This window comes from Acanthochromis polyacanthus, chromosome 2 (genome assembly GCF_021347895.1).
Source record: "Acanthochromis polyacanthus isolate Apoly-LR-REF ecotype Palm Island chromosome 2, KAUST_Apoly_ChrSc, whole genome shotgun sequence".
Classification (NCBI taxonomy): domain Eukaryota; kingdom Metazoa; phylum Chordata; class Actinopteri; family Pomacentridae; genus Acanthochromis; species Acanthochromis polyacanthus.
Window position 1 is genome coordinate 18967152 of NC_067114.1, and position 60948 is coordinate 19028099.

Here is a 60948-nt window from a genome sequence, read left to right on the forward strand (position 1 = left end):
TTGGTCCTCATTAGGGTCGCAGGGGGCTGGAGTCTATCCAAGATGAATTAGGGTGAAGGCTGAGGACACCCTGGACAGGTCTCCAGTCTATCACAGGGCTACATATAGAGACAAACAAGCACACTCACACCTACAAACCATTTAGAATTACCAATTAACCTAAGCATTTTTGGACTGTGGGGGAAAGAACGGGGATCTTCTAGCTGCTAGGCGACAGTGCTAACCATCAAGACTCTGTGCGTCCAGAATTACAACATCAAGTACATAAAAACGTATAATATATAAAATCAGTAAATGTTAGGCGTCATTAGTTAATGGTCATGAAGTGAAGACTCACAGAGAAGATGTCAAGCAAGACATACAAAGACATCCCCCAAATAACCTCTTATTCCATTGAGACCCAGAGAGAGGACAGACAACACAGATATACACTATATTGCCAAAAGTATTCACTCACCTTCCTTGACTCACATATGAACGTAAGTGACATCCCATTCCTAATCCACAAGGTTCAATATGACGTCGGTCCACCCTTTGCAGCTTTAAGAGCTTCAACTCTTCTGGGAAGGCTGTCCACAAGGCTTAGGAGTGTGTTTATGGGAATTTTTGACCATTCTTCCAGAAGTGCATTTGTGAGGTCACACACTGATGTTGCACCAGAAGGCCTGGCTCTAAGTCTGCGCTCTAATTCATCCTAAAGGTGTTCTATCAGGTTGAGGTCAGGATTCTGTACAGGCCAGTCAAGTTCATGCACACCAGACTCTGTCCTCCATGTCTTTATGGACCTTGCTTTGTACACTGCTGCATGGTCATGTTGGAAGAGGAAGGGGCCAGCTCCAAACTGTTCCCACAAAGTTGGGAGCATGGAATTGTCCAAAATGTCTTGGTATGCTGAAGCATTCAGAGTTCCTTTCACTGGAACTAAGGGGCCAAGCCCAGCTGTTGTTCCCACACACTTCCACTTTCTTCTAATACAGCTGACAGTTGACTGTGGAATATTTAGGACGATTAAATGTCACGATTGGATTTGTTGCACAGGTGGCATCCTATCACAGTTCCACGCTGGAATTCACTGAGCTCCTGAGAGCGACCCATTCTTTCACAAATGTTTGTAAAAGCAGTCTGCATGCCTAGGTGCTTGATTTTATACACCTGTGGCCCTGGAAGTGATTGGAACACCTGATCCTGATTATCTTGTGTGTACTAATGGACTCTCAATGACATTGTACTCTGCAGCAAAGTTTTGCTTCTTCTCTTTTGTTATCCTTTCTGTTTGAAGAATATAAATATCTAATTTTCTGCAACTTGCGGTTTTCAAGAGTGGAAATATAAATAACCTCATAAAAGATTCTAAACATCTTCTTTTTTAACAGGGTGATACTGAAGAAACAAACCATGATGGGTTTAAGGAAGTCCTGCTCGGTGTGTTTCACAGCCCTGCTAAGGCTGAAAAGCCATAAAGTTGTGTTACTTAAAGATGGCCAGAAGGATGTGGGATCTGGACCACATTCTTGAACAGAACACACCAGCACACACAGAACAAATGATAAAAGACGATGCAGGCATTTCATTTCTCCAGCAGGTGTCAGAAAAGAGAGGGAATATCTGCCAGATATTTGACACACACACTCAATCTAACATTTCAAAAACAAATTAATTTCATTGCAACTGTAATTTGTATTATCGCCCACTGTTCCAGTCTGCTGTCACAGACATGATATTTTTTGTCCTCTTACTCTAAAGTGGACATTTTTTAATGAGCAGATTTGAAATATGACTAGCTGTTGTCAATAGAGACACTGATACACCAGTGTGAGTTAACTGAGGGATCATTCAGTGAATTAAGTCTCTCTTTTCCTTCTTGTGATCTAATTCATAGTTTATAGTTTCTGATTTGTACTCCTTCATTTCACATTTAGATCATGTTTTGAGGCGAGAAATGGCAGGACATTGATGAGCAATGAGTTGGAATTAAAGAGTCACACTCCGTGCTGACTGCAGAGACATTTCTACTGTCCAAATACCTGTTTATCACTGAAATATTAAGCTGTATACGATTGTGAGTGTTTTCACTGTACAGACCAGACAGTATCAGGGTTATGAATGCACCGCTCGCCCTCTAGCGTTCAGACACTGACAATGATAGTAGAGACACATTAGATCTTACTTCGCTGGGTTTGCCATTTCAACTGCCAGGTCCTGATGAGTGCTGGCAGCCCTCCATGATCACATTTCACCCTCCAGTGAGCAGCAGGGGTGTAGCACAGCACAACAACAGCAGCAGCTCTGGAAGCTCCGCAGTGTTGCTTCTCATCTGTTCAGGTCCCAGTGAGGTTGACAAGCTCTCGTTCAAAGTCTATCAGTTACAGGTTACTTTCTTAACAATGGAGCCTCTATTGTGTTGTTTCTCCCACATAGTAACATAATGCCATTACCCTTAGTCATTTAGGGACTTTCATGCTGTCGTGGTTTTTAAAATTAATAATGAATGCAACACATCATGGTAACAAGTGTTACGCACTGTTTTAGTTGAAACATTTTATGGACTTTTTGATCATCGGATGACAGTTTGTGTTTATGTTTTGGGCCCACACCCGCTCATTTGTGTCACAACACAGCCAGGTGATGAGTACACAGAGTCTACTAAAGAAGTGTGCAGCTCATAATTCATTTTATATGAATTCTGCAGGGTCACGAGAGTACACAAATATTCACACAAACAAAACAAAGCAGGAAAGCAGGTATTACACGAAACCCCAGTCAAGTCAGGCATGTATGAATGTGTTTACATTTTGTGTGGATGTGGGTTTGGATGTGTTTCAGTTTGTTTTTGTTATCTGAATCCTAAACATATATGCAGAATATACAAAAAATCAATTGCAGTTTGTTGTGAGACGAAGCAAAATAAAAGTCTGTACTCTTGGAAAGCTGAGAAATTTCTCTCAATTTCAGTTTAGCAAATTTTGAATCTATATTTATGTTTGTAAAAGTAGAATTTTACTCCTTGTGTGACTAAGAATGTGGCTGAAAATGGATCAGATGAGCAGCGTTCTGGCCGTCAAAAACTAACTCCTGAAGTATTCACAGCCTCTTGGGCCACTTTCAGTCTGTCAGAACCGAACAACTCACCATTCAAAATTACTTGTAGTGTAAACACTGGCTCTCAGGCACAAAGACGTTTAAGGCACAAACATCTTCGCATTGCATTAAATGCAAAAAGAAAGTCCTCTGTATAATACCCTGAAACACTGTGACACATTTTTGGCATTGCAGGGCATTTTTGCCAGCAGTAGATTGTGAGTTTTCTTCTTCTTTTATCTGCAGTTAGTTGCTTTTTACCAGCAGGTTGCTGTGTCAATTTGCACTTTCAGCCACTAGAAGGCATTGCACACTTGGAGATGAATCAAACAATGTGTTGCCTTATCTTTACTCTCTCTCTCTTTTAATAGTAAGTTCATTTTTTAAAAACTCATCAATGGTGCAGAGAGTCACCTCCCATTAAACATAGATCTATCAAAATATACTGCTTGATATGCATGTTAGAATATCTAACCACACAATCATGTCATTCTGTCTTTGCATCTTTTTTCTTAAATATATAGACTACTACCGTTCAGAAGTTTGGAGTCACTTAGTAATTTCCCTATTTTAGAGAGAAACAGCATTTTTTTTCAGTGAAGATAACATTAAATTAATCAGAAATACAGTTTAGACATTGTTAATGTGGTAAATGACTGTTCTAGCTGGAAATGGCTGATTTTGAAAGGAATATCTACATGCAATATGAATACGCAAAAAATGTTGAGATGAAGTGAAGAGGAATTCTTAGTTAGAGTTAGAGTGTCTACTAGTTGTGTGATTTTTTTCTGAAAACTGGTAAAATATACATTATTAGACTTACTCTCAAAGGGAAGAATGTACAACTGTTTCATTTGACTTTATGCTTCAAATGTCCACATCTTTTGAACATCCAAATCAAACATATTAATCATTGTCTCCTTAAATAAAAATTAAAAACATTTGGCTTCATATGAAAAGTCACACAGTAGAGGTCAGTGTTGAGATTCTGATTCATTGTTAGAACAACTTTTCTCACTGATAGACCATAAATCAACTTAGAGATTGAAAGTTAAATTGAGACCTGTGTACCACACTCCATCTGTAATGATAAATGCTTCTTAGTTTCTCTTTATTCTGTACTTTGTATAGAAGTCCATCAGGTCCCAGTTTGTAGGAGACAATGAACACAGTTATCACATCATCTGTCTAACCAAACAGCTTTGAATATGTGGGGATCACATCGGAGATTCCATTTGTTCCCAACTAAAGAGGGATTTAAATTTTTTATTATGCACAGTAATCGTTTTCAGTGTGTACTTCAGTTTCTGCTCTGTATCTGATGCTGATGGCACAAATTTACTGACTGATTCTAATTTTAGTCTTTTTAACATTCTGCCCTGTCACTGCCGTGCTATGAAAGGATGCTTGGAGGCTCTTTCTAAATATAAACCACTGATCTGCTCTGTAAATGCAGCGCAATTATTAGTTTGCCTGATGATTTAAGCTGCATGAACATTTGAGGGCAATAATGTCTTTTGTATAATTTCTCAGCTTTATGGTTGCACTTTATGTCTATCGCTGTTTTAAATGCAAAAACTCCAGGATTTGAAGAAGGAAAGCATCTTGTCATAACATAATTGTAACATAGACACTTCTTGGATTGTGCTCCTATATCAAAAAAGGCTAGAATTAACTGTGTGCAGTTATCACTTCTCAAACATGAAACTAAACTTTCCACTCTCACTGGGACATGAAGGTTGGGGTTAAAGGTCAGTGAAGGCATCACCAAACAATCTACAATCTGTCAATCTAAATCCAGGTCTTTAAACAGTTCTAAAAATCCAAGTGAAGCATTCTTCTCCTGTTCAGCATTTGATGTTGTTGGTGAGATATTTAGCATCCAGCACCTTTGGTGAACCTTCTGATGACTATCAACAGAAAACCTTGGTGACACTCTGCAGTTCAGCTTGTACATCTTTTCAGGTGCAGCTACTTTCCCACACTTTGCATGTTGTCGTGGTTTCTTTTGGATGTGCCGAGGTTGAATAACACGTCCGATGACACTGTTGCTTTTAATATAATATAATTTTATTATAAACAGACAGCATCTGAACAGGCCCCATGGTTTGCCTGTGGAGGATCCCAAAGCCAATAAGAATCTCTCCCCGAACAAAGAAGTCAGATCACTTTTATACCTTCAGTCGATCAGCCCACAAGCTCTGTGTGTCTCAAAGATCCCCATCCTGGACATTTGAACATTTGTTCCATACCATATAAGGAAGCAGGGACCGTCTTCAACCAACCACCCAAACTCTACAGCTCCTGAAGAGGCCCAAATCAACGTCTTGGACATAAGAACCCTTATAAGGACTCACGTTCCATTCTACTAGGCCACATTTGTTTCACTCAGATACCAAACATAATGAACAACTCCTATCAGATGCTAGAACAAACAAAGCAGATTCTATTCTATTAACTTATTAAGTCATACATGTCTCAGATCAGACACTACAATGTGAAGACTGCATTTCTGCTCTGAACTGTGTTGTATCATACTGCATTTTATCAAGTCACATTACATCCAGTCACATTGTATTGTAACAGTTTTTCAAAGACAAACTGGATGGTCTTTTTTCACACTCTCACTTGTCAAAGCAGAAAAGTCAGGTGTCACTGAAAGCATTAATGAAGGCAACATTCGGTGTTAGTGTTTCAGTTTCACTCTTGTGTTGCCAGATGTCTGTTTTTAGTTGTGACTTAATTGGGTTCTCAATAGAACAAAATAATTATTAATGTTATTAGTTATAATATCTATTGTCTTGCAATGGTAAAAATGTCTGAAGGGGGAATGTTTGGTTTATCGTCACACAAAAAAAATGCCATTGTGATATTTTTTAAATAGAAGTTTCATATTAGAAATTTTCACTGACCCAAATCTACCTAAAAAAGCTCTGACTGCCTGTTTTCACACATGTGGAAGACTTGCTAAACCTGTCGAGTGGAATTCTTAACTCCAATAGACAATTTTTCCCAGCAAAAAATGAGATTCATGTCGGCAAAACCACTCCGGCTTCTTCCCACAGTCCAAAAATATGCTGAGGTTAATTGGTTACTTTAAATTGCCCGTAGGTGTGAATGTGAGTGTGATTGTTTGTCTGTATATGTAGCCCTGCGACAGACTGGTGACCTGTCCAGGGTGTCCCCTGCCTTCGCACGAGTCGGCTGGGATAGGCTCCAGCACCCCCCACGACCCTAGTGAGGATAAAGCGGCGTATAGAGAATGGATGGATGTCGGCAAAACCATGACAGGGAGGCAGACAGCGAGCATGAACAAAACAGAATACCAGCCAGACAGGATTAAAACATCAGCGATTACTTAAGTAGATCTGCAGCTTTCATGTGACAAGTCAAAGTGTTCTCATGGGGAAAAAAAATCTACTCTTTCATAAAAACAGGTTGGTCAGTGTGCTCATCCAGGAAGCAACGATTTTCAGGGAAATCAGTGAAAGGCCTCACAGCTGAACTGAGGCTGTGATTTTAACTGCATGACAAGTGTGTTGGTAAGAAGAAGATTTCTCAATCATGATACTATCACAATATCTCACAATAGAACCTTAGAAAATTGTAAATTTTGCCTCTTTATCGCAAATAAATGCAGGATTGTTTAACATATTATCATATGTGTAACAATATTTCATTGTCTACACTACTGTGATAATCCCAATCTGATGACAGTTACAATTAGACAGCAGTTTCAGGATTAAAAACAGCCGGTTGTGAGTCTGCTGTTAAAACGTGTGTGACAGGAATCCGTACGAGTGGGAAAACCTTCTGCAGTGCCAGAGGAAGCATGCGGGGACATTCCACTGGAGTCCATCCAGGGGAGGATTCGACACGCCAGGGGGTATTTCACCCTACTGCCTGGCTGGGGCCGACATCGCGTGTGATGCATGGAAGACATTTTATGGCCTGTTGTAGACAGAATTCTGAAGCTGAGGAGGCTAAGTCGGTTTGGATGGATATTTATGGTAAAGTTTACAGTACTGAAGTAAAGCACCTGTCTTACTTGCTGCATCTTTTGAGTTTTATCTTTTTTTTTTTTACCCAACATCAGTTTGGTCACAAAAAAGCTTCTCAAGTCTGAGTATTGAGCTTTTGTGTTCTGTTAGGCCTCTTGTATAAAGTTATTTTTAGGCACAGGGAGTGATTGACTTGTTACGTAAGTAGCTTGTATAGATTAGTGAATAATTCAATTGAATTCAATTTTATTTACATAGCGCCAATTACAATCAATAAGAAGAAAGAGGTGCACAAACTTAAAACCCAAAATTATTGTAGCCGAAAAATTGTGTTATTTTATCATCATAGATTAGATTTGATTGACAAAGACTTGCTATGGTCATCCAGACTAAAGTCAGTATTCAGGTCTTTGTCTTGCAAACATCTGAAAATGTGGATGCTCGTATACAAACACATGAACAGCGTGGATTGGACTGGCGGGAGCCTCAGAGCAGAGGGGCCAGGAATGTGTCCCCTCTAATCCCAGTGAGGGACAGAAGATGTTTTAGCAGATCTCCTCTGGTCCACATGAGTGGTCCTGGTTTCTGATGTTCCCACCAAACGCCCGGAACTGGATAAAGAGAAACCGGTGGCTGTTTGCTTAGCACCAGACTTTCACACTGACGAGAGGAACTCAACTAAATAATCGACTACAATGCCAGCAGAGATGGCTACAGCCCTTCCTCTCCCAATGGTATGTTAAGACATCACAAAATATCAAGAGCAGAATGTCAAACCATGCGGAAAAGGGCTGCGTAACGCCAAATGGAAGAGTACTATTGAGCAGGAAGAAATGACAGTGGGGAAAAAATAAGATTTTTTTTTAATTTTTAAATTTTTGTTGTTTGGTATTGAAATATAAGCTTTTTGGGCATCGTATTTCAAAGAAATTTTTTGACATAATTACAATTTTTCTTCAAAATACCTCACAAATTTGAAAGAAAACGCAGCCTTGAAGTACCTTATTTAAACAGGTAAATGTATTCAGATCAAACATGGCAAATTATTACAAAAAATGTATATTTACAATATATACATACTACAAGCTATACGTAATATGATTATGCAAAATTTTTATAATGGAATTTGGAAATTATTTTTTCATTTCAAAATGCCTTTTCTTGAAGTGACAAAGAGCCAGCAGTAATCATCCGTCTTTTGTCTGGTAAATTACATTTTGGACTATCATTTTAATGCATCCATTCGAGGATTTTACAGTCTTGAATATTTCAAAGTTCCTTATCGGGTAAAACTGCAGGAGCTGTAACTCCTGATTTGAGGAGTGGATGGGAACGATGCATTGAAAATTCGGAGCAGTGCAGCGTGAGCTAAACCAGGCAGACAGCTGACTCAGCGCCTCCCCTGTTGTCTGTGTGCTCACTCGACAATGCTGTTATTCCCGGTGACAGAACGCAGCCTCAGGCTCCGAACACCCCTCACAACCCTCTGAAAATCCTCCTCCCAGCCTGGGCCCTGGAATTCTTACAGACACCCCTGATCCTGGTCCTGATCTGCCCTTTCTCTCTCTTCTCACAAATATAACCAGAACCACGAGAGTCAAGCTAACAAGGCTGTTTCTCTACCACACTAGTGACTCTTACAGGCGCCAAACACACAGCGAAAGTCAACACAGATGAAGTAGATGATAACAATTGTTTTGTATGTTTACCGCATTTTGATTTCCGGATTGTTCCCACTCTTGCTGTTTGCTGCTGGTAACTTCTGTAAAAGTCAGTAACACTTGTATTAACCCTTGTTTATTAACCCTGCATGATTTGCAAAAAAACTATTGCTTATTCTTTGTTCCTATTTTTGGGGCCTTAAATCTACAGTGAATCACAAATAGAAACTGAAATGTCGGTGTGACGGAGGTGGCAAAATAGTGAAAACAATATAAAGCATTATTTGCTGAATATTGTTGAATATTTCTTCATTTTTGAGGTACAAGGATAACATGTGAGCAAATATATGTTCCCCTTATTTGCCAAACTGTAATTATAAGACTAAAAGTGTTGAGTATATAGCTGTTCATACTGATGTGTTTTGGGTGTAATGTTTGTCATAAAACTCCACTAAGGGAGAAGCAAAAAATTCTTTTTTGTCATTTAGAAGGGTCCTGACATGTAAAAAGAGCCTTTTAACACCAATGCTGAAAAACTCCTTTGTATTTAGTCATTCGAAACATTTATTCAGTTTAATGGCATTTTGTGGGCTTTTTTTTTTTTAATTTAATAACTCATAAACATTTTGACACATTTTTATGGATCTTGGCTCCCTGGGGCTTCAAATGCAGGATTCGGTTTAAAGAAATGCATGAATAAACAAACAACTTACAATATAGCCAAAAAAGAGGGGGCAACACAACAAACAATAACCCTAGAAAAAATACAGCAGTACTGCATCAACACACCTCTGGCAGTCTCATTTGAAAATGTATACTTAATAAAAATGTAAAATAATGACTTAATATGTATTTTAATATAGTATTTCCAAAACATGTTTATGGTTAATTAATGCTAACCTTCAAGTTTTGGAGATGGAATAGTTTATTAAGTTCATACAGCTTCTGAACGACTGATTTGTGTTGTATTACACAGCAGAGGTGTTCATGCTCACCTGCATTCTCCTGTGAGGCAGCTGATTACCTACTTCAACATTGATAATGCTTTAAAATATTAATGATCGATTCCTCATTGAATTACAGCACTTTTAACAGTGGCACTCACACTTTATCCCAGTTCCATGTGACCACCAAAACCTCTCATTGTGCTACTCTGCACATGTAATGCCTGCTTTTTGGCTTGTTTAAAGTCAACTTTGGTCATACTCTACACTGCGTTCGGGAATGCAGCACACTAAAACATGCCGTTACATTTAGAGAAAACAATGAGTAATTTGGTCTGACACTGGCTGTGGGTGGTTTCTGGCATTTCACTCTCCTTGCTGCTCACTCAGGATGATTTTGGTGACAAGTGACAATGGAAACAAAGATACTGATTTAACCTGCACACTTCTTGTATTTATTGCTGGTTTAATTAACAACAATCTGTAATAATACTGACTCCTGTGTATGAGATAAATGATGCCTCAGTCTTGCTCTGCATGATGAATAAGACACATACAATCACAATATAACCCATATGTACACTGAAAAAAAATGCCCCTCTCGAAACAAGAAGAAAAAACTTATTTCAAGGAACTTGTGCTTTGAAATAAGTGAAAAAATCTGCCAATAGAACAAGTGAAAAGTGGCTTGGTAAGATTTCTTGAAATGAGATACAATATTTAGAATATTGAGAACTTAAAATTAGCTGGGAAAACTTATTTTAAGCTATATTTTACGAGGATTGTCAAGCTTAGGTGTGTTAACCCTTTTGTTATCTTAATTTACGGCACCAAAATACTGTTTCCTTGTCTGAAAAAAATCCAAAAATTCAGCAAAAAAAAATTTTCCCAAATTTATAAAAAAGATTTGCAAAACTTGCAGGAAGAAAAATCCTTAAAACTTTTCTTTTTAAGTTTTATTTTTTTTAAAATCCCCAAATTTGGCAAGAAATAAAAATTTAAAATATATATATAAAAAATGTAAATATTTTTAAAAAATGAAGGAAGATCTTCCAAATAAAATCCTAAAAATATCTAAAGTGATTTCATATATACCAGTAAAACTTCTAATATTTTCTTTAAGAACTTTTACAAAGAAATCAACCAAAATCTAGCGAAATTCGCTGGATTTTGTTTGATTTTTTTCAGAATCCTCTTCAAGCAACATTTTTAAAAATATTTCTTTTTTCTATCAAAAAAAGTTCAAAAATTTCCCAAAAAATTTTTAAAATGTGGAAGTTTTCACTGTGAAAATATTTTTTTCCCCACATTTTCAAACTTTGAAACGGGTCGATTTGACCCGCTGGAAGACGCAAAGGTAAAGATTGTTTGACTAAACAAAATATTTAAGATGCATTGTCCTAAAACATAGCCCTGCGACAGACTAGCGACATGTCCAGGGTGTCCCCTGCCTTCGCCCGAGTCAGCTGGGATAGACTCCAGCACCCCCCACGACCCTAGTGAGGATAAAGCGGTGTATAGAGAATGGATGGATGTCCAAAAACAAGTCCTATGTTGCTGAAATGTCACTTGTTAAATGTATTTATCTTAAATCAAGTGGGATGAGACATTTGGCTAAAAATAAGACAAATAGACTTGGTAAGATTTTGAATTTCTGCAGTGTACCTTACTGCACCCATGTATCATTTGCATAGTATGGTGACAATCTAGGAAAACATTGCAGCATTATCATTATGTCTCCTACAATTTTCATGTATTAAAGCACCTTCCTCTTACTTATGATCTGATTGACTGGGTTACAAGGTTGTTTTTCAGGAAGAACAATTTTTGGACCGAGCGATCAGAAAGAGCTGATGGAGTCTGCACCTGTACTGTGTGAAAATACGTGGTGACACAGATAACGTGAGTCACTGTGGTTGCTCTGATTCTGCTCAACACATGCACAGACTCGTCCGAAGGTAGTCACGGCACTGAGCTGCTCTGCTCTGCTTTGCTTTAGGCCCACAAATGCTGCAAACCTGCATTCCCGCACCTGCCTGAGGCACGCACTGTTTGCTTCTGTGCTGTGACAGAGAGAGAGAGACAGGAATTGAAAGATGAAGGGATGCAAAGGAGGTGGGTGAGACACAGAGAGACAGACATGAGGAAAATGGCTCAAACAGGGGAGAAGAGAGAGAAGCCTGCATACCAGAGCGGCAGACAACACAAATCTCCACTTCACACACATTCTCGTGGAGGCTTTATGATCTCCAAAGCGAGAAAACAGGCGCGGATGATCTGAAGTCCTTTGCTGGGGGGGAGTACATGCCACTGCCTGCACCTGTATGCTAACTGACACCACAAATCAGGGTGTATATTAAGATGCAACTGTGGTTCCTCGAAGACTCTCTAATTTGTAAAAACCTACTGCTGCCTTTATTCACCACATTGTGCACACATAGTTCGAAAAGATGTTTGTGAAGCTGTGTGACTCCCATGTGTTTACACTCAAAACAGCCTCCAAGGCACAAAGCAAGCATTTTCTTTCACATGGAGCAGCTGTATAATTGGTTTCATACATGTTTTCTTTGTTATTGAATGGGATCCCATTATATTAAAGGAAGCCGCATGCTTAGAGAAAGAATGGAGGAGAACAGCATGGGTAGAAAATTGCTTATTTGTGCAACTGAAACAGAAGCTATTTCCTTCTCCCTCTGCGTGGGCCTCAGGTGGAGGAAAGGGGAGAGCAAGTGGTCAACAGAGGTCTCACTTTCTAGGAGCCGCTGAATACCAGAGGAGCTGACAGGTATGTACATATTGGAATGTGCTTCTCAGCCACACCTGTGGGGAACACACCCACCGAGCCTGGTCCCTCTCATCCCACTGGCTGATCTTGGCCGTGACTGACAACTAGAAGAACTATTTGGCTCCGGTCCTCAGAAGCCGGGGGGCAGGTATGACGGATCGTGAATACGAACCAATGGCAGAGGTGAAATCCCTCCGAGCCAGGCGGGGCTGCAGTGAAATAAAACTCATCAATGGGGTGTGTCTCAAAAGTTTGTCAGCAGTCACAGTGAACAGTGACTGCTGACAGTGAAGGGCTGCTGCTGTCCTTTGCTGCGTGAAGATCTGAGAAGCTGCCAGAGATGGTAAAGACAGACAGACAGAGAGGGACTTTTTTTTCCCATGACAGGTTTATCTCTGCGGTGGCTGAAGGATGGAAGTGACACGACAGATTCCATCTGCTCCAGACCGACGGGAACACCACTTTTAAGGGCCGGAAGTTTGAGAAAAGTGATGGCAGCTTCTTGCACTCTTTGGTTGGGGACTTGAAAACTTCTCTACAGACTTTGAACAGTCTCTGGAGTCCTTCTTCTCCCTGAACAATAGGTCCTTCGTCACAGTATGACAGAGATTAAACAGATGCTGTTGTGTTACTGTGGTCGCTCACATCTCCTTATCACTTTTCCAGCCCAGCTATAGATTCTGTATCCGTTGGACGGAGAACTGATAAGGGCATGTGCATGACATTACCTACAGATACTGGAGAGGCAACATCTGAGCCAGAGAGCCTGTGGAGTAGTTCAGTCACTCAGTTCATTACTGCTGATCATGCTGAAGGCTGTTATTGGTTCTGTGCTTCTGAGCGAAACTGATTTTAAGAAGGATGTCGACAACCGTCTCCTGTTTAAAAGATGCTAAGAGCTTAAAGATTTAAAATATGAACAAACTAAGAAAGCAAGGGGTTCATGCAAATGTATACCTACCCACACTCACACCGAGATCACATTATAATTTATGTAATTATCTGTTGGCTGCAACCATTTTTAACATGATATAGTGCAGGTTTGGGGCTCTACAAACATCAGACCAGAAATAGGTCAAAACAGAATACTAAAAGGTTGGTTTCTCCAGCAAAAAGTCTGGAAACCAGCAGCACCACAGCCTGACATGATACAGCATGACTAACATAATCCACTGTCTGTACACTGAGGATGACACAACTGACGAACTGGAATACAAAACTAGGTGAGTAATTTCAGTGTGATGCATACCAACATACTGACATGATTTTCACACCCAGAAACAAGCAAACTTGACATTTCTACACTTTCATTTCAGCTCAGTCAGTGGATCGTGGCAAAGTGAAGAATGTGTGTGTGTATATTGTTTCATACTTAACATTCTGTACTAAAACAAGTATGTAACAAAAAGACGGGTGACAACTTAAAGGTGGAAAATATGCAAATGTGTGGGAAGTAATGACAATTGTGATAGGAGCAGAAAATCTAATGACTTTGATGACTGATTTTAGACAACTCCTGAGCAACTTTCATCTGTGTTTTAACAGTTTTATTTTAAAGAGCTTTGTGAAATTTCTTTTTAAAAAAAAAACAACTAAAAACTGAACTTCCTATAAGGAGTTCATCACGCTATATCTTAACATAGATATTCTCCAAGCACAAACTGCATCCGCTTCCAAAAACATTTAAACACATCATTATTTTAAGTTTTTGATAGCCCTGCTACAATATCCCAGATATAGTGACTTTAAAAGCTTTAACTGTTGCAGATATTGTTGCTTATTTACAACTGTCACGTGTTTCAGTCACCGCACCGGTTGTTTAATAACTGCCAGAGGAAATGCCAAGTTTCATCACATATTTATTGCTGACATTGTTACACAGCTGGTGATTTTCCACTTTAGCAGGTTCTTTTTAAGTACATTCAGTGACTAAATTAACTCCTCAAAGCAAACATAAAACATTAGTAAAATCATGTAAAGACACAACAAGCAAACTGGCCATGCCTAATGTAAAAAAACAAAACAAAAAACCCACACACAGCCACAGGAGGGCAGTCGGGAAGGGGTGGTATCTTCTGGATCCACTGGGTGTATCCTGACTGCTCTCTGCCCCCGAGGCGTTCACTCCCTCTCTACACCTGGTGGAGGATCCTTTGTCCTCTCAAGTGCAACAATCTTCTCACCAACTGCCAGCTCTTAAGGTCACCTCTTTTATGCAACACTTCATCTCTGCTTCAACACATCCTTCCTCCTCATCCTACAGCCATTTATGATCACCTTCCTTTTATTGCTCTACATGGTTTCATGACTGCAGTGACTCCTGTTAGGTTGATTCAGAATTTATCATACAAAGAATACAACGGTTTCTGTGAATGTTTGCAGTTGTTAGATACCACGAATAAAAACAACTGTTTGAAGCCCTAAACGTCTCTTGGAAGTTGATGAAAAGGTGAAAGAGGTTGTATGACCCAAAGGCATTTTAGTTTTTCCACATCAAAAAAATATATATATTTAAGGGAAATTGGTGAAATGCAAACATTCAGCCAAAATGGTAGATTAATCAGCAAACCTTCCCTCAAACCTCGACATAGCAGCAGAGCATAAGTATACAATCTACCACAAATTATAAAGTTATGCAGAATATAAAGATGAAGCAATACACCTTATCTGAGCAAACTGTGCAAAATTTTGTGTTGCGAATCTTTCAGGTCTACAAGATTAGAAGAAGTGAAAGACTAAATGATGCAATGACCTACACTGCCAGTCAAAAGTTTGGACACACCTTCTCATTTAATGCTTTTTATATATTTGTACTGTTTTTTACATTGTAGATTAATGCTGAAGATTAACACTTTTTTGTTCACAACATAATTCCAAATGTATTCTTTTATAGTTTTGATGTCTTCAGTATTAATCTACAATGTAGACAATAACTAAAAGCCCATTGAATGAGAAAGTGTGTCCAAACTTTTGCTTGGTAGTGTATTAGATAATAAACTGAAATGGAGTCCTCTGTTCTCTAATGCAAACAGAGCTGATGAATGCAAATCAGGCTGCTGTGTTTAAGCCAGACCAACCATGGAAGCACTGAGGTCCCACAGCTTCTTGGCTGCAGCATCATCCAGGGCCTGTGGTCTCGGCTGTGTGACGGCACAGTCACTGTTTGGTGAAAGAAATAAAAGAGGGGGAAACATCATGAAGAGTCTGACACAGTGTTACCAAAATCATGTCTGACAGTAAACTTTTTAATGAATTACTAGAAGCTGGTGCGATAAGATTACTATTCATCCACTTTTTTCACCCAGGCCATGTAAAGAAGAGACTATTTAATGTCATAGAGGGGAAATATTTGAAAATTTTACTAAATATAATTTAAGATCCCATTCAGATTCACTTGCCTGTAGTAGAGACCGCTGACGTTTGCCTGGCTCTCGTCCACAGCGCAGTAGATGGTGGTTTGGGCTCCTTCCCAGGGACTTTTGATCAGCAATAAAAACGGCATAAGTATCATCTTCTTCCACATAGCTAAAGTAGGGAAAAAATGGCGGCCTAACTCTGTGCGAATGATCCCAGGATGAAGACTGTACACTGTCACACCGGTGCCTGATGAGAGACATCCATTAAATCAAGTGTTATTTACAACAAATGAAAGCACTATCATGAGGAACACAAACAAAACATGAGCATAAGGGCAAAATGGTTAATAATACGCATTACATGTGTACATTTAAACAATGCTGTATTCAGAGATTTTATATTTATTAGGCTCTACCTTGCAGTCTTTTAGCCAGCTCTCTGCAGAAGAGAATATTAGCTAGCTTGCTTTGGCTGTAGCTCTGTCCAGGACTGTAGCTTTTATCAAGGTTGATGTCATCAAAGTGCATACGGCCTGCAAGAAACAATTTCATTTGTTTTAGTGTATCTTTGAATAAAATGAACAATGTGCTCTAAAATGACTAAAAAAAGAAAAAAAAAAGCGTTTTACCTCTCTCATGTGCACGGCTGGAGACAACAACAACGCGACTTGGAGCTGACTTCTTCAGCAGGTCAAGCAGACAGTTGGTGAGGAGAAAATGTCCCAGGTGATTGACACCAAACTGCATTTCAAAGCCATCTTCAGTCTCCCACTTAGGGCACATCATAATACCTAAAAATAATCAAAGAAAAGAAACAGCCAAACTAACTAAAACTATCTTTTGGTTACCCTCAGTTGATCACAAATGAATTCATTTATTCTGCCCTCTTAAACATCTGAAAACTGGTCCTGCAGAGAAGAAAAAACTTATGAAATAAAGTTTGCATCTACTTGTAAAAACCATGTATATCATGGCAGTCTTGAGTTTCCAAGGTTTCCTACAACTCCTAATTTTCTGTGGAGTGATTGACACACATCTTTGACATAACATTCAATCACGTATTTTTGACTGGTTTCATAGATTTACTGTTGGTCTTCTGGCAATACTAGCAAATCTACTGAATCAAAAATATACACACAGCAAATGGAATAATCAGTGGTGATGTAGACAGGTGTGTTAATCAAATGTTCTTAGTGGTATGGCCTCTTACCTACTTGACAGTAAATAAAACTGATTACAGCTGCTGACTTCTCGTGGCCAATTTAAAGAGTAACTATTTCATATACTTAATAGACACAGCAGAAAACATTCAGTCCCATGAGGTGAGGACAGTCAGTTCTGAAGCAAATTACTGGCTTGACTAAGTAAGTAAAGTCACTTGGATCCAAGTGACTTTTCCAAGTATAAAGTCCATGTCAAAGTTGTGTCACTGCCAAAATCATCAAGAAAACTATCACCTTCAACCCAAGATAAACAAACTTACTATCAAGCATGGTAGTGGCAGCATTATGCTCTGGAGCTGTATTGCTGCCAGTAGAACAGGTGTTTTACACAAAGGAAAATGAATAATGAAGAAGAACGATTACCTTCACATTCATGAGGAAAACCTAAAATCATCAGCTAGACAGCTTTGTCTTGGATGCAATTGGGTATTTGAACAATGCACTGACCCCAAACACACATGAAAAAGTGGCAAAGAAATGGCAAAATCAGGCTAGAATTAAGGCCTGAAACTGGCCTTTGTAAGGTTCTGACTAAAACCCCATTAAGAATTGGCTGATTATGATGAAGAAACAGAACTGTGTCAATAGGTCAACAAGTTTACTCGAACTGCATCAATTCTGCCAAGAGGAGTGATCAAAGACACAACCAGAAGCAAGTAATTGAGGAGAAAGTGGTCAAGGAACATTTAACCAAATATAAGACTTGCCATATATTTTTGAGCCGATCTTTTCATATATCCATGAGACTTATAAGTTTATGAAACATCCAAAACATGATTGTTTTTGTGGCAAACATGTTTGTATTTTAGTGATTCCATCATAGAAAATTAAGAGTTATAAGAGTCACTGGAAATCCGTGAATGTCATGATATACAAGGCTTTTACAAGTGTATGTACATTTTTGCTCACAACTCTGACTGCTGCTGACTGAGGCAGGTCCACTGTGAATTACCTGCATTGTTAATGAGGATGTCCAAGCGCTCCTCGTTCTCCTGGACATCTTTGGCCAGGTCTCTGACAGACTGCAGCGAGGCAAGGTCCAGTTTCTTTACCACCACATTGCCGTTCCCGCTCCGCTGTCGAATGTCATCTGCTGCAATGCGGGCTCTGGTCATGTCCCTGCAGGCAAGAATCACTCTGGCCCCTAGACGAAAATAAGAAATAGGATAACGTTACTTTTTGTACCGATAAATCAGTTGGGGGGGCTTACATCCTCTCACATACCTGGGACTCCATCCTCCAGAGACCACCGGACAGCGGGGGGTGTGACCGATCTGACAGATTCTGACAGATCTGTCAGATCGGTCACCTGATAAAAAGGACATGTCATCACACGTCGGATGACGCTCTGAGGAAGACTGCAGATGCAGTCGAAACATGTCAGCAAGGTAAAACCATCTTGTCTTTACTGATTTGTCGGTACAAAAAGTAATGTTATCCTATAATAGTAAATGACAAAATAAACATGATCCAAATAAAAATAGGAAACATTACAAATGTAATTTACACTACAGCTACATTACAGTTAACACTGCAGGAAGTGGTACTTCAATACTAGTCAGGGTTACAGTCATTCAAAAGTTAATTTGTGTACTTTGACATTATATTGCTCGATGTTTGTATCGCTATAGTTAATAGTACATGTGTCACAGCAGAAACCCTCCTGCTCTCCTCATGGGGAGGTGCTCACCTCTCTGAGCCATATCCAGGGCCGTCTCCTTCCCAATCCCAGTGTTGGCTCCTGTGATAAGGACTGTTTTCCCATCAAGCCTAGCCTTGCTGCGACACACTCCCCCTGCCATCCACCTACGCAGGGCCAGCACACCGACCCCTGACAGAAAGAGAAAACATCATTAACAACAGAATAACACTGATAACAGATACAATGTTACATGGCTTTTTCTCTTTGTCTTTTTCTTGATTTGTGTTAAGGTTAAAGAAATAGCTGAGTAAAAAAAATTCCCTTGCAGGAAAGGAAGATATTAAGTAGAGGCCCTGCTTTTCAGTTGTGGATTGAGGAGTATTGATATTGGTGGTGGTGATAGTAAAGAACTAAAATAATCTCCATTACCGCCAACTATATATCTAACAATGCTGATTCAAGCAGTTTTATTTTACTGACATTTGGATGCTCAGACGTACGGACAGCAGCAACAATTAATGCCATGATGGAAGAAATGACCTGTAAAACAGGTTTCTGCCTGACTGATGGATTACTCTCACTGGCTGTTCATTCTCAATAGCGCAATGTAAGTTTCCTGCACTGACATTTCAGAAAATACAGTAAGGTAACAAGCAAAGCAACACAAGAGAAAATATCAATTACCTGCAGCAAAGACAACTGTGAGAGCAGTAGCGTGCTGCTCAATTAAGTCCTTGACATCATCTGCGTAGTTCTGCATGTTTCCAGTTATTTCCCAACTAAAATAGATATTAGTGAAAGTTTTTACAGACAATATCAATCCGGCTAGACAGACACTTTCGTGCTGAATAAAAACCCAACACAAACTGCAGAAACAAATACTCAAATAGGCGTTTTCTCCTTCAGCACATTGTGATGATAAATGCTGGGCGGTAGTGGGGGCGTTGTATACACTGGATTTTCAAAATAAGATTCCCATTGAATGTTAATTATTTGCAGTCATAGCAACCAAAGTATGATATCACTGCTCTGCCCATTTTTTAGCTTCTGTTTGATATATTTTTTAATTTGGTTTTGTGAAGTAGTTTCACATTCTGCCTCACAGAGTTTGATTGTTTGTTGTGATTACAGGCCTGTGGAGAGCAGAACAGTCTGTGTATTTTAGCCATGCCCTGCAAAATATACACATCAGTGCAATGCAGCTCCTGACTCACCTAATCTGCTCATTTAACGTAGAGCAGGTCAGTGTGTGCTGGCATTTCCAACTCACCGAACCAGCAGAAAAAAAGTAAATAAACACTGCTATCAGATTAAGGACATGCAGTGGCACAAAAAAAGCTTTCAGACACCCCATACATTTGCATGTATGTTGCAGTAAGAATCACTCTTTGATGCACTCTTCAAGTGCAATTTGCTTTAAGACAATCACATAATACCATAATACTAAACAAATCCTAAAAAAAAGCCATTAAAAACTTAAAATTGATTAATTCCATAAAAACAAGAAATTTTGAGTCATTGATCATTTTGGTTGAATTCAGTTTTGTTTTTTTGTTTTTATTTTTTTTGTAAAGAGGAATCAAAAATATTATTTGAGGTTTTTTTGTGCCTGTTTAATGCAGCCACACCTTTTGAAACCAAAAACATAATAATTTTTTGACAAATATTTCATGATAATATTTGAGACTATGTCAAATTTCAAGGGTGTCCAAAAACTTATTTTCCACCACTGTATACGATTTCTCAAATCTAGTTAAATTGAATTGTCCTTTTGGTCCACTGTATAGCACCATATATGAATAAAGGCTGATCAGTTCAACTTTTCATGTTGATGGTAAATATATAATATTAATTTAACTTAAAACCTAATTTTAAAAAAATCTGGCTAATTTAGAACTAGAAATCATGTTTTTTAAATAACTTCAGCCATTTCGACTTATGACAAGTTTTAAAATAAACAGTTGATCGCTCATTCAACACATTAAATTAAGTTTAGAAGAAACACATCTACAGGGTGACCGAAAAGTTTGGAAACAAAGTTTAACTGCAGTGTCTATTTCAGTTGGGGGTGCATGAATTCACTCTTATTTTACCCATTTTTGTTATACCATAATAAAATAACTTAAAACCATAGTATTTGCCGAGTGCAATAACTCGGAAGAAAATTAATAGAACCATAAGGTCCAGGTATGCTGGAGCATAACTTCAAAATGCAGGCCATCAGTGTCAGATTTCAAAACTCTTGATGGTAAAGTATCTGACAGTTATAATTTTTTAAACATCAAAAAGTACTATGAGGCAACCTTTACTGGCCAGTTTGAGCAACCTTCATAAGCATGAATGAAGATACATTCCGGAAGATACCAGTGTAACCAGGTGGTGGAAACGTTCACGTCTTTGTATAAGAAACAAACATGAACATGTCGAAATATGTTTGTTTTACACTAATCTGATACTTTTCTGAATATATCTGTGGTACTGATTTATTGAAATAACATTATATTATTTGGATTATAGACTTTTCATTTGTTTCCAAACTTTTGGGTCACCCTGTAGATATTTTAGGCAACTTCAAAATCCCAATGCTATTTGACTTTATGCTTCAATTTTACGAAGTCTCTGCTCGATTTTTCTTTTTTTTTTAATTCTTCGAAATACATCCACTGCTTGCATTACAAAAAAGAATTCCATCAATTGTATCTGTCTTTCCACCATGTGGTTATCGAAATAAGACGGGACGTAAAACATCACTTTATAAAATATGCCACACTTTTTCATATCAAACTGATTAACAGCATGCCAGAAGTTACAATCAATTCATATGGACCAGGTGTGACATTAATTTCCATTTCAATTTCCATTTTACAGTTTATATTTCATTGCTGTCACTGCATGTGAATGTTGTTATTTTTAAGGCAATACACTTTGTTGATTACAAATATAATTTTAAACAATACTGCTTCCCTTACTGCAAAATACTAACATATGAAGGGACATTTAAATTTAATTTTAATTGGGTCTGTTGTTTTACCGCTTTTGTCACCAGAAAATGACTTGCTCGTGCTTTTATTTTGAAACTGAACTGCTTGACTGCTGCAGTGTGATTGGTTTAGCTCACAGTGACGCTCTGCCGCACTAACTTTGCTCGTGGCTTTAATTGGTTTTAAAATAGTTTACATACAGAGATTCTCGGTCTCATTTGACAACGTTCTATCTATGACAGCATCGGTCTCTTGTTTTCTTTTTTTCTTGTACAAAGAATAGACAAACCTGCCCCGGAAGGGTTTTTTGTTCGCGCCACGTCAGAGTTCCTGCAGCTTCGTGCGCTATTGTTTCTGAGCTGTCTGCTGCATGTCTGTGTGGTGTTTGGGACTGAACTTTCATTTGAGCTCCCTGACCATGACAATGTTTCTATGAAGAACTACAGAAAGACGTCAAGTTTGACTTTCATGACTGGTTATCAAGTTGAAGGCTGTTATTAGTTTCTATGTTTTTAAGCCAAACTTTTAGCTTTTCAAATATGTAAAAAGTTGGGAGAAAAATATGCTTTTAAAATGTTTTCATTAAGTTTCATTTAGAAGAGTGAAAACTTTTAAATACCCGAGCCTCTCTGAAGGAGCTCAAATCATAGTAGAAATTAACTGTTCTTCAAACGCACACTGAATCCACATTCAAACTTTTAAACATCACTTACACTGTGCTGATAAACCTGCCTAAACAACATCCATAGTATTGTGACTAAAACCTTTAATTACTGTAGATATATTTTTGCTTATTTATGATTATCACATGGTTCAGCCACTGCACCTGATATTTAACAACTGCCTGAGGAAATGCAACATTTCATCACGCATTTATTTCTAAAAATATTACAAAGTTGGTGATTCCCTGCTGTACACTTTGTGCATTTTGAGTACCTTCAATTATCAAATTCCCTCCTCAAAAAATGACAGCAACAAAATATCAAGACACAGCAAACAGGGCCCAGTGTAAAAAACAAACAAACAAAAAAAAAACACACAGCCAAAGGAGGGCAGTCGGTAAGAGGTGATGTCTTCTGTATCCACTCGGTGTATCCTGACTGCTCTCTGCCCCCGAGGCATCCACTCCCTCTCTAAACCTGGGGTGGGATGTCGTAGTTTCTCTCTGATGTCCATGATGTGCAGGTGAAGGAGAAATGTCTGTGGTACTGACTTTCTTTATAAGTGTTTTATTAAAAGAAAGAACAGCATCAGTACAGACAGAAGTTGCCTAGAAGGAGCCGGCCAATTGATTCCCCGCTGGACAATGGCCAGCGATCAGTTTTATAGGTTTTCAACATATAGGAGGGGTCACAACATATGGTTCTCTGTTGCCTACCATATAGGGAAGCAGGGAGCGTCATCAACCAACCCCCCTAACTCTACAGCTCCTGAAGAGCCCCTAAACCAATGTTTTGGATGGAAGAACCCTTGTAAGGAGTCTTCCAACAGGAGAACACATTCCATTCAACTAGGCCACATTTGCTTCACTCAAATACCAACTCCTGTCAGATACTAAGACAGGCAAATCAGATTCTATTCTACTAACTTATTAAGTAATGCATGTCTCAGATCAGATACTACAAGGATTCTTTCTCCTCTCAAGCACAACAATCTTCTCACCAACTGCCAACTCTTAAGGTCACCTCTTTTATGCAACACTTCATCTCTGCTTCAACACATCCTTCCTCCTCATCCTACAGCCATTTATGATCACCTTCCTTTTATTGCTCTACGTGGTTTCATGACTAGTGACTCCCGTTAGGTTGATACAGAATTTATCATACAAAGAATACAACGGTTTCTCTGAACGTTTGCAGTTGTTAGATACCATGAATAGAAACAACTGTTTGAAGCCCAAAACGTCTCTTGGAAGTTGATGAAAAGGTAAAAATGGCTGTATGGCCCAAAGGCATTTTAGTTTTTCCACATCATAAACCAAGCTGATGAAGTTGGTAATTACAATGTGAACATTCAGCCAAGACAGTAGATTTGTCAGCAAACCTTGTTTTAATATAGATAAAGCAGCATAGCAGAAGTATACAATTAACCACAAATATTAAAATGTACAAACATGAAGATAAAGCAATGTACCTTATCTGAACAAATCAGGGATCTTCTGGCTGATTATCAGGTCCAATATCTGGCATTTTTCCAACTTTATTATCTGTCTGTCTTCTCTAACTGGCAGATACATTTGAAACAGCAAAGACAACATTCAGAAACTTAGCAAGAAGCACAGCTATCAACACAAAACAGGACCTGCTTTCACAGTGGCTCAGGCTATGCTAATGGCTAAGAAAGGAAGCAGCCACAGATCATCCTGAATTTGAGTCTGGAAAAACCATGCAAAATAGTGGTTTTATATTTTACAGATATTGGCATTAGTGGGCAATAAAAGTGATAGAACAGTCGAATATTAACAAACCAGCAGACATAACTTCAGGAGATGAGGAGACAAACTATCTAGTCTCAATCAATTGATCTCACAGTAAACAAAGGAGAGTATTACTTTTATATGTCAATTATCATCCGACTCTGAAAAACAGCTTCATTTGGTACCTAGAGGAAATAGTGCAAATTTTTGTGCAAATTATTCGTGTCTATGAGATCAGAGGAAGAGCTGATAAATGCACATCAGGCTGCTGTGTTTAACCCAGACCAACCATGGAAGCACTGAGGTCCCACAGCTTCTTGGCTGCAGCATCATCCAGGGCCTGTGGTCTCGGCTGTTTGACGGCACAGTCACTGTTTGGTGAAAGAAATGAAGTGGGGGGGGACATCATGAAGAGTCTGAGACAGTGACACACCAAACTCATGTCTGACATAGTAAACGTGTTAATGGAATACTAGAAGCTGGTTTATCTCACCTTCAGTTAATATTAAATGACCAAGATGATATGGTGTGATAACAATTCTATTCATCTATTTTTTTCCACCCAGGTCCATAAGATGAAGGGATTTTTTACTGTCAAAAAGGGGAAATATTTGAAAATTCTAGTAAATATAATTTAAGATCCCATTCAGATTCACTTGCCTGTAGTAGAGACCGCTGACGTCTGCCTGGCTCTCGTCCACAGCGCAGTAGATGGTGGTTTGGGCTCCTTCCCAGGGACTTTTGATCAGCAATAAAAACGGCATAAGTATCATCTTCTTCCACATAGCTAAAGTAGAGAGAAAATGGCGGCCTAACTCTGTGCGGATGACCCCAGGATGAAGACTGTACGCTGTCACACCGGTGCCTGATGAGAGACATCCATTAAATCAAGTGTTATTTACAATAAATGAAAGCACTATCATGAGGAACACAAACAAAACATGAGCATAAGGGCAAAATGGTTAACAATACGCATTACATGTGTACATTTAAACAATGCTGTATTCAGAGATTTTATATTTATTAGGCTCTACCTTGCAGTCTTTTAGCCAGCTCTCTGCAGAAAAGAATATTAGCTAGCTTGCTTTGGCGGTAGCTCTGTTCAGGACTGTAGCTTTTATCAAGATTGATGTCATCAAAGTGCATACGGCCTGCAAGAAAGTGTATTTTTAGTGACTAGAATCATCAATGTGTTCTAAAGTAAAAAAACAAACAAAACTTTCACCTTTCTGGTGTGCTACACTAGAAACAATGACAATGCGACTTGGAGCGGATTTCTTCAGCAGGTCAAGCAGACAGTTGGTGAGGAGAAAATGTCCCAGGTGGTTGACACCAAACTGCATTTCAAAGCCATCTTCAGTCTCCCACTTAGGGCACATCATAATACCTAAAAATAACCAAAGAAAGGAAACAGTCAAACTACATTAAAACCTACAGTCAGTTGATCCCAAATGAATGTATGTATTCTGCCCTCCTAAACATGTGAATGGAGGTCCTGCAGAGGAAAAAACAGTAGCTGCTGCGGACTGAGGTAGGTCCACTGTGAATTACCTGCATTGTTAATGAGGATGTCCAAGCGCTCCTCGTTCTCCTGGACATCTTTGACCAGGTCTCTGACAGACTGCAGCGAGGCAAGGTCCAGTTTCTTTACCACCACATTGCCGTTCCCACTCCGCTGTCGAATGTCATCTGCTGCAATGCGGGCTCTGGTCATGTCCCTGCAGGCAAGAATCACTCTGGCCCCTGGACAAAAATAGTAAACATTACAAATGTAATTTACATTCATATTTTAACACTGGAAAAGTGCTACCGCAATAGTAGTCAACATAACAGTTGAAGGTTAATTTATGTTCTTTACATTACATTTGTTGATGCATATAACTTCATATTTCAATTTGTGCATTTTTGTGTCAATTTGAGCTGTATTTACTGTGTTTACTTTATGAGATTGTTAAAATTTAAATTTGAAAGTGCTACACATAGCATCCATCCATCGGTTATCTATACCAGTGGTTCTCAACCCTGTTCCTCAGGACCCCATGTCCTGCATGTTTTAGATGCTTCCCTGCTCCAACACACCTGACTCAAATAATCAGCTCGTCATCAAGCCTCTGCAGAAGCCTGATGACGAGCTGATCATTTGAGTCAGGTGTGTTGGAGCAGGGAAGCATCTAAAACATGCAGGACATGGGGTCCTGAGGAACAGGGTTGAGAACCACTGATCTCTATACATTGCTTAATCCTCAGTAGGGTCGCAGAGGGTGGTTGGAGTTATCAGAGCTGACTTTGGGAGAAGGCAGGGAACGTGGACAAGTCGCCAGTCTACCGCAGGGCTACACATAGAGACAAGCAATCACACTCACATTCACACCTGCATACAATTTAGAGTTACCAATTAACCTGAGCATGTTTCTGAACTGTGGGAGGAAGGAAAACCCACACATGCAGAGGGAGAACAGGCAAACTCCATGCAAGGCCTGAACGTGAACTGGGGATCTTCTCGCTGCAAGACGAAAGTACTAACCACCAATCCACTGTGCAGCCTGCTACACATAAACTTACAGAAAACATCTCAGTAATTATGTCATTCATGCATCACAGCAGCAGCACAAACCCTCCTGCTCTCCTCATGGGGAGGTGCTCACCTCTCTGAGCCATATCCAGGGCCGTCTCCTTCCCAATCCCAGTGTTGGCTCCTGTGATAAGGACTGTTTTCCCATCAAGCCTAGCCTTGCTCCGACACACTCCCCCTGCCATCCATCTACGTAGGGCCAGCACACCGACCACTGACAGAAAGAGAAAACATCGTTAACAACAAGATAGCATTAATATCAAACACAGTATAAGATAATTTCTCATTCCTGTCTTTATTCCTAACATGTGTCATGAATTTTCTTGACTCTTTGTGATGACCTTGAGGGCAGCTGTAGCTGTTTGTCTCGACTGGCTCTGTGAGTGGCTGCTTAATGTAATCAGCAGCACCTGTGGCCCCAGTGTGTTTCTGGGTTCCTGCAGAGCTGGCTGCATTCTAGTCATTGTGTCTGCTTCCCTCTGCAGGTACCAAACATCCTGGTCTAGCTGTGATGTTTTAGTCATTTTGGGAGTTGGTATGCACCTTACAACACCTGCACAGACATTATTCACACATGCACCACACACACACCACTGACTTTCTTGATTCACACAACCCCATACTGATACGGCTTAAATTTGGTTTGCTTTAAATTAATAAAATCAAGTTTTAATTGTGATACTTGGTGTGTCTCTCTTTTTGTGATTCAACAAATGACCTGAAATACAATTTCCTGCCTGGCTGTTAATCGCTGTTCATTCTAAGAAGCAGAATGTAAGTATCCTACAGTGACATTTCACACACATACGATATATGGGGAGGGGGAAAGTATCGATTACCTGCAACAAAGGTAACAGTGAGAGCAATCACATGGTTCTCTACAAATTCCTTGACACCGTCGACGTAGTTCTGCATATTTCAGGATAGTCGCAAACTTAACTGAATATTACTGAAAACTTTAATTTGCAATCCCTGTCCGTTTACATGGACTCTTCCGCAATAGAGGAAAAACCGACTCAAATGGTCTTGAACTTTGTAACGATTACCTACTGCACTGGATTTTCAGAATAAGAGCCCTGTTTAACGAGTCCGTTTTGCTGTCATAGCAACTGATGTACAACATCATTGCTCTGTTAATGGTTTACCTTATGTTTGATAATAAATTGGTAATTTGGGGATGTGAACTAAAATCCAACTCTCTGACTATGGGTCCTAACACAGAACCCTGTGGAACTCCATTACTACCTCTAGTGTGGGTGAAAGAATCATCATTAACATGAACAAACTGGAATCTGTCTGTTAAATATGATTTAACCAATTTAGTGCTGTTACTTTCATTCCAATAACATGTTCCAGTCTCTGTAATAAGATGTTGTGATCATCTGTGTCAAATGCAGCGCTGAGATCCAGTAGAAGTGTGTAAACTAGTTCGCTATCTGAAACTATTAGAGGATCATTGGTGACCTTCACCAGTGCTCTTTCTGTACTATGAAGTATTCTAAATCCTGACTGAAACTCTTCAGACGGACCATTGATTACAGAGAAAAACACAATTGGCAGCAACAACTTTTTCAAGAATTTTAGAAATAACAGGGAGGTTGGATTTGGACCTATAGTAGGCTAAAACATCTTGATCCAGAGAGGGCTTTTGAGAAGTGGCTTTATTACAGCAACTGTAAAGGCCTACGGTACATAGCCTGTTAGAAAATAAAAGTTGATATTTAATACAGCAGTGCTAATTACAGGAAAATGTACTTGAAAAATATAGTGGGGATGGAGTCTAACAAACGTGTTGCTGGTTTAGCAGAATGTACCACATGAGCACTGATAGATTTACAGCAGAGAAGCAGTCCCAGTATAAATCTGCTTCCATGGATGCTTTCAGAGCCACTGCACTTAAAGACATGTTCAGGATTTTTTGTCTAATATTAAAAACTGTACTTGTGAGGAAGGTCATGAAATCTTCATTACCTATAGGTAAACATCTGTCTCATGTGTGATGTTTTGGTGTGGTTTTCAGAATAGGACAGCATGTAAAACATCAATTTATAAAATGTGGTATAATTTTACACATTGAATAAATGAACAGCATGTAAAGAAACTACAATGAATCCACCTGGACCGGCCATCAGCTCAGTGCCATCATAAACTTTGACTGTAGCCACATTGCATAGCTTTTGTTTTTGCTTTTAAGTCAGTACATTTTGTTGTATAATTTCATATAATACTTCTATATATTCTGCAAAATACAAACATTTACATTCACATTAAGGTCAATGTATACGTTGCTCAATTTTATAACTTTTGAACCCAAACAGAAAAAAATGCTTACTTACTCGTGCTTTTATTTTGAAACTCAACCGCTTGACTGCTGCTGCTGTCTGATTGGTTCAGCTCACAATGAAGAGCTGCCGCAGTAACTTAGTCTGTTCGTGGCTTTACCTGGTTCTAAAATAGTTCGTGTTACATTGCCAGGCTGTTCTTGGTCCTGTTGAATTAGTTTTACATCTGACAGTATGGGTCTTTTTTATTTTCCTTTTTCTTTTCTTTTTTACCAAATAAACAAACCTGCCCCGGAAGGTGTTGTGGTCGCGCCACGTCAGAGCTGCAAAACTGTCATCATAAGAGAAGAGTCTGCAGCTTCGTGCACTTTGTTTCTGCTTCACGATGCTGCAGCTGGGACTGAGCTGTCTGCTGCTGCTTCTGCATGTCTGTGTGGTGTTTGGGACTGAACTCTCATTTGAGCTCCCTGACAACGACAAGCAATGTTTCTACGAAGATCTGGAGAAAGACGTCAAGTTTGACATAGACTTCCAAGTAAGTCTCTCTGGAAACTTCACCATCGTGTGTTGACGAGATGCTGCCAGTTATTCTGTGGGTGGGAACTTGTAATTTGAGTGTTTTCTGTATCATACTTCTCAGAAAGGAAGACAGTGTATGCATAAAAGTTCAAAATACCCGTTTTAGTGCCCATTTGGTAACTTAATGCCCATTTACTGCAAGTTAACACCACAGTTAGATGTAGGAACAAAGTCTGTTTAGATTCACATTCAATATTACCCAACTGCACAGTCAGTTCCTCATTGCAAAGTCCATATGGTAACACAAAGCAACATGCAGCATGTTACCATCTTTGTATCCATACAGTAAGTCCTGTCAACCAATGTGTTTTTGTCTTTTCTTTACTATTAGGTCATTGCAGGAGGAAACTACGATGTGGACTGTTTTGTGACCGACCCTCAGAACAACGTCCTGTATAATGAGAAGAAGAAGCAGTACGACAGCTTCTCTCACACCACCACTATGAAGGGAGAGTACAAGGTCTGCTTCAGCAATGAGTTCTCCACTTTCACACATAAAGTAGTGTATCTGGACTTCCGCCATGGAGATGAAGAACCGCTTCTGCAGAGCATGACGAGAAGCACGGCAATGACTCAGGTAAGCCTGAAGAACAGCTGCTCAACTTCTGTCTGCTGCAGTGCACACTTTTGAAGGGCCAGACTGTGCCTGTCGCTCAGCTGGGTTTCAGCAAACCAGTGTTGAGAAGGCGAAGGCAGGCAAATAGAAAATGTACAGCAACAGGACCAAAAATGGACAACCACAATGCATATTTTCACATTCACTTCATGAACCAGTTTAAAGGAACACTCGAGCAAAAATATTAGTGACAATGTGGTTCTATTTAGTAAGTCAGACTGAATAATTATCTGTTGGGGTGATATCAAGGTCAGCAAAACTGTTGGTTACATTTTTATTATTGGCTCCAGTACCCCCCGCGACCCCAGTGAGGATAAAGCGGTGTATAGAGAATGGATGGATGGATGGTTTTAGTGATGGGACAGTTTATATAAATTCCACAGGGTGGCGCCAGAAGTGTACTGAATGTTGTCATAAGATGATTGATAGATAGATACATAGATAGATACTTTATTAAACCAGAGGGAAATTCAAGTGTTCAGCAGCTTACATACAATAACATAAAATAACAAAATGGCAGGTTAGTAACATTAACGGTAGGCATATACTCTGAAAATCTTGCTGTACAATACTATACTATAAAACACTTCTAATTTTAAAATCTATAGAATACTAAATGTAATTAAAATTCAGTGTACAGTATTTACACTTTTCAAGGCAGAGTAATTTAAAGTGACTTGACAGGTAGTAGGAAAGCAGTTTTATCGAGCTACCTAAGGTGCATGGACATAATTAAATATTATTTGCAAACATTTTAATATGATATCCTCATCCTATCATCCACCAAAATTTCAAATGTGTTGACAACCGCTTTCATTTTGCATGAACTGGAGATAAAAATGTTGATTTTTGCTTCAGAAATGCTGAAGCTTCTAGGTTTGACATACTTATAACTTGTAGAAAAAAAACAGAGTAAAGCATGAGACGTTGTCCGTACACACTACATTTGTAATTCCCTGGTTGGCACTATTTTATACTATATACAGAGCAGTATAATATTTATACTCTATTTTGACTTTAAGTCCTGAGATTGTTGGGGAAAGTGTACGAAATTCGAGTGAATCTGTTCAGGACCAGCCTGGAGAATTTAACTCCGTGTTTTTATGTGTTTTCCCTCGGTCATTACTGTGCTCTTCTTTAAATTGTGTTGATTTTTATGTGCTTTCAGTTGGAGTCATCCTGCGTTGCCATTCATGAGATCTTGAAGGTGGTGGCTGACTCGCAGACATGGTACAGGTTAAGAGAGGCGCACGACCGCACGAAAGCAGAGCACCTCCTGGAGCGGGTCACCTACTGGTCCATCGGAGAAACCGTCCTGCTGTTTGTCATCGGCATCGGTCAAGTCATGATGCTCAAGAGCTTCTTTGCCGATAAGAAAGGCTCCGTGATGGCCGCCACTTAAGAACTCATAGTCTTGATTGTGAGGAATACAGGTGGAAGCTCACCAATGTGACACAGAAATGTGCACGTTTGTTAGTGTTTTCAACATCAGAGTAGTTTAGGAGGAGTTTTCCTATTTCTGACTGCCTACTCAGAGTCTGACAAACTTGAATACTTTTTGTCACATCTGTGTTGTTTTGTGCTTAACAAGCCATGTTGAAAAGGAACACCACTTAGACTTGTGTTAGGAATGAGATCGACATCTTTCAACCTGTCATAGATTATTTATTATATTTTTATAGAAGTACAACATATACCAGTTTGTTCCACCTATAAATTGCCTAGTTTGCCTCACCAGTGGGACCATTTTGGATTTTCATCTTGATATCCAGCAATTACAGTAAAAATTGTGATGCATAGATAAGAACCAAAGAGGCATGTTTCTGAATGTTAGTTTTATTTGTTATATGGTATCAGTTATGTTTATTCTTAGCCTAGTTTAATTTATATATACAAAATTGTGACTAGCTGTAAGACCTCTTTTTTCTCTTTTGTCTGTGTCTGTCTCACACAAAGTGCCTTAAGAAATATTTTTCCTCGTGCCTACCACATTGAAAGTTTACTGTTGTAATTTAAGTATACATCATCATGTTAATACTGTTTGATTGGATTCTTACTTTTGATTCATACGTTTGTTTCAGTGACAATTGTGAAAGCCTTTTTTTGCACCAAGTGATGTTTTCGGACCTACTTGTTTACCTGTAAATCTTTCAATAAAATCATCTGGGAAGCCATATGTTTTGGTGAAGATTCAAATACAAATTAATTTGTCATGTTTTGATTCTTATTTTGAGCAGGTTCGGTATGGCAATGTGCACTGTAATGCCTATTCAGCTTCACCAAAAGATTTTTTTTCAGACATTTATTAAACAACATTGTTTTAATTGCTCTGGGTCTGAATTAGTTTTCTCAAGATCAGTTTAACATTTGGTTCCTCTAATCCTGTGTACACGGCACTCTCATGCTAAAAAAAAAAAGGGGGCGGGGGTTTCTATGTGTTTACTTAAAATCTCAGTTTCAAAGGTACAGTCATTATTTGTGATGTCAGCACTAGTTGAAAAGTCACTTGTGGGTCAATATGCAACTCACACAATTGTGATGTGAAAACCTGGGGCCTCCACTGTACATATTGTGCACTGAGAAAGGACTTTGCACTTTTATTTATTTTTTCTATTTTTGACTATATTTCAGGATTATATTATTGCTATTTTTATGCCTCAAAATATGTTTGACCATGGTAAGAAAGCATCTGTTATGTAGACACATTTGTTGTTTATGTAATTTTTTCTGTATTGTTCTCTGTGTGGTAAGTCACACTGTACTTTCTTCTCAAAAAAAGCAGTGAAGATTTACATATACACCGATCAGGCGTAGCATTATGACTGCCAGCCTAATATTGTGTTGGTCCCCTTTATGCTGTTAAAATTTCTCTGACCCAGTGGGGCATGGACACAGGACCTCTGGGGATGTCCTGTGGCACCGGGAAGGTGGAACTGAATTATGTGGGTCCTGTGGGTTGCTGAGCGGGACCTACCTAGATAAGGCTTATCCTAGTACATGCCACAGATGCTCAATAAGATTTGGATCTGGGGAGTGTGGAACCTGGGTAAACAGCTTAGCTCTGTTATGTTCCCCAGGCCACTGCTGAGCAGTTTTTGCGGTGCACTGGGGAGCATTGTCCTGCTGATGTTGCCATGCAGGGGTTGGGGTTGCTTGACCTGCAACATTTAGGTGGATTGTACATGTCATCATCTACATGAATGTCAGGACTTATAGTTTCCCAGCAGAACATTGCATTATAACAAGATGATCAATATTATTCACTTCACTTGTCAGTGGTCATGATGTTGTGGCTGATCAGTGTAATACAAATTTACCTGCCAAATTTATATACCAAGGTTTAAGTTCTACTATATTGCACATAGTGCAAATTTACTTAAGTAATATATATTATTATTATTATATTAGATATACTACAGATTTGCCTGACTAAGGTTTTAAGTCCTACAATACAATTTGCTACACTATATTACACAATGCTATGCTACGTAGGTTTGCAGTTAAACAGTATGGCACTTCAATCGAAAGTGTGGAAAACTACAACAAAAAAAAGTGGATGGACTTTGGACTTTTCTGGACTCTGTAATTTATCATTTACTCCCTCATTATTTTTGTGTAACAATGACGACCACTAAACAAATAGGGAAAAAAACGAAACCAGGAAGTAAGTCGAAGAATGCGTCCGCTATTGGTCGGGAGCCGCTGTCTGTGACCAATCAGAGTGAAGCTGACGTGGGTTAAAAAGTCATGAGCGCCTACCTCTGTCGTCACCACTTCACCGTGTTTTACCGGCGTCACGTTCATTCATAAGAAGATACGGTTCAGTCCGTGACCGGAATCAACCCTCAGATTACATGGCGGGTTACCTGAAGGCTCTGACCGCCGTGTCGAGGAGTGCAGCCGCTGCTCTTTCGCAAAACCCCGCTGTGGTCTCACCGGCCGCGATCTGCCATCACAGAGTGCAGCAGAGGAACTGTAAGTCCGCCGTCGACCAAAACCACAAGAGTATCACTCATAATGTACGTACAGTGCTCAGTTTGACAGACTAACAGCAGTAATGTGGTCACCTGTCAGTGTAATTAAACAAAGTGTGAGTTAGTGTTGAGTTGAACTAAATATCACGTGACACTGGAAACAGGTTTGGCAGCCAGCCACAGGTGATATAAGAGTCTGATAATCACAGTCATCCTAAACATGTGGAGTAGTTTGATTCCTAACTAGTTGACAGATTGATCCAAAAGATAACAAACTTCAAATGGAATAATAGGAATCAACCTTGGTAAATAAAATGTGGAGAATAAAATCTATTTGTACAAATATTAAAGCATTTGTGCATGTAGCCTGCAGCAGATCTGAATTACAAATATGACAATCACATAAAGTCTGTAACTGCAGCTGGTGCCCACCTCCCTTTGCATGTGAGTCCACGTGTTGTCAGGTACAAAAAGGCTCCGAAAGGTAATAAAGGCTATCAAAGCTGTCATATAATCCCAAGGTCACCGTGTCTGGCACAGTGCCATACTGTTTAACCTTCTCACTGAGAGGGGTGCCATGAATACAAAATGAAACGCTGGAATATTGTGAGTTATCGTTTTGTCTCTTTTCAGGTGTCACAGGTGAGACGAGTAAATTAAATGTATTCATTTCTGAAATATTCCTCTCTTTCTGATTAGCTTTCCTGAAGAGATGTGAATTGAAAGACTTGGACTCTGCAGGAACAGTCAGAATGAATAAAGAGAGCGAGAAGTCTAAAGCAGTGAAAACATTGAAACTCTCCCTGAAAATGACACCTGGAACAGAAAAAAAATGTCAATGAGATAAACAAATGAGCAACAGCCCTGACTATGTGCAGACTATGACTTTTTTTTCAGAATTTTGTTCCCAGTAACTACACTGAAAATCACTGTAACTGCAAATTTTCAGATGCAACGAAACGTATCAAGGTGGACCAGCCAGTGGTGGAGATGGATGGAGATGAGATGACACGCATCATATGGGAATTCATCAAAGAGAAGGTAAATCAAACAGAGTAATAAAGCCTCAGTGACTTCACCTGTGCTGTGGAACAAAAGTGTAGGTAAACTTTCAAACTATGTATATACAGTGTTGTCCTTAAACAAATAACACATTCACATCTTGTTGCAGCTCATCCTATCCAACGTGGATGTTGAGCTGAAGTATTATGATCTCAGTCTACCCTACCGAGACCAGACAAATGACCAGGTCACCATCGACTCTGCTCTGGCAACTAAGAAATACAATGTGGCCGTCAAATGTGCCACAATCACCCCTGATGAGGCCAGAGTTGAGGTAAGTTGGACGCGGTATGTGTAATTAAATGCTACTGTGCTCTCTGTCTGGTTCCATCTTTGTACCAAATTCAAGCAGTTTCAAACCTTTTAAAAATGTTTGGCATGACAACGTATTTCATTTTTAACCAATAGCAGCGTTACTAGATGCATGTCTTGTTTTTGTTTCTTTAAATCCAGAAGCTTAAAATATGTTTCCCTTCCAGAGTTTAAATTAAAGAAAATGTGGAGAGTCCCAATGGAAACCATCAGAACATCTTAGTGGCACAGTTTTTCGTGAGCCAATCCTTTGTAAAAACATTCCCCGTCTCGTTCCCGGGTTGGACACAAGCCATAACGATTGGCAGACATGCTTTTTGCGATCAGGTGAAAAAAAAAAAAAAAAAAACTGCAAATTTGTGTTTTCTGATCCAAAGATGCATCCAAACTGTAAGAACAGTCTCACACTCTGATGTTTGATCTCACAGTACAGGCCACAGACTTTGTTGTCAACCAGCCTGGCAAGTTTAAGATTGTGTTTTTCCCCAACTGATGGAAGCAAGTCGCAGGAGTGGGAGGGTGTATAACTTTACTGCAGGGGGCTGTGGGATGGGAATGTACAACACTGAGAGGTAAAGCAAGTTTGTTTGTTTTTGTGCAAGTTAGATTTAATCACATGGAAGTAGACAATTAAAAATAATTGTGGTGTTTTGGGGTACATTCTGTGGTTTTTATTTGAATGTTTGGTGACGTGACTGTCAGCATTGTATCTTGCTTTGCACAGTCCATCGAAGGATTTGCTCACAGCTGCTTCCAGTATGCCATCCAGAAGAAGTGGCCGCTGTACATGAGCACCAAGAACACCATCCTCAAGGCCTACGATGGCGCTTCAAAGACATCTTTGAGGACATATATGAAAAGTAAGACACAATAGAAGAACATTTAGATCTGTGTACTTGACATTGAAGGAGAGAAACTGACTTACTCAGTGGACTAACATGTTTGTATCTAATTTTTGTGCCCTCAACAGCCACCAGGCCACTGAATTTCCCTGTTTCTGTTAAGTGTTTAATTTGTGTTTTTTGATCCCTTTCAGGAATTACAAGGCAGAGTTTACCAAGGTGAAGATCTGGTATGAGCACCGGCTCATTGACGACATGGTGGGCCCAGGTCTTGAAGTCCTCTGGAGGATTTGTTTGGGCCTGCAAGAACTACGATGGGATGTGCAGTCAGACATCCTGGCTCAGGTAGTGCACTACAAATTGAGCCTCTTTCAGACATGCTCTCTGCTCCATTAATCTAACAGCAACAGACATGTTGACTTTATGTCTGAAGGAATATGTTCACTTTTCTGGAAAAAGGGGCACAAGATATATTACTGGGTCAGACCTAGTAACATTTCTGTATCGCACCACTGCTGAAGTCCAAACTGCACCGCTACATTCAGCAGATAGGCACACAAGCAATGGTGCTTCAAGTGTGAAGTCGATTAGGGATATTTCTTACATTTCTGACCAGCATTCATGCAAAAATATCACAGAGAGGAAAAGACACATTTCATGTGCAAAGTCACACCACACCTCTCTTACACTTTGCCCTCCAAATTCAAATCAGTTCAGCGTCAATTGAAATGTCCATAAAAATAAAACTTGACTGCAATACAAACAAACGCTAACTGCTTAGTTATTAATAGTCACCAAATTAATTAATGTAATGAGTTTTTTCGCCCGTATCCTAAATGATCCCTGGCACAGAGAGCAACCATTGTGTGCCAGGATCCAACAGTAAGTCATATTTACTTCTCACCAGACATGTGAGCTGTCACACACAGAAACTGGCGGGTTTATTAAATACCTGCAGCATCAGGATTCGTGAGCGTCAACCAAAGCAGGAGAGTTGTGCGCATTTACACACGGACAACAGCAGTAACGTTATTGATTGGTTATAATTATATATCATCCCTTGACAGGGAGAGCAAATCAGTCAGGATCTACCAGCAGATAACACAGTACTTTTCTTCACCTCAGACAGATGCGCTGTCACACAGAGTCACAGTTTGTAGGTTGCAGTTTAATCATTTTTTGCATAGTTGATGTGTATGTAAAGCACGAGTTAGAATTATTATCACACATGACAGAATTTTTAGTGTTTAGAAAATCCTAAAAAACTGCACTGTTTGGTTTGGATAAGCAGCTGTTAGTTTACATTTCATTTATTATTATAATCTGCATGAATGACAGATAGGTGTAAGAGTAACGAAACATTAACAGGAAAATGACATTTGTTTGAATGACAAAATGCGCCACTTCAACAGACTGATGAAGCCAACAAAGTTACAGATGCCATGTCTGAAAGGGCCTTGGATCATGAGTATACTTGCTAAGTGCAGGCCACACAGCCACAATTGCACAATGCTGCATTATTTACACCTGATATAAATGTCATGTTGTGTGTGGTAACAGGATCACCCTTTAATGGCGTACTTTGTGTGTGTCTCTGTGTTGTGTCCAGGTTTGCTCTCTGGGCCTCATGACATCGGTACTAGTGTGTCCTGATGGTAAGACCATTGAAGCGAGGCCGCTCATGGCACCGTCACCAGCACTACGCGAACACCAGAGAGTAAGGAAACAGTTTAATTTTGATTTCCAAAGTAATGGACACTTTGGCCATATACAGTGGATTTATTCACTACTAGCATTTTGAGTTACGTCTCAGGTTAGTGTGACTTTTAGGACACAAGTTGTGATTGTTAGGCGTTTGAACTTACAAGCATAAATCCACTAAATCCTAGATGTTGGGAAATTGTCACTAAAAGCTACTTTTTCAAGCTTAACTCTGTTGTTTGTGTGAGATTCTCAAATCAATGCAAACCTATCCAACACCGAAGCTGCTCACACCTGTAGGATTTTATTTAGCCAACATTATCTGCGTCATTTCTTTGTAGGGGAGACCAACCAGTACCAACCCTATCGCCAGTATCTTTGCTTGGACCAGGGGACTGGAACAGAGGCAAGCTGGATGGGAATCCTGATTTGATAAAGTAAGTTATCCTGTTACTGTCAGTTACTAATGCCATTTATGTTTATGTGCGTTTACCTCATTATTTCTGTCACACTGCTTTATTGCTCTCTAGCTTCTGTCAGACTTTGGAAAAAGTCTGTGTTGGAAACAGTGGAAAATGGGTGATGACCAAGGACCTTTGCGGGCTGCATTCATGGCTTGGCCAAGTGAGTGTGCCTTTCAGATCCCTCAGTTGTTCAAAGTGTGTGCTGTGTTGTTTGTGGCCTTGTGAAGGCACTTGGATTTTGAAAAAAATAACTCTTAGATGAAGATGATTACTATGCATATGTTCAAAAGTAGTGAAGTGTTCACATCAGGACAGATTTTCAATTTAATTCCAAATCTAACTGCTGCACTGTCATCTTGCAGCTGCAAGCTGAATGAACATTATGTCAACACGTCAGACTTCCTGGATGCCATCAGGACCAACCTGGACAAAGCTCTGGGCAAATGAGAACGATCAGAAGACACACTTGCCAATGTCGAGACAAGCTTTGTTGATTTTTTAATGTTTTTAGCCTTTGTTTGTATGAACTTATCTATTTTGAAAGAAACAAGTTGGCTGTTTTTCATGCCATTTATGTTCTGACACTCACACATTGCTGTACTCCTGTCTCCCCATTCCTCTGCATTTCCTGTTGCCATTTTTGTATGTACAAATTGAATTAATGCACTGTACAAATTAATTGTTAATGCTGATGTTAACTTACAATATTATGGTAATTTCAGATAAATTTCAATCCTACATATTAAATTGAAAAGTACTTCAGGGAACAGTATGTACAAATTGGACAATATGTCATGTTTGTACCACAGCATGAATATAAAAGAAACAGCAATTGCCAATCACTCAGTTGTGGAGCTGGCTTTTCTGCTTGGTTAGTAGTTCATGCTGTATCCTGAACGTTGGGGCAGAAAACCCACTTATTCAGCACAGGACTGTACCGAATAATTTGGGGGTGTGGTTAGATTCATGTGGGGGAGGGGAGACTGGTGGACTAAAATGGTTACCTCACAAGGGGCTCCAGCCAAATGGCAAATCCAGATGTCAAACTCAGAATCGGTAAAAGCTGGCCACAAGCAATTCCATTCCACATTTTAATTTCATGCACTTGCTCATATGAGCTCCTCTCCAGCAGTGCATTCATGCAGCGCTGTATGCTCATTTAGTAGCCATCGTATGTGCCCTACAGTGCGTGACAGTTGAGTTGTGTTTGCACCAGCAGGGGCTAAACCTGATGGGAGTTTTGGCAAAGCTTTTAGGTGAGGTAGCAAAGACACTGCATCACCAGCAGATGTCGACATAGTCACGGTCAGCCAGCCGGGCATTGTATTACACGGTGTTCTTCATTGTACTTTGAAAAGACACCCTGGCTTAAACTTTTTGCTGTTCCTGTCTGAAGCCGATTCTTGGCTAAATTGCACCTGCAGATAATGACTGGTGTTTGCTCCAGTCCGTTTGTAATGCATATGAGCACTGAGGCTTGCTAAGTGGAAATTCCACTCTTGCCAGGTAGACTGAATCGTAGGTGGTCCAGCGCCGCTCAATTGAAGGCAACTTGAGTATTCAGACATCAAACTCTACAGAACAAAACTTAATTTGATATCTTGTTAGACTTGCTTTTCATTCTCAATCATTCGGTACTCAGATGTCTTGGCAGACATTAACTTTATAACTAACCACTGACCAGAGAATTTGCTAGTCTCTCGCTCTTTTCCCCCAGTCACTAAAAAGTCAGAGAAAATGAATAAGGTGCCTCCATCAAAATTACCAGAAATTAGCATTTAGATTACTTTCTGTCCCTTTTTAATTTCCTCCTGGAAAGACATTCCCCTGGAACTGCTAAGAACCTCCCACTTATATCATCTGCAGCCTTAAAAGAGCCATATCTCTGAGCAAAACGATCAATCTGGTCCTGGGAAATGATTTCCTATGAAAGTATAATCCCTGCACAATGCAGCGCATCCGTGAAGCAGTCGACCAATCATGAGTGCACATTTTACAGAAGGGGGTCTGCACTGGGAGTTGACTGAGGTTCGGGCAGATCTAAAGCCACATCTTTGTTCACTCAATTGGCAGCAGGACACAAACCTACTACTGCATTAAATTATTTAAAATCCGAAGCAGGAGTGACAGATTTAGCAATTAGCAAGGTCTATTTTTGAGAAAGATCTCCTCTCTTGTTTCTTTGAACCAGGAAATGTCCAAGGGCTTTTTTTCCCCCATTTGTTTTTTTGCATCTGTCCATTAGGCTGTATTACCAGCTTTACTGAAACAGTTTTTATTTACAATAGTCAAACTTGTGTCTCAGAAGAATTGGTGCATTGAGCTAAATGCTGGAGTACTTTTCTGCAGGTGTTCAGCCATAACAAAGTATTGGACACAAACAATAGACGATCGTTTAACTACATTTATCCTAAAGAGAAATAAACACTCATTAGTAGTTTTTGAGATGTTTTTATCCAGCAATGTAACCTTAGCGGCAGTACGGCAAGTTTGCGTCACCAAGCCAGCTGAACTTATCTCTGGGAAAGCTTTCATGGCAATCCATCAGTAATTGAGATTTTCAGTCCGAATCAAAGCGGTGGACTGACAGGCAGACCTGCAGCGCTGTTCTTACAGCAGTACACCAGGGTGGTTAAAAATAGCAGACTCTGAGGATTACCCTCTCACAGTGACATATTAAACACCAGTCTTCATCATTTAAACTAGAGAACTTTATTAAATAATTCATGGTCAATTTCCATGAGGTCTCAGTTTGATATTTCTCATCTCAAAAGAACTAGTAGACCATTCTTGTTTTAGTGTGCATACAAGGCTGACCTACATGGCAGGACAGGGGAGCTGACTGTCTTCCCCAAAAAAGAATTTCTGAGCAGCAGGACTAGTGTCAGTCCACTTTTAATTGATCTTCTCAAATTGAACTATGCAGGTCTTCCAAATAATTTATTTTCAACTTCAAATCTACAGATGGTTTACTAATAATTTTCCCTAATTGTGTTTTTTTTTTCTTCAAGGACAAAAGGTTTCTGAACAAATTGAATTAAAAGTGAAGTGAACCCAGTTCTGGATTTAAGATCGCTGAAACTACAAAGAACAAAGGAACCCAAACCGCTGATTCTCCGTAGAACTGCTCATTCTTCAACTCATATTGACTGACAACTGTGAAATATTATCGAGGAAACCGCAGTTTACAAAACTACCGAGAAAGCATATCTGTTTGTGTTTAATAATATTGCCATTGGGGGGTTGGAAGATTATACAATCTTATTTCCCTAGCTCTTCTCTTGAAGCAAATAAGTTACTCCTACTGCAGACAGCCTTCACCGGAATGACAAGTTCCAATGAAAAGTGCTTTGTATTGTTCACTCGTAATTCAAAACTAGAGCAGTATATACTACACGGGATAGATTATTAATGTAAAGCTAAACATGTGAACAAAAATGGTGGATAAACTGGATGTTGTAGAATCATTTGTACAGTCAGAGGGCTTTACATGCAGCGGTTTTATTTTCTGGTTTTAGCCGACATGGGACAGTACCAACTTTGGTAGTAAGTGCCTCGTAAGAAAAGGCTACAATGTCCTGTGCAAAAAGCACAAATGCATTGAAAGATTGACCAGCTTGAAGTTTAAACTGAGTGCGGGCAGGAACGGGCAACTACAATTAGGAACTGTTAAGTGAGCATTCAAACCTATGAATATGTTGTGACTATGTATCAAAACTTGGATATACAGTGAGTAATAGCTGACACGGTGGAAGTTAGTTGCAAAATGTTTCTAGCTGCACTTTCAGTCAAAAATATAAGGGATACATTGGTTGTGAATGACAAAAAAATGGCAAATGGTAAACAAATTTCTATCACATCAATGTAACGATGGCTCTGCACTGCAACGTTTTTTCCTTTTTTTTTTTTTTCAAATAACTGATACATACACACAACATACAGATTTGACTGTCCACCAGTGAGAGTCTTTGAGTCGGTAGCGTAGTAATCCCAAAAAGGAGCTCCAGACCGCGTCAACAGTTTCAGTGTCTCTGTTGAAGCACAGAGTTGAAACGTCTCCTTTGAAGTGCTTCTCCTTCCTGGCCTCCCTTCATAGTCCGTCAGGTCTGGCTCTTCTGGAAGGAGGCCAAAAACCGAAAGAAAACCCCTTTCCCAGAGTCTCCCAAAGTCTTGACAAACAACTCTGTAATTTCCTTCTGCCTTTAAAAAAAAACAAGACGAAAGAAAAAGAAAAAGCATGTTCTCTGGTCCATCACTACTCAAGGTGTAGTGTAGCTGCTTGTATCCTTGCCGAAATGTAATACTCCTCCATGTCCTCCATGTTTGCTGTGGTGAGCTTCGTGAGGTTTTGGAGCCACCATTGTCCATATTATCTGGCGATGTAAAGCTGAAGTTCTGTCCTTCATACTCCCCCTGGCTTTCCATTTCTGGAAAGAAACTTCTGGAAAATACCCCCCCCCAAAAAAAAAAAAAATTATTGAGATGATATATGTCTATTATACTTTTTTCAATCTAAAGCTCCTGAAAATTTGGTTGGTTTTGTAAAAAATGCCTTCGTGAAATTTTAACACTCAGTTACAATTATTTCCCTTTCGCTGTATGCCTCCATCACTCAGTCAAGCTACAGCTTCTAATTGTGTGTTTAAGCTTGGCCTTTGACCTTTCACATATAAAAAGGCCATCGCTTCATTTTATCCTATTAGGCATTTGGGTGAAGCATGACCAAAAACGTGCGGTGTGAGGTCATGGTGATTTTGACCACCATAATCCAATCTGCTTATCCTGGAGTCCAAATGGACGTTTGTTGCCAGATGCAGTGAAATTCTGTCCGTGTGGTGAAGAACATCGCATTTCACAGGAATGAAATAAAAACATACTGTCCCTGGCCTCTGCTGTAGGCAACAACTAATCTGTTGAACTCAGCTAATCTGCATCATTAGACCTGTAAAGGTGTGATTTGATTAGAATTGACTGACAGCGGCATGGAAACATAAGCAAACACGAAACTCATGGCGCGTCACGCTTATCTAACTCTCCACCTCAAACCAGTAAGATAGCCAACAACTTTATCACACAGTTGTACGTTCTTGTGGGACTCACATTGCTGTAGTAAGAAGCTGACTGTGGAAACAGCTTTTCGGGAGACATTTAAAAACATTTCTGCACTTTGTGAAGAAACATTACATCAATAAATTGTTTCCTGAAAATGTGGTAAGCAAAAACAAGAAAGCAGAACAGCGTAAAACATTATATTTATGCAGAAAAAAATGAGACTTTGGCCTGATGTTGCCTATATATAAAACACTGATCAATATCAAGAATCAAATCTGCTCAGGATTAACATGACAGGGTTAAAAGTAGGGTGACATCAATTTGTGAATCTTCATATTTCTGAGTTTTGGCTCATCTGTGTGTCTGCATGTTTACGTCAAAATGGAAAGTTACAATGAAAGTAATCATGACGATCTGAGGTCAGGTGTTGCTTGAGCAACCTTTGCTTGTTAAATAAAGATTTAATTAAGAAAAGCCAGCGGGTCCCACCTTGTCCTTCTGGTGAGACATCCATTCCGTGCTTGACCTTCATGTGCCTGCTGAGGTTTCCCTTCAGGTTGAACTTGCTGGTTGCAGTAAGGGACACTTGAAGGGCTTTACTGCCAGCATGGAGGTGCATGTGGCCCAGCAGGTTGTACATTCTGTTGAAAGACTTGCCACATACCTGAAAAAAAATATACATATATATGTTCAAAATGGTGACACAAAGGAGCACAGACAAAAACGGAAATGAAATACATTGAAAAAGTTACCAGCAGGACTATAGGCAGTGATGAAAACCTTCTCTCTGACAACCGCTTCCTCCCAGTATCTGGGATTTTCTTTTCATTTATTGTTGCAAAGTTTCACAGCTATCAATTTTTAAAACCCTTACGAGCTGCTTCCTCCCAGCATTTCCTCATTTCACATCAGTTAATTAAAAAGTTTCATTCGCTGCCGTCACTCAGGAGATCAGATCCCCACCTTGCATTTGAAGGGTTTCACAGGCAGGTGGACGATCATGGGGTTTTGAGAGTTTGTTTCTGGATGAAGCTCTTGAAGCAGACGTGACACTGGAAGGGTCTGACGCTGTTGTGGATGAGCATGTGCCTCTTGAGGTTGGCCGACAGGGTGAACTCTCTGGAGCACACATCACACTTGTGGCCCTTCATCCCCTGCGAAGTTCAAACGGAGGAGAAGGATCAGTCATTTAAATATATAGCCACGGATGCTGCAATTGTTTCTTTTGCTTCCAAAAAGCGAGACTTAAGTTTCCGAACTGAGAGGGTGAAGCAAGCGAGCTGAAAGAGGGGTGTGGAGGGAAAATGCAGAAATAAAATACTGTGAGGTTAAAGAAACAGGTCAGATCATGTAAGGCTGGCTCATTTGGCTTGCTTGTCTGCACACAGCCAGCATTTGGAACTGCAAGACAATTATGGTACTTTAACTCCATTTCGCTACAGTTACTATCAAAGATCACACTCCCAGTCACACCTCAGCTGAATCTGAACACACAGACATGATGAACATTTTTAAAATTCAGTTTGACTTGCACTTTGAGGTTATTTCTAATGTGCATTGTGTCAGTAACTCTTCAAGCTAGAAAACAAAAAACACGCTATTTGTGAATCCAGAAATTTTTTAAGTCTTCTTCACCATCAAAGCAACCCAGCAACAGTTGTCTGTACATTTGTGAGGATACTGCAAACGGAAGGTGCTCACAGTGACTTCAGTATACCTCCACTGGGGGCAAATGAATACAAGTATAAAAGATAGAAACAAGAAACAAGACTATCTCCCCACTGCACCAGAACAGCTGGGGAATCTTTGTATCAAACTATGACAACACTGACTGCAACTCAATCTAATTTTATCTACATAACATCAGAGAAGATACAACTTCCTGTCACATGCAGGCCAAAGAACAGGTTTGAAACTTCACTCCAACAGAGCAACTTTTTAGCAGCCATCGAGTCAAGCACACACAATATCCAGGCAAAAATAGTATTCACATCCTGTCCGTGAGATGTTGCTCATTTCTTTGACCAAATCCAAATGTATGGCAGCCATTTTAGGAGCATCAAAAGAGATTACTACAGACATTTCTTTCCGTCTTTATTCTGCTCCTGTAATACTCTCAGCCATGCAGGAAATGTAAAAACTCTGAGAGGCAGGTCTCAAGAGCAGACACCTCACAACATCTCAGGCCTTGAGGCTTGTCGGAATGAACGCGCTGCTGCTCAAACGCTCCACTCCGCGGTCAATGTCAGTGCACAAAAAGTGAGACTGAATGAGTGGATTCTGGGTTATTGAGAAGAACAAATATGTATTACGGGTCATTAGTGGGTCGAGAGACAGTGTTTGTGTGAGCAGACAAATCTGGCAGACGGTTCGTCCACCCACTGTCTGCACAACAAATGGGTTGCGGCGCCAACATCCACCAGGGGGAGCAGTGAACAGACAGCAGGCTCAAGTAAAAGCCACAAAAGAGAACATTCTCTCCACTGAGAATACCGGCTGCTCTCATCTCTCCCAGTGCGATGATGAGCGTGGCTTTTGATTTCTGTTCCCCCGGTAGAAAGAACATTTAAGTAAATCCTTTGCAATACAGCAATTTAATTTTGTCCTTGTGTGGGATTTCTATCCGTCTACTATCGTGCATCCATTTGTCCATCTGCACAAGTGAAACAAAAAATGTCTCGTCCTGAAGGTGAATGACTTTATAATGACAAAGAATCATTAGCAGTACAGGTAAACACAGTGCAGTGCCTCTATTAAGTGAATCGTAATTTGTGATCCCTGAGCATCCTCATCTTTCTCTTCCTCACCTGCATGAATGTGTGCCGAGCAGGCAGGGGGCACTGAGCAATTACAGACATTTCGCTCAAACGAGGACTATAATGAGGAGTACATGGGGACGCTGAGTGTTGTGGATGTGCAGATTGAAATCTTGTGTGAAAATGCAACAGAAAAAAAAATCAATTCTGCTTCTCATTTCATTTTTTAAAATTGTTTTAAGCCACTAATCGCAGACGAAGCTTTTCCAATGATGAGGTCAAAGCATTTGTGCAGAATAATTATGTGAAAAAATGGGAAATTAAAACATTTTTACAGGAAATTTAGGACTATTTGTAGATTCTCAGACAGCTCAGTCCTGGCTAATTAACATGAATAAACCTGTTTCAAAGCTGTCTTTCTTGATGATGCTCGCAGGATAAGTCCTGGAGCTTGTGATACTGAATGATGATTAACGCAGAGTGACTAAAAGCAAAAAATCACATATCCTGTCAGTGCTACACTGATAAAGGCCTCATGCTGAAGAAAAATTATAGCAAAATTTGTCCTTGGTAAGTTGCTGTTTTTCCAGTTTTTCCATTTTACACTAATAACATTCAGACTGGATGCTAATTTGTCTGTATTAGGAAGCAACATTTTGCTATTTCGTCCTCAAGTCCCAAAGAAGCTTTTGTCACAATATAAATCTAACAAAAAGACACAGAAGGACGCAGGACAGAGGATGGATGCCTGCCAGGCTAAGTGCTCTTACCTGCCTACTTCACCCAGATCTCAGTGAGTAAAGGACAGGGGATCAGCTGAGGTGAGGTCTTTGGACAACAGAGGAGTGGCCTCCATTTGGTCATCCAATAGTACCTTTTTCTTGTGTATCTGCTTGCTTACTACTTCCATTATTTTTCACATGACAACAGAAAAATAAACCCTCAATGATTTATAGATCGAATATTTACAGTGTATTTGTTAGGTGTGGCTGTCAGGGTGGAGGTGGGAGTGTCCGGCGGTGGTGTCAGTACCTTATGGGTGAGCGAGTGCTGACGGAGGTGGTGGAGCTGCACAAACTCCAGGCCACACTGGGAGCAGGTGTAAGGCCTCGGGCTCTGATGCTTCAGGAGGTGGTTCTGGAGCTGGCTACGGTACGCAAAAGACTTGTTGCACTCGGTGCACTGGAAGGTGTGGGGGCCCTGATGGCTGGTCTGGTGGCGTTTGAGGTGGGCGTAGGTGGGGAACTCCATGCCGCACTGCGAGCAGACGTGGCAGCGACCTCGCTCGTGCTTCACCTCATGCGCTCGCAGCTCGCTGGGATAGGCGAAGCCGCGGCGGCAGAAGCGGCAGCTGTAGGGCTTGACGTCGGTGTGCTGCAGCATGTGTCGCTTCAGATGGCTGGTCTGGGTGAAGCCCTTCTTGCAGACGGTGCACTTGTGGGGCCGCGTACCTTGGTGGGTTAGCAGATGGGTTTGGAGATGGCTGGGCTGCTTGAAGAGCTTCCCGCAATGTGGACAGGCATGCGGTTTGATGCCGTTGTGGCCCAGGATGTGTGTGACCAGGTTGTATTTGGAGGTGTAGGATTTGTCACACATGCGGCACTTCCAGCGCTTCAATCCGTCTCCCACATCCACACAGTAGGATTCATCAATCTGGATGTTGATATCGAGCCGATCTACTCTGCGGCCGCCATGGCGACGGGGAGGCTGGGGGTGCGGAGGCTGCTGGTGCTGCCCTCCTCCACTCCCGTCTGTCCACATCATGCTCTGGCTGCTGTCTTCGTACTCACCTCCCATGCCCATTTCTGTCGAATCATAGCTGCCCACCTCACTGGTCTGGAAGTAGCTGCTGATGGCTTCTTCCTGCTGTGTGGGCTTCATCATGGTATTTCCCTGGTGCTCCACCTCTTCTTCATCCTCTCTACCGCCTCGACCGTGGGTCCCCATAGGGCGCTGACCCTGCAGCCCTCTGTGGGCCTGCTCTGCTCCTCTGTGGGGCACCTGAGAGGGAGGAGGGTGAACATGTGTGTTGGCTTGTTGGTTAGTTGCTTCCCGTTCACACTCTGCACAGTTCTTGTTGGTGCCTCTCAGAGTGGCTGGATCTACTTGAACTAAACCCCCTCTGGGAGCCATATTGTTCAGCATGTGGACACAGGAGGACATTGCAGAGTTCACCCCTTCCCCTTTCACATGGGAAGAGGACACATCACCGCCTTGAAGGCCGTGACGTTCGGGGCCGACCATTTTCTGGTCCGGATGTTGAGGCGGCCCCTGCTGCCACCTCCTCTGACTGCAGCTGGGTTGCATCTGACCGTCTTCTCCCAAGTTGTCTCCGAGGTAATCTCCGTTGGCTCCGATAAGCTGATCTGCGTACTCGTAGTCGACTCCGTCTACTGGGGGTGCTGGGGACTCTTTGGGTTCACCGGTGTAGAAGCCGTTGGGTGCAATGGTAGCTCCAAACACTTCATTCTGGGAGATGAGACCTAGCACGGCGGCCTGGGCCAAGGACAGCACGACTACTGGATCTGTCTGTGTGCCTATGTCCACCAGCCTGGCCATTACCTTGGGCTCACATCTACCCAGGCGCCGGCTCGCCTCCTCCTGGAGCAGAAAGAGACACACATGCAGAGACAGTCAAGACATCAGCATTTCAAAGAGGAAATTTGCAAATACATATCTGAGCTACAGCAAGAACAGTTTGTTCTGACTTGTTTGACATCGTAAAAAATCTTTAGGTAAAGGTCTGTTGGCCTGTTTCAGTCAGTACAGTAAATCAGCTACAAGACAACAAGCAGCAAAGTTCTGATCAGAATTTTTCAGCAGCCAAACTACAGCACACTGTCCTCCAATGAGGACGTGTCCTTCATCAAAAGTCAGCAGATAAGGGGAAAAAGGCATTGAGGCTCTTCACCTGATCAGGACTTTTTTTTGAGAGAGGAGAGAGAAAGATTTGACTTTAACAAGCCATTTATTGCACCACTGGGAAGGATGCGCAAAAACAGACATTTCCTCCCACAGAGACAAACCTACTCCTGATTCAGTCCTTCTAGTACAAGTAGTCAACCTGAATGAAGTCCGTCCAAATGGAAAACCTTTAGATCTAGTGACTGAGACACAGGAACTATGAAAGACAGCATCCTAATCCAGCGTGCTAACCATGTATGGCTTGTGTGTGTGTTTGTATGTGTGCGTGTTATGGGGGATTAGATGGCCTACTGATCTCCACACAAATAAGTGCAGGAAAGGGGGGAAAGAGAAAGAAGAAAACTGAGCAAGATTAAGAAATGAAAAAAAAAACAGAATGGAAAAGCAGGAGACAAAAAACAGAGAAGAGAGAACAAGAGGGGAGAGAAAAGGAAAAAGCAAAGAGAGAGAGAGAGGAAGAGAGAGAGAGAGCTTAGAGCAGGCAAGAGTCTAGTGGAGGGGAGGGGGAGAGGAGAAAAAAAAGAGAAAATGAAAGGTAGAGAGTGAAGGAGAGATAAGGAGAAGAGGGGGTGGGCAGGAGGGAAGGAGGAAGGCTGAGAGAAAGACACTGAGAGGGAGGTGAGGGGGGGGCGAGTGAAAGAGTGAGAGGGTGAGTGTGAGGCAGCAGGCAAAAGAGAGCAAGAGGAAGAAAGAGAAGGAAAGATATGTAGAGACAGAGAGGGAAGGAGGAGGAGGGGGAGAGGAGGGAGAGGCAGTGAGCAACCAGGAGACAGAAGGAGAAAAGAAAATGCCAAAATGAAATCCAGACAGAATGAAAGATGTATAAAAAGAAAAAAAAATGTTTAGTGAAACAGACAAGCGGGAGAGAGCAGCGAAGAAGAGTTAGGAGGGGAAAAAAAAAAGGTCAAATGGAGAGAGGTGATGATGCCAGAGACTGAATTTTGGGAAAAATAACAAATCCACTGATGACAACTTTACAAACAAAGAAAATCAAGAAAGAATCAAAGCGTCTCCAAAGGCAGCTCTTCTACCTGTCTGTCTTTCAGCGGTCTGAGCGGGATCGCAGTCGCCGACACCTCTGTAAAACTACCACTTAACATGCTACGAGTGAGAGCCAGTGAACTCACCACGCTCCTCCTGCTGTGAGGTTTCAGGTGCTTTAAGGATCTCATTCTTCAGTGCAAGTGTTGAGTGAGAATAGGCTACGTTCGCCTCCTATTTATACATGAGGGATGCGGGGGGAGGCGGGGCTAACGTTGCCCTCCTCCCCCTCCTCATTCTCCTCCTCCTGCTGCTTCTTCTCCTTCTTCAGCACAGTTTCGGTAGTGACTCCGGTCACACCAGCGCAAACACAGAGCAGACTCAAACAAACAAACAAAAACAGTCTCCCGACAAACGAGCATGTGGGCACCGGTAGGTTTAAAAAACAAACACACAGCTCATCAGCTCATGTATCACTGATGCACGAGGCTCCTTGATAGTCTGGTGATAAATGGGCTAAGTCACCTCAAAGTCAAAAGATGCACACACACACACACACACACACACACACACACACACACACACACACACACACACACACACACACACAGAACAAGAACAACAACAAAAATAAAAACCAAGACCACATCAGTCTGAAATTATGGATCCAGCAGGCTGCCTTCCGTCTCATTCACCCTCCTTTCTTCCGTCTCTGTCTGTCATTCCTCGTCTTTGTTTCTGCCTATCCCTGTCTGTCTCTCTTCCTTTATCTACTGCTGAGTCCTTTTTCTGTTTCATCTGTGCATCTCTTTCTCTGCGCGCCTCCTCTCTGTATCTTTTCGCTCTCTCATTTATCAAGTGAGGTTCATGAGTAGGGAAAAGTGTTGGAAGATTGTTTCGTGCACAGACTCGGATGCAAGTGTGTGACAGGAGAGAGGGGGAGAGAGGGAAAGAGATGGAAGGTGACTGACAAGGAGATGGGCAAATGGAGGAGAGAGAGAGAGGGGAGGAGAGAGTGGATGGACAGAATACTCAAGGAAAAGAGATTGGAGGGGAGGAGAGAGACAGAAACAGAGAGAGAGAGAGAGAGAGAGACAAGGGGGGATGGGAGCAGAATGCGGTAAAAGAATAAGAAGAAATGGACGACGGATGAAAGGAGGACAAAATGAGAGTTAAAGGAGAGAACAAAGGTATTATTTGGCTGCTAATGATGCATCAAACAGGCCCGCGAATCCGTCTCCTCCTCCCTCAATCACACACACACGCAAATTAAACTACTGACTGACAGGCCAGATAACGTCGAGCTTCCAGTGTGAAGAACTTTCATCTCTTTTTCAAGTCATCGCGCGACCGGCGGCATTAGGGATGCGTGGCGAGATCAGATAGCCGTGGATCTGCGAGACGGTGCTAAAGGTGGCCTCCGAGTCCACAAAGGTCATGCATGATGAAACCGAGGCGACAGAAAAGCTGCAGCTAAATTATGGAGGGAAATGAGAAAATGGACTATAGACGTACAAAACTCTGTCAACACATTGCCTAGTTCACATGTTGCAGCAAACAAACATTCGGACTGATGCGTGAGTTCAAAACCACAGAAGCAATTATTCACATTTTTGAAAATGGAACCACTTTTTTAGTGTGATTTTTGTTTGAAAAAATTGAAAGCAAAAACTACTTCATTATCACAACCATTCTGTCAATCTACTAATAAATTTCCAGCAACTTGTTTCAGCTCCAAAAAAAACAAGCAAAACTTAATTTCCTGCAGCGATTTACAACCAATATACGAGTCAACGGAAGGAGCAAAACATGAATGAACATTTAGTGAACTGTTGAGGGCAAACTGATGTGCATTATTAATGAGTGAGAGTCAACGCAGTGTATGTTCAAGGTGCGTTGTCTTAACAACGTACTACATAAATGCAGCATTAACCACACAACTTTCATTTCCATAAATCTTCCCTCTAGATTAATCACTCATCCTCTCCTGTCACAGAACTCGACTACAGAAACAGCAGTCTGAGTTCTCCCCAGTTTTAATTGCGATGCAGCGCTTCATCTAAAGGATGATGAGAGAATAGTTCTACTTGAAGTTTACAATTATGCATAATTAAGAATAAAATGTAAAGCCAGAGAATGTCATAGACAAGCCTTAAAGGATTACAGCTTCAAATATAGACAGAAAACCCAAAAAATATATATAAAATTAATTTTCTCACTTAAAATGATTATTTAGATTTGCTTGCCTGAGTTGGAGCTCAAACCATTAGTTGATTAACTGAAGTGTCATTGGACATAATTTTATTCTGCAACAAATCCGAACCCAAAGTCTTCCTGATTCCTGCTTTTTAATCTTCTATAACAGTGAACTGATTATCTCCTAGTTTAGGGCTAAACCTTTGCAGATTCTTTGGTAATGGTCAGCAACCATCTAACGTTTCTAGTATTTTCAAATCTTCCATTTTTCACGACTTGTTCTGTGCACATGAAGTGTTATTTTATCATACATACAAACCATATTCGTGTCACTTGTAGCCGTGTAGACACCTGTAAGTGTTAGTGAGCAGGTTGTGGATTTAGTTAGTATTATTCGTGAGTTACAGTAATATTAAAAAAAATAATAATCGCAATTCTTCCAACAATATATTGATGATCATTGCATTTCTTTATTCGTTTTGGTATGTTTGAACATAACTCTTTTTCAACTAATTTTTAATGAGCAGGGGTGTCTACTGTTTCTACTTTCAGCCTCACTGATTTAAATACTTTCATGTACATAAAAAAAAAAAAAAACTTTCCATATATAGTTAAGTTCCTCTGTGGTCATGCTACAACCCACGTCCTGTCAATCATAACCCAGTCAAGCATAAAGCAACCCAAAATGCCTACACAGAATGTTTTCAGTCAGTAACATTTTGCTTGATGTTACAGTATTACGGATGAAGGCATGCAAGTCCATTCTAGTCTCTGGAGCTTCTTTTTTAAAGTTCAAACTTAAACTCTCAATCAAAAATGCCAGTTACTTTAAATTATTTAACTTTTGTTTCAGAACTCCCAAAAGTTCTTATATGCTTTGTCACAGAGATCATTTTTCTTTACCACAGAGATTTTTTTAAACGTGAAATTTAACAGATGATTTCAATTATATGACGTGATGAGATGTGACTTATATTTCAACAAGTAGAACTGCTCCTGTTCCACAAGTTTTATGTAAGAGCCAAATAAACTTTGCATTACACAGATAGAGCACCAGAAGCCTGCAGATACTAAAAAAAACTTGAGAAAGAGTTAAAAAGTTTGCATCTCCACTGACTTATTACTGTACCTACCTCATTGCCATTGCAACTATTCTACTTGTACTACTGACATACACTTGTATATTTGCACTTGTAAATTGTTTACCGTATTGTCATTTTAATTTTTTAGTTTTTATTTCTGTACATAGTATTTTGCCTTTATTATTATTCCATTGCACTGACTGCTCTACGTGCCTTTGAATTGCCCCTTGGGGACAAATAAAGTTTTTTGAATTTGAATTTGAATTTGAATTTGAAAAGCTCTCTTCTAGGTGCATGGTCAAAACAAATGGATTATTTTTTCTTCTGTTCAACAACAGTCACAGTTTCCTGAAGATAAAATCAAATGGCAGGACAAGATTAAATCAGACTAAACGTGCCTTCTTGAGATGCATCCTGATGCCAGGTGTAAACTGCAGAGTGTCTCAGCAGCATCCAGACTTTATCTGGATCTCTCTGATAAAAGACACTGAGGTGGGACAGAGCCTGACGTGGTCTGGACAGAGCCGGCTGCTTTTGACCTACAGAGTCTGTCACATAGCCAGTAAAGGGTGCCCAAAGCTGCCTTTGCTGGTAGAGATGTTGGAGCAACATTCCTGCACTAAAAACTATGGATCCATGAGTTAGAGCATTTTTATAGTATATGACGTGTGGCCATGATGATATTGAAGTACATGTATTAGTGATAATGATGGAAAGATTGACTAATAATTCACTTTGTACATAGAGAACAGAAAATTATACTTTAATTTAATGTGAGGATTTTTTGCTTTCTCTGCTTTATGTTATTGTAAATTAATGTTAGATTGTCAGTTGGACAAATCAAGACATAAGAAGACATGACCTTGGACTCGGAGGAAGTGTGAAAACCATTTTCGGATATTTTAAAACATCAACTTCAAAATCAATTAGATGGTACGCTGATTATAAATGGGGAGAACAGCTCCTATGTCATTGCCACTCCACATCCCGAACACCTGTTTTTGTACTGTGGAAAGTGTGGGAAGCAATTTAAAGTGCAAATGAATCCAAAAATAATCAACCAATCTACAATGAAAACGACTGTTAGTCCTGATTGGTAAACAGAGCATTGTCAACAACGGCATGAACAAACACCAGATAAATCTCTGTTGTTGTTATCATCAGAAATGTATTAGAAACTATCAACTGCCAAAAGTCTGCAGCCAATGCTTGTTTTGATTTTTAGCAGTTCTCATGACTTTAAAACTTGTATTTATATGTTCTCTGTTGAAATGCACCTTGAGAATGAGGAGTTCATTTTGTAAATTTTTCAACATTTAGTAAAAAAAATCTGATACTAGCCAACACAGGTTAAGTCAGATATAATCTCCCATTAAAAGGGCATTATGCTGTATGGCTGCTGTGGACAGGAATGAAGTACCTCAATCCTAGTACAAACATCATGGAGCTACAAAGAAAAAAAAGAAGGTGATGGAGCAAGAAGCCAGACTTGATCAAATTTCTGAAGCTGAAAGCCAGACATTAAACTGGTCTTGGACTTGTAAGTACAGTTAACAGGTTTTCTATGTCTTGTTTGACGTTTGACTTGTCAGCGAAGTTGTCGGTTCACTAGTATTTAATTATTAGACAAGCCGTCCCAACAGCTAGACATCTCAAACAAAAGAGACAACATCTGCTTTACTCAGTTGGAAACATAACTTCTAACACTGATGTCTACAATATGTTGTCATTTTGATGTGGAAACTACATTTTTCTCTCATTGCTTTCTGAGGTCATGATTCAATAATGGAGAGAAAGGAGGGTGGTAAAGGCACAGGTACAATTACACTAATGTGCCAAGTTTTATTGAGCTGCTGATGAGTTTGTGGTTGGAGCATAAGCAATTCATAGGATGGTCTGGTGCCCTTCACTGCTCAAACAAAATTTAATTCACCAGAGTACTGCCAAGGAACGTGGACAATCGGCATTGGTTTGTTTGTCTGTTTGTTCGCAACATTACTCGAAATTGGACCAATGGATTTTGTCATCATTTTCAGGGAAAGTCAGAAATGACACAAGGACGAAGTGACAGATTTTGCCACTGATGCTTCTTATAGTCTGGATCAGGAATTTGTTAAAGATTTCTGTATCATTGCGAGATAGCGACACGGTGTCATTGTAACTACGACAACAAGTGAACACTATGTCAACTGCCTGCTGACGATCATATGATTGTGATCCTCCTAAAAATCGACCTGCGGACTATCTATCAGAAATGACACAAGGAACAATTGATTAAAGTGTGGGAGTGTTTCAGAGTCCCATCAATTCCTGCTGCCCGCTACATATTTAGGTCACGTGATTCGGTATCCATACATAACGTACACATGCATAACACACGCCTGTGCTCAGCATAAGGTCATTTTGTATGTGGGTACATCTTTATTAAATGTCCACATTCTATGTTGTTGTGATGTCTGACCATCAATAACTCATAAACAAATGCTGCATTTCTGACAATGCCATATGGGGGAATGAACAGCTTTGACGGAGTACTTCGGCCTCTACGTGCTTTTCTTATTACTTGTGGCCACAGAAGACGCTGTTTTCACCGTTCAGGAAAACAGAAACACAGGGTTATTTATAGGGTAAACTTTTACATCTAAAACCAGGAATGGGCTAAAATAGCTTCTCACACACACAAAAAAAAAGACACAAATTTCAAACATCGACATTTGCCCTTATGGCAGCAAAATCCCAATAAACTATCAATGGTTGCAGTTTCCAGCTGTGCAGAAGGGAGTCGCTCGGCTTATGAGGCCATCCAGTGTGTGAACCTGTGGGGTGAGGCGGCACCTGGTTCATCTAGTTTACATTCCCCTGAGGGGGATGACTGTCATTTGCGGTTGTTTTGTCGCCCGGCAAGTTGGCCACTTGTTGAATGCAAGCAAACAGAATACAGTTGGGATAAACCCCTAGCTTTGGGTCCGATTGTTCCAGGAGGAAGGCGATTATATTTGGGTTAATGTGAATAACACAAGTCCAGTAAATGGCAGCGTAGATGGACTGGTTTAATAAGAAGCAAATATGCAGTGATTGGAAAGCAAGCTTTGTGATCAGCTTTTATTCTAGAAAATAAAACTTCTTTAACCACCTAGCAGGTTTTTTTCAGTTTTTAAAAAAAAAGTTTGTATCATAAATGTCATGGAGAAGTGTGGTAAACAAGAAGATAGAGAGAACATGGAGGAAAGAGAGGGAGACAGAGAGAGAGAGAGGGAAATGGCAGAGGACAAAATGGGGGCGTAATAGAGGAAGCAGAGAGAGAAAGAGAGAGAGAGAACAGATGATTGCATGGAATGAAAGAGGGATTGAAGGGGGAGGGAGGGGAGGAGATAAAGAGAACAAGGATGGGAGGGGGAGTGAGTGAGTGAGTGAGTGAGGGAGGGAGGGAGGGAGGGAGGGAGGGAGGGAGTGAATGAGTGAAATGGTGGAGTGAGAGAGGAGAGGGGAGAGAGAGAAAATGAGAGGCAGCAGTGGGGGAGGGGAGGATGTAGAGGGAGAGCAAGGGAGAGACAGGAGAGCTAGACAGAAAAGAGGGAGAGAGAGGGAAAGAGAGGGGGGAGGGAGAGAAAGAGAGAGAGAGAGAGAGAGATAGGGCAGAGAGCAACGTGAGAGTGAGAAAGAGAGAGGGAGGGGCAGTATGCAACGTGAGAGAGGAGAGAGAGAAAGAAAGAGAGAGAGAGAGAGGCAGAGAGGAGAGGGAGGGGTAAAGCGTGATGGAAACCCAGAGCAGGAGAAAAAAAAAAGAGAGAGACAAGGAGGGAGGGAGGGAGAATGAAAGAGGGAGAGAGAGGAGGAAAGAGGAACAGAAAGAGGGGGAGGGGAAGAGAGCTGGAGAGAGAAAAACAGAAAGAGGTAAAAAAAAAACAGGGAGCGAGTGAGGGAGAAAGAGAGCACAAAACCTATCTCGCTCTATTTTGTGGTTTCACAAACATGGCTGCAGCAGAAAGAAAAAGAAGAATGGCATTGTTGGTTTGCTCAAGTCGCCTCTCTCTTTTACACTCTCGCACAGTAATGTTAGAATAAAACAGCATCAGTTAGAACCGGCGGTGTTAATCAATGTAGGGTGAAAACAGCTTCATTCAGGTGTCCTGTGATGTGTTCGCTGTCTTTAATAAAAGGCCCCAGTCGTCGATTCTTCTCAGCTGATACGTTGATTTTATGCTATCATGTATATATTGAGATCGGTGTATTGCAGCGGTTCTCAACCTCTGACATGGGCTGAATGAGTTACTAGTGAGTCCAAGTTAAACTCAATATTTCTTCAAATTGGCACCCCGGCATTGAGCTGAATTAGCCGCTACCTGCTTGGATGTTCACTGGGTCACTTAGATGTTAAAGACAACTGAAAAAAAAAACCTTTCTGACATCAAAGATGGTGCTATCATCAGGAAGTGTAGCACTAAAAAAATGTGCATTCTGTCTAATTTGAGTGAATTATGACTCCATGAGGGATTAATATTTTCAACACTGTATGATTTGATCATCATAAGCATTTCCTTCCACTTGTGATGTTTATTTGAATATTGCAGCTTTTATTCTAGTGCTACAGCAGTCCCTCGTGTTGCAGTAAAAAAATAAATAAATAAAAATAAAAACTTGTTCCACTAGGTTCAGAGTTGTGACGTTTCCAGATTTTAATTTTAGAAGCAAGAGATCACTGGTATCTTATCAGTGCTGCTAATCAGCACATAGCCTGGGCTGAGGTGTCAGTCCTTATCCAGATCTTGAACATTATTGAGAGACACCATGCCTATATTTTAATTTCAAGCAGACTAGGATTATTTGACACAGTTTGTCATTTTATGCCTGCATAGCACATAGAGAGTTCAGGTGAATACAGAAGAAGCAACATTTTTGGATCAGGACAGGTCTGGATTATTCTTTGTATTGCACAAAAAGGACTGGACCTTTGTGCTTTTAAGATTTGCCTTAAAGCAAATGTTCCAGCATCACCACTATTGTACTGTGCCAGCAGCACTGCTGTGTATCTTCCTGAAACCCCAACAGTGTGAATCGAATGTACTGAAACTTACGTTTGTCATTTCTTTCGCGTGCAATGTCTGCAGTGATGGTTTGGTTATGCATCAAAAGTGAAAAAGGCAGCATCACCACAAACACGTGGTCATAGTGGGACCGTCAACACGATCAAGTTCTGCACCAAAGTCTAGGAGGATGTATTGAATGTTTCACAAACTTCGCACAAAGTCTTGCTTATAGATGTGTGATTTTACAGTTTTAGTTTTAAGTCTGCTGCTACACGAACCTCAGTAGTAAATTAGCCACAATAAACAATTCTGAAATCTCACATTTGGTCAACAAAAGAACATAGTCTAATCTTGTTCTCCTGCTCTCGTGGTTACATGTGAAATTCTGCATCCAGTTCACTTTTCACATTCACACAAATTAGAATATTGATGATTAATGAAGGAAGTTAGAGGCGTATATTTACGCACCATTTACAGTAACAGTCAATGTATTTTAGTACTGCTCGTTAAAAGGATGAGGTGTGAGAAAATTAAAAGTTGTACACTTCTAACGCCCTCACATCATATAACGCAGGTTTGAATAAGAGTAAATAACTAACTCATCCCTGCCTATAATAAGAATGTATGCAGGCAGGGGACAAATTAAAGCTAAATCTAGTGTGGAAATGCTTCCATGCAGGGGGTCACCGAATAGTTTCAGTGTAAAAACGGTGTGATTCATACACTAAATCCAGCAGATCTCACCCAAATTAAAAACTTGGGATATTCTGAACCAACGTAGAAATTGTCTTTCAGAAAAACAGAGCCTATCTGTCCAATAGTGTCTCAGAAGACTAGATAATCTATGTAAAGTAGCATTTACATTGTTTTGGAGGCTTGTAGTTTCCCAGCATCTGGAAAAGGCACTCCTTCAATCTGTCTTCAAACCTTTGCGTCATGCTACTCTTCCTCTCCCAGCACAGAAGTGAAAACTAACACATGTACTGTTAAATATTTGGCCTCAGATACATCTCTGAGCAAACCCATACAAACAATACAAGTAATGCTCGACCTCACACTGATCAGCGGTGGTGCTGGAGCCAGCCAACATCAGCAGGCGCTCTGGCACAGAAACGGGCAATTTACGTCCATTTCAAACAGTGGAATCGACGCAGTGAACGCTGAGGTCGAGCACCTCTGATGATAGGTCAAACTGTATTGACCTGCAGTTCTGTGACCCATAAAGCGTGCACTCTTTTCTCAAGGGTTCCTCTGATGAACACAAGACGAAATACAGGCTTGATCAGTGTGCATGCTTTAAATTTAATTTGTGATCTCAAACCCACATTCTGCTGCGTGCATAAAGATACCCTAAAAGCTTAGAGCAGGTGTAAATTACTGCTTTAAGGTAACCTTCCTGCATTGCTTGAGGCAAGTATACAGTATAATATATTTATGAGGTGCTGTTCTTTGGGAATTAAGCTCTAATTCCCAAGCACATGCACTATTAGCATTTTCTGGAAACTTCTTATCTTTTTCTCTGCTTACATGAAAGTGAAAACAGTCCCACAACCAACGAGATAAACATGCATAAACTGTAGATAGTGAACAACCAGGCTAATGAGTCTGGTTTGTTCCCATTTGATTCCAGTCATGTTTCACCCTTTTGTTAAATTCAATTACAATATTACAATATCAAGTAATGAAGCTACCAAACAGAGTCACTTTGAGTGGAATTATGAGAAAAGACACATTTCTAAGTCTCCATAAGCGTCCGCTCTGCTGTTGCTGTTAAATGCAGCTGTGGGCCTACCATTTTGTTCCAGTGCTTTGTAGCTGTAACAGTTTCAAACTACATCACTCCTTTCTCCTCCTCTCTCCCATCACTCTTTCCTCATGTTTCCATGGATACACCCCCCGCCCCCTTTTTCCTTGCTGCCTTTCCCCACTTTTTCATCACTTCCTTCTTATCTTTTCTCTTCCAGTATCATCCCTATCATCCCTTCCCCGCCTTCATCGCTGTTTTTCCCAACCAGTTTCTCCTCAACAGAGCTACTTTTAAAGCACATGTGGCACAGTGATCAGGACCTCTCAGCCCCCCTCAGACACATGTGAAAAAACAAAATAGCGCATCAGTAGTAACAATTTAAACCGCAAGATTAATGTTCTGGTACGACATTGATCCTTGAAGAGACATTGTCTTGTCTTGTTCTTCACCAGGTGGAGATGTGCTGCGAAACAACAGCACCCCCGTAGACGATTGAATCTGAGTGATGTGTTCAAGGACACTTCAGCAGGGTTTGCTGACATGAAGATGTAAATAGTTCGATTTTCGATTACAGAAATTGAGACCACTTTTGCTCTCATAGTGGATACAGTTATTGTGTTATTGCAATTATCCTCAATTCTATCGGATTCAATGACAGGCAGTGATATCAGGCAGCACAGACAGAATTATG

General features: G+C 40.4%; 5 protein-coding genes and 1 pseudogene across 5 annotated transcripts; 3 read left to right on the forward strand and 3 right to left on the reverse strand.

Annotated features, from left to right (window-relative positions):
* Positions 1-14310: 14310 nt before the first annotated feature.
* LOC110954842 (retinol dehydrogenase 13-like) lies at positions 14311-19636 on the reverse strand. The gene is made up of 7 exons (XM_051940126.1): positions 19375-19636; positions 18739-18879; positions 18001-18192; positions 16455-16616; positions 16242-16358; positions 15868-16072; positions 14311-15628 (listed from the first exon to the last, which is right to left on the reverse strand). Exons 1-7 carry the CDS (start codon positions 19448-19450, stop codon positions 15532-15534), a joined length of 990 nt encoding a protein of 329 aa, XP_051796086.1. The 5' UTR covers positions 19451-19636; the 3' UTR covers positions 14311-15531.
* A 4065-nt stretch (positions 19637-23701) lies between these two features.
* Positions 23702-27692, reverse strand: LOC110954837 (retinol dehydrogenase 13-like). Its single transcript, XM_051940133.1, has 7 exons — positions 27499-27692; positions 26733-26873; positions 25639-25830; positions 25313-25474; positions 25122-25238; positions 24748-24952; positions 23702-24458 (listed from the first exon to the last, which is right to left on the reverse strand). The coding sequence occupies exons 1-7, from the start codon at positions 27572-27574 to the stop codon at positions 24362-24364; spliced, it is 990 nt and encodes a 329-aa protein (XP_051796093.1). The 5' UTR covers positions 27575-27692; the 3' UTR covers positions 23702-24361.
* Positions 27693-29260: 1568 nt separating this feature from the next.
* tmed3 (transmembrane p24 trafficking protein 3) lies at positions 29261-32312 on the forward strand. Its single transcript, XM_051940141.1, has 3 exons — positions 29261-29476; positions 29852-30097; positions 31305-32312. The coding sequence occupies exons 1-3, from the start codon at positions 29327-29329 to the stop codon at positions 31536-31538; spliced, it is 630 nt and encodes a 209-aa protein (XP_051796101.1). The 5' UTR covers positions 29261-29326; the 3' UTR covers positions 31539-32312.
* Positions 32313-33865: 1553 nt separating this feature from the next.
* LOC127531273 (isocitrate dehydrogenase [NADP], mitochondrial-like) lies at positions 33866-35829 on the forward strand. The gene is made up of 4 exons (XM_051940145.1): positions 33866-34111; positions 35060-35151; positions 35282-35446; positions 35651-35829. The coding sequence occupies exons 1-4, from the start codon at positions 33991-33993 to the stop codon at positions 35705-35707; spliced, it is 435 nt and encodes a 144-aa protein (XP_051796105.1). The 5' UTR covers positions 33866-33990; the 3' UTR covers positions 35708-35829.
* A 251-nt stretch (positions 35830-36080) lies between these two features.
* LOC110954820 (isocitrate dehydrogenase [NADP], mitochondrial-like) lies at positions 36081-39035 on the forward strand (annotated as a pseudogene).
* A 4309-nt stretch (positions 39036-43344) lies between these two features.
* znf710b (zinc finger protein 710b) lies at positions 43345-50728 on the reverse strand. Its single transcript, XM_051943163.1, is given in 5 exon segments — positions 43345-44207; positions 44507-44547; positions 44550-44697; positions 47332-48900; positions 50352-50728. Coding segments are annotated over 5 exon segments (2091 nt in total). The 5' UTR covers positions 50397-50728; the 3' UTR covers positions 43345-43919.
* Between the last annotated feature and the right edge of the window lie 10220 nt (positions 50729-60948).

Excerpts from the sequence above, each read along its gene's own strand:
- LOC127531273 (XM_051940145.1), top strand. The coding sequence starts at position 33,991 with ATGGCGGGTTACCTGAAGGCTCTGACCGCCGTGTCGAGGAGTGCAGCC. Across the intron at positions 35,152-35,281 it reads GGGAATTCATCAAAGAGAAG|CTCATCCTATCCAACGTGGA; the intron begins GTAAATCAAACA and ends ATCTTGTTGCAG. Across the intron at positions 35,447-35,650 it reads CTGATGAGGCCAGAGTTGAG|GAGTTTAAATTAAAGAAAAT; the intron begins GTAAGTTGGACG and ends GTTTCCCTTCCA.
- LOC110954842 (XM_051940126.1), bottom strand. The coding sequence starts at position 19,450 with ATGCAGAACTACGCAGATGATGTCAAGGACTTAATTGAGCAGCACGCT. Across the intron at positions 18,880-19,374 it reads CACAGTTGTCTTTGCTGCAG|GGGTCGGTGTGCTGGCCCTG; the intron begins GTAATTGATATT and ends TCTTTCTGTCAG. Across the intron at positions 16,073-16,241 it reads GCTGGCTAAAAGACTGCAAG|GCACCGGTGTGACAGTGTAC; the intron begins GTAGAGCCTAAT and ends GTCTCTCATCAG.
- LOC110954837 (XM_051940133.1), bottom strand. The coding sequence starts at position 27,574 with ATGCAGAACTACGTCGACGGTGTCAAGGAATTTGTAGAGAACCATGTG. Across the intron at positions 25,475-25,638 it reads CATCCTCATTAACAATGCAG|GTATTATGATGTGCCCTAAG; the intron begins GTAATTCACAGT and ends GGTTATTTTTAG. Across the intron at positions 24,953-25,121 it reads GCTGGCTAAAAGACTGCAAG|GCACCGGTGTGACAGCGTAC; the intron begins GTAGAGCCTAAT and ends GTCTCTCATCAG.
- tmed3 (XM_051940141.1), top strand. The coding sequence starts at position 29,327 with ATGCTGCAGCTGGGACTGAGCTGTCTGCTGCTGCTTCTGCATGTCTGT. Across the intron at positions 29,477-29,851 it reads AGTTTGACATAGACTTCCAA|GTCATTGCAGGAGGAAACTA; the intron begins GTAAGTCTCTCT and ends CTTTACTATTAG. Across the intron at positions 30,098-31,304 it reads GAAGCACGGCAATGACTCAG|TTGGAGTCATCCTGCGTTGC; the intron begins GTAAGCCTGAAG and ends ATGTGCTTTCAG.